Genomic DNA, 72,089 nt, shown 5'->3' on the forward strand with positions numbered 1-72,089 from the left:
TGATTTGCACAATTTTTTGTGGTGAATCAATGCAATACTCAGGCTGTACTTGAATATCTCCTATGGAATTAGGAAGTATAAAAGTTAACTTCCTCTAAAAGTGATTGTTGTTGTTCTACTGAAACTTTACAATCCCAAACCATTATAGTTTGTAGTCATCATTTATATTCCTTTCACAAGAGAATCTGAGTTAAACAAAACAAGTAAAATATATAGTTGCAATCTGTGATTGGCAGTTGCACAGTAACATAGATTCAAAATGGTCATTTCCCATCACTCGATTATAGAGAGTTGGGACTATCTCTGATAGCCCTTTTGATGTGATGATAAAAGGGTAAATTTCAGAAATATACAATAAAATAGTTTCATTTGCACCAAATATAGCCAAATTTTCATTTACATAAAAAATAGCTCAAAATTAGTGATAGATGTACGAACAACAAAACTTATTTTGAACAAAATGGCCATACAAAATAAAATCATCATTTAAAATTTATATTAATTATAATACCAAGTTATCAAGATTGAAATTTCAAACATAGCGATACTTCAAAAAGACATTTATCTATGAAACTGATAAACAGCCTTCTCAAAGGATTTATTTATGCTATAGCTCGTGGACTTCTTTTCAAATTTAGTTAAATGTTCCTATTGTTCAAAAATATCTTTCACTAAAACGATTAATTTTTTTTCGGATAACGTGTGAATCGCAATATTAATTTTTCTAATTATTTTTTGTATGATAGTTTTAATAAAATAATATAGATTGAACCGACTTAACGTACACCTCAAATTAATTTTCTTGCTAGTAATAGATTTATATTAAAAGTGATATCCATAATTAGGGGTGTACATGGATCGGGTTGGTTCGGATTTTTTACAAACCAAACCAAACCATTTGTGTCGGGTTATAAAATCTATAAACCAAACCAATAAAAGTCGGGTTTTTCGATATCAATTTTTCTCGGGTTTTTTCGAGTTTCTTTTATTTTTCATAATATCTAATAAAAAACATAGAGCAGTGCTTCTTAAAAAGAGTTCTAGTACAAAATATCAACATAAAAAATGGAGGCAGAACATTGTTTGAAGTTTTAACTTTATAATATAACTTTATAAGATGGGCTTTTCTTGTATATTATTTAGATGAGCTTCTCAAGTCCAAATCTAAATGTAAGAAAGAAAACAAAAATTATGAAATTTTTTTAAAAAATATTTATAAATTACATTTTAATAAATATTTTTATGTATAACATAATTTAAAAGTAGTATATCTATAATCGGATCGGTTTGGGTTCGGTTTGACTTTTTTTAGTTAAAACCAAACCAACCCTATAATGGTTGGGTTTTTTTTCCAAACACCAAACCAAGTCAAACCAAATCACTAGTCGGGTTTTTTTCTGGTTTGGTTCGATTTGTCGATTTGGTGCGGTTTATCGGTTTGCCCTGTACAGCTCTATCCATAATATTCAAATCTTTGAATTTGCCTCTAAAATAAGGATTGGGTTGTGAAGAAAAATGAAAGAAAAGAGAGATAAAAAGGAGATGAATAATAGGTCACTTGGTTCACCGAAAGAGCTACAATCAACACGCTACTAGGATATAATGAATATACAACTAAAAATATAAGGGCGGAAACATCATTACTTGTCATAAAAATATAATAAATGTCAATTTTTAAAAGTAATAAATAGGAAAAATAACAATTTAATTCCGGACATTTTGAGGGACACCAAGTGTTATTTTATAATATTTTAGGGTTTACTTTTAAACTTATCCCCAAACATAAGGAATTACTTTCAAACTTAACTCTAAATACGAGGAAGTAAGGACCATTGCTAAGTTGTGCCCTTAACAGGGCAGCGATACGAACGCTTTTTTGAAATCTTTTTATTTAAAGCACCCAGCCACCCTTCTCCAAGGGTTATTTATTTTGTTTTAATTTAATAAAAGTTTAAGAAATTACGATTTTTTAAATATTTTTTATGATTTTTAAATTAAAAATATGTAAAAAATAGTAAAATACTCTTTAATCTTAGAGTATTTAATATATTGGGCGAAAAGCTAGAATTTAAAAATTAATAAAAAAAAATAAAATTTGAAACACACTATAAAAGCTCCATCAAAAAATTTCCGCTGTTTGACTTTTACTTTGCCAATTTCAGAGAAGGAGAAAATGTTCATACAAAAAGTCCACTTCTTTGTCCGATTCTTGTATTCTTTAGTTTTTAAAATTAAGATTCACCCTTACCCATCACCACCTACTCATTATTAAACTTGGTGGACTATATATATGGGGTGGGTGGGTGGGTGTCGAGTGGATGAAATGAACAAAATGGCAGCAGGAAATGGGGGTGAGATATGGAAAGCGCATGCCGCAATGGCTTTGGTACAGCTTGTCTATGGTGGTTACCATGTGATTACCAAAGTGGCTCTCAATGTGGGAATGAATGAAATTTTCTTCTGTTTGTATAGAGACCTTCTTGCTATATCTATTCTTTCTCCAATTGCCTATTTCCGTGAAAAGTTAGTTCTTTTATCTCTTTCCCTATATCCCCTTTTTTGTTGTTTCTCTTAAATTTGCAATCCAACTAGTGTAGTCTTGGTCTCTATGTGTGCAGTAAGAAAAGAGAGATTTAGTTACATTCAGCCCTTTTTAGATAGACAATTGAAATGATCTATATATAAAGCAGGAATTTTTATGAGCTGATGTGCATGGACTATTTTATGGTTTTCTTAAATTTGCCATCCAAGTAGTGTAGTAGTCTCTCTATCTGTGTGGAAAGAACATGATTTAGCCATTTATGTACATGTAAAGCATGCATGTTTATGGGCTGTGGACATGTACTGGCAGATGGAGAGTTATTATTACCATATTCAGATAGTGATAACTTAAAAGCTCCTACCTCTGTAGGACTTCTTTTCCTTTTTCATTTTTGTGGTCAAACAGCACGAATATATTTACAATATTTAACTATGCAGAAATTGGCCCCATACACAGGCTAAGATTTCATTGGCTTCTTTTTGGAAATCAATGTAGAAGTAGTTAACACTGGTTGCGTCCAATAGAGACCAAGCAACATGGAACCCAGTGATTATGAAAAGTAGCAGGTTGGTAGAAGAGATACTTTTCGAACAAGGGGATTTAGGATTGAAGCAGATTCGCATTTTGAGATCATGGGCACAACAAAAAGCACTTATAAGAAGATGATAGTACAACAAATCCTGAGAGTGCAGTATAGGGGAATTCATATGTGCTCTAAATGCCAAACACGCTTGTCTCACTACAGAAAAGTTGATGAGAAGGGGCATTCATACGTAATATGTTCTCTAAATGCCACCTGTGTCAGGCTGAAACAGAGAGCAATAGTCATCTACCCCTGCATTGTGTGGTAGCAGATCAACTCTTTCAGCTGTTTCTTAGCATGACTGGACTTAAATGTAGCGTGCTTAAGACTACAAAGAAGTTGTTGGGTTGCTGGAATAGCTCATGTGATAGTGTTAAGAAAAGAGATGGTGGAGAATCATACCGGTTTGTATCTGGTGGACATTATGGAAACAAAGGAATGCAAGATGTTTTAAAGATAGAAGTAGCTCAGTACAAAGAATTTAAGATGAATTGTGTTTTGCTGTTTCATTTTTGTGTAAAGTATGTGAATGAAGCAGAATCAACAATATAGATGTCACAGGCTCCATGTGAGATTAAAGTTCCTTTTTTTTTCCATTTGCATTCTGTAAATATGGTTTCTAGAACGTCCTTTCTGCTGATGTTAGTAATATATTGTTACCCTTGTCAGAAAAAAATGGGTATAGTAGTGCAAACTGAGGGTCCTGCTGTTTATAGTACGTTTTGTGTTTTCAGTCTATTACTACTACATCACTGTATGACAGTTTGGTTGACAAACATAACAAAATCTACCCCTCATTCGTTCATATATATATGTATATATATTCTATCAGTCAGGCTCTTCCCCGGACCCTGCGCATAGCGGGAGCCTTAGTGCACCGGGCTGCCCTTTTTTTTTTTTCTTCTTTCGAAAGTTAGTTACAATATTTGGAATTATATGAGCATCATTTACAAATGTACATATTACGTTCTATGTATTGGAGGTCGAGGCTTCCTCTCAATTAGCGGCTTGTACTGTCATTCTTCATTCTAGGATTAACTATGTAGGTTTTGATGTACTAACCTTGTATATTGGGATTTGTTTTGTTAATTTTCCATAGTTTTGTTAGACTTAATACAAGGCTATTGCTGAAAAGGCCTTTTTTTCTCTCTTGGTACTGAGACAGTATTTTTGGTTGCCAACTGTTGTTCCTTGTTGGTCTTGGCTGTACAAATCCGGCTTATGCTGCTGCTTTGCAACCTGCAATACCAGTCTTTACGTTCATACTTGCTGTACTCATGGGGTCAGTAAACATTCAATCCCCTTCATCTCTTGATTTTGTATCTTTTTCTTCATCACTCCCATTTGTTGCATGTCATGTCAGGCCCTTCCCCGGACCCCGCGCATAGCGGGAGCTTTAGTGCACCGGGCTGCCCTTTTTTAATTTTGTGAGCTGTGAAAGGTCATAGTTCTATCAAGTATCAAATGCTGTAATTTTTAATACCAAATTGTTTTGGTGCTTTAAATTGAAGTAATCACAAGTATTTTATTTTTTGTGCATAGAATGAGAGTAATTGAAATCAATTTGAGGATATATATCCTCCAAAATGATACAATACAACCTGATAAATCTCAGTCAGTATTTTGGTGAAATGGATCTTCTCAGGAACTAATTTGCAGAAACACTTCCAGAGAGGGGATAAAAAATTAAAGATTAAATCTGAGACAGAGAGAAGAGAGAATTCATTGAATTTCAGAAAAGAATGCCAACTGATACTATTTCAATTTGGCTTCACGTTTTTCGAAAAAATGAAATTACATTCATATCCCAACGACCTTCCAGCTAGATTAAGGACCAACAAACTACAGAATTCCCAATCCAATCTCCACCCCACCTCCCAAACAGCACCTAAGGATGTGAAGATGACAGAGTTGGGTGGTACTGTGGTAGGGCAGGGTGGGGGCTAGGTAATACTTAGGAGTTAGGGGGCCAGAGCAATATCTAAGAAAAAGGTTTCTTTTTAGAAAAAAGAGGTCTGCAGTATGAAGTGATGCAAAAAAGAGAGATCGAGATGACATATATAGTTAATCTAGGAGATAAACTTGAAGAAGATGGCAGCTAACACAGAGAAATCCGAGTACTTAGCTAACAGAGCTTAGAAGGGAGAAGAGAAGAAAGATCTTACTTCATCAAATGTGATCAATGTAAAGTTACAACTAGTATTCATATGCAAATTGAATGAATTCAGTTCCTTAAGCTCTTAATCATGCATCACGAAGTGGGCTAGTCCATGCTTTATCCCAACTACACTTTTGAGTTCCCAAACTTTCGCCATCTAAACCTTCCATCTAGGTCATTTTTCTTTCTCTTTTTGTTTCAGCGTTGTTGAGGATGATGTGTTAGAATATAACCAGATGCTTTGCTATAATTAGTTTTCAGCTTCAGTGGAATCTAGTTCACACACAAAAAAAAATGGTATCTACATGTCTTGATTAATTGAATTTTTTTCATTTTTCAAAAGCTATAATTAATTCCTGTAAGGCTGCAACTGGGCAATGCTTAAATGGATCCCAAAAGGGTAAACATCCAGGAAATTCATTTTATGTGCTGCTGTTTTAAAAACATTTAAAGGGGGATTCTGTTTGGCAAAAATACTAAGGTGCTCTGTTTTCCTTTAATATTTTTAGCAGTGTATGAGTTAAAACTGTATTTTTATGATCAATCATAGAGTACATAGTGTTGTTCAATTGTCAAGGTAACACTGAAATGGATCACAGAGAACATGGTGCTGTTGCATAATGTTTTAGTGGAAATGAGATGGGCATCTATATTGTGAAGAAGTTTTTCTGCCTTAATTAATTGAAATGCAAGGCTACATGGGTAGATCCATTACCCACTGAGTTCTAAAACCTGGCATCACTGGCCCTCAGGAATTTCTTGGTATAAAAAAATATTAATGGAAATGCAAGGGACACGCTTTTGAAAAGAGTATTTGATGTGGCCTGCTCAACATTATTCATATTTGTTATTTATGCAGTACAGAAACAGCGAAGCTTCTTAATGTGGAAGGTCAGGCAAAGGTTGGAAGTACCATTGTTTGTGTTTCTGGGGTAATTTTAATGGCCGTATTCCGTGGCCCAGTGGTGTTTGGAGACGGCACATTAGACTTCACAGCACAAATTGAGATAAGTGCTAAGGTTCAACCAGAGCCTGCTGGATGGCTAATGTCTAGCTTTCTTGAGTTGGGATTGATAATTGGCACCTCGGTGTCTTATCCTTAATAGGAACCTGTATGTGCATGGCAGCATACTTTGCTATTCAGGTAACTAGATAATCATTTCAATTGTTAATTCAGAATGACTTGATTGGAATAAATAGCAGATCGTTCTCAATGATGAAACTGAAAGGCTATGCACATATATAAATTATATATGTATCTAGTCATTGGCTGTAAAAGTTGGATTCCGATCTTTTGTTGTATATAGGCCTATCACGATGGACCTCCTTCTCTAATAACATGTAAAAGGGGTAAACAGAAACAGAACATAAGGATACTGATTTGGGGTCTTTTACATAGCTAGTCAGAACTTTCTTCCAATGTCTCCAGATAGTCTAGTTCTTGAACGGAAATAGGTGTACTAGTTCGTCTGCAACTGTCTGCAGTTCACAAACAAACTTGTGAAGCGAACTGTCTGTATTTCCTTCCAACAAGGTCTGGATCTAGTAGTTTGATCAGTGTTAGAATTTTTTAAGACCGGTTGTTCTAATTGAAGGTTCTCCTGCTAATATCTGATATTTCTTTCAAAAGTATATGTAACACCCTCCAAATTTTATGTGGGTTTAACCTTCGTCATATTGGACTAAAATGAGTTTAATTGGGCAACATGGACTGTAGAGATCTGTAAATCCGACCCCAAGGTTCAGCACTATGCAGATTAAGTGTCTGTTTGACTTAACTTATTTTAAGTAGCTTATACCCCAACTTATTTTTTGGGGGCTTATTTTAAGCACAAAATGGCTTTAAGTTGGCCAACCAAACACTCAAAAAAGCTGAAAACAATTTATCAACAACTTATAAGCCAATCCAAATGGGCTCTAAGCCTGAAACCATACTAGGTTTATTATTGAACTCACTCTCACCACCAAGTTTGTGTTAATACATGAAGTTTCCTGGTTATAGTTAGAGTGTGGAAATTATAATGCCCTTTACCCTTTCCTTGTTAAAAGTGATCACTTTCAGTTTCACGATAATTTCTCTCGTAATTGTTTTCTGCTCTTGTGAACTTTGATCTATCAATTGCCATTCATCTGAAAGAGATTAATTGGCATCCATCTTGCCACTATGCTGGACACCTTTTACTTGATCTTAGGCATGTTAAGTTTTGATTCTATGAAGTAATCCAGATTATACAAATTAGTGATTGATTGAAGCTGATCAAGAAATATGACTTACTGAACAATAGCTAGATACTAATTCCAGTTAACAGTATCAATATATTAGAAGAATGAATATTTTTGTGAAATAATCCAGAGAAACTTCTGGTTTTGGTTGGTAGCGTGGTCTTCAGTCAGAATTGGTAGAAACAGTTTCTTCTGAGATGTCTGTGACGCTTTAGAACTTGGGCTAGCTTGAAGAGTTGTCCGGAAAATTCTTTTATTTGTCAGTATACGTGTTTGTATTATTAAAATGTATGCAGAGTTGAGTGAATTATAAAAAAATTTGCAGGCTCCAATTTTGGAAAAAAACCCAGCAAGCTTATCATTGACAGCATATTCATACCTTTTTGGCGTTCTATTAATGATAGGGACATCATTCTTTGTGACCAATGGATCAACAGACTGATATTTGACACAATCTGAACTTGTTGCTGTGTGCTATGCTGTAAGATTCTCTTAAGTACCGATCTTCATTTTCCCTGATGCATGAAATGAGATTATATCTATCTTGATCCCAAGCCTCAAAATGATTTGTCTCATGTAAAAGAGAAATCTGAGACTATGATATACAGAAATTTCAAGGAAAGTGTTACAAGGTATAATTTGCTTTTAAATTTCAATGCCTTGTGAGGCTTGATTTAGGGCATGTATTATCATCCCCGAAAGGTAATTTCTCCTGTTAGAAAGAACAACCCCCTGAATATTTTGGATATATTGAGCTTTTCTTTTGGCAAGTAAAGATTTAATTTATAGATTGTATAAACAACACTAAGATAATGTGAAAACTCAAATTAACAGATTGTGCAATTTCCGGATCATTTCTAACATGGAATCTACATCATTTACAAAAATCAGATTGCACCAAAAAGCAAGCAAAACTATACATCCAGGCTTAAGGATATGAATGTTCTCCATTTGTCTTCAAACATTCTGTTGTTCCTTTCTGTCCATATTGTCCACCATATGACTCAAGGAATTGTATTCTGAATCTTGAGTAAAATAGCCACGGATTGATTTTCTGGATATATTGATCTTCAAAAGTCTATACTGTAAAGCTCAAGCAAATGCACCTATAATACATATAATTATTTCATTGCACCTAGTCTCATGCCATTTATAGAAATATAGACGAGTTGAAGTATCCTCTTAGAGTCCTTTCTTGCATGTCTGGATTGCAGTACTTTCCTTTTTTAAGATGGGAAAAGGGTCAAATTTTCCCTTCAACTTTGCGAAATGGTTCATATTTGCTCTCTGTTAATATTTGAGGTCGGATGTACCCCAACCATTACAAAAAGTGGGTTAGAGTTGCTCTTATTTATTAACGGCATAAGCTTATCAACACGTGGTCTTTTTTTGCATGGGAAAATGTTCAAATTTGCCCTTGAACTATGTGAAATGATCCATATTTCCCCTGAACTTTGAAGAACAGTGTCAATGATCTTCATACTTCCTAGGTTGCTATTTCAATTTGCAATCATCAATGTGTCATGTATGTAGATGGACAAAGTTTTTAGTTGGGTTGAATGAAAATAGTTTTCGTCATAATGGTCACTGTCTTTATAGTTGTTTTGAAATGAAAATAGTTTTCATCGTAATGATATATGTCTTTCAGGGAATTGTTGCATCAGCCCTGAACTATGGACTTATGACATGGTCCAATAAGGTTCTTTGCCCTGTTTTAGTTGCTTTATACAATCCACTCCAACCTGCTGCGTCAACAATTATATCTAGTGACTCCTAAAACAAAATCCACTTTTATATCTGCGTATGTTCTCATTTCTTTGCTTTATACTGGGCATGAGACTGAAACAAAGCTCTCCTACTGGAAAATTGCCATGTTTCCTTTATTGTCTTGCTTTCTTTTGGATATCGGTTCTTGTGACACTATGAAATATTCTACTTGCTGAGCACATAGGATCTTTCCTTTACATTCCATCTTCTAATTGTTCGTCATTAGCCTTCATTCTAAGATATCTCCGCGCTTGGTGATTGCAGCATTTTAGGAGGACTTCTCATTATAGTTGGGCTTTATTTAGTAACTAGGGAATCTTACAGAGAGAAACAGGAGGAAGCCATGGGAACTATTACTCATGATCATCGGATGACGGGATCTCCTAATCCCATATCAGATAGGACACATTTCCTCTGTTCCTTCTTCCTCAATGCCAAAGATCAGTGATTAGATATTGCTACAGACATCATTTACATGTCCTTTTCCTTATCTCCTTCATTATGTATAGTGCAGTTCATTGCTAAGAATAATGACACTATGTATTGCAGTTTTATCAAATTCTTTTTCTTAAAGGGAGCTCTTCCTGTTCAGAACTCTTCATAATGATATATAGTGCAGTTCATTGCTAAGATCACACAATTTGAAAGTCTTCTTTATTTTCTTAAATGTCATGACGAGTCAAAATCAGACAAACAAATTAATATCTCCAATGGAATTAGGAAGTATGAAAGTTGACTTCAGCTAAAGGTGTTGTTTTTGTTATTCTGGAATTTTACACACCAAAACATTATAGTTTGTAGTCATCATTTATATTCCTTCACAAGAGAATCTAAGGTTCTTTCATTGGTATGATGAGATGTCTTCTTGATTAAACAAAAACATATATAGTCAAGTTTTTCATGCAAGTTGAGTTTTATTCACAGACGGTATAAATAATATTCTTGTTATAATTTATTTATTGATTTTGACTTGACATAGAGTTTAAAAAGAAAATATAATTTTAAATTTTATAGTTTTTAAATTAAAGATATGTAGAATGTATCAAAGTGTGAACTTTAATTTTGTAAAGAATTAAAATTAAAGAGTTGTAAAAATAATTATTTTTTTAAAACGAAAGTAAGACAAACAAATTAAAATAGAAAAAATATTTTTACACAATTGAATTTACCAAACTAATGGATATAAAGAAATAACTTCAGAATAAATTTTTAGTATCTTTTTACTTGTGCTGTTGTGCACTACTTTAAAAAATAATGGGAAACTTACATAAATATACAATATTAAGAAAATATTTACCATCTATAGCAATAAGAAAAAAAAATCAGTGAACACTTATAATACAATTTTAATACATATTGCAGAGAACTATTTATAAAACATATATAATACAAGTTTTATAGATGGATAATACATTTATCACATACTTTAATAGATTTATAATACATTATGTTAGTTTCTTACTACACAAACATAATATATATTTTAAAACACTTATAATACATTTATATTATATGCATAATTTACTTTTAATACAAGTGTAGATTTATCATAGTATTGCTATGTATTGCTATAAATGATAATAAATAAAAAATATCGTTAAAATCAGTAATTAATTTTTAAAAAGCACTCAATCAAGTAATTTTTCCAAAAATAATTCTCCCTTACTTGTGCGGTATTTTAAAAGTAGATTTTTATTTTTACATACCACTCTTAAAGATGCAACAGTCTGACATCTTATATTTTATGAAAGCAAGAATTGTTAACTAATTCAATAGTTAATTAATTTGAAGACAAGGAATAACCAAGTCTTTTCATTTTTGTTTAGACCTTTATTTGCACATGTAGATGAGATAAGATAAGATGTACTACTAAAAATTATGAGACCCAAACATCATTTGTAATACGACATACGCGCGAATAAGCAAATATATATTAGTTACTTAGTTAACATAGCTATAATTTAGTTAATTAATAATTTTTCATTAATATTTAATGTTAATTACGGTTCGAGTTTATATAATTCAATCATATATAACTGAACTTCATACAAAAATGACTGAGGTTTAGTCATATATAACCTGAACTTTAGAAAATGACTAAAGTTTAGTCATTTATTGCCTTAACCTCATGTCAAGTGGCTGAAGTTTAGTCATATATGACCTGAACTTCATGGGAAAATGGATGAAATTGCTTGCTTTCCTATATTGTCTGAAATTAATCTTTGAAAAAGTCAAATGTAGATGTGAATGTCTAAACTTTAGACTCGCGTGCCTGAAGTTGATAAAACGGCTAGAATTACAAAAAATAGAACCTATCTTTGACCAAATTCATCTCAGTCCAATCATAATAATCCGATCCATGATTCTTAGTATTTGCGTTCCAAACGAAACTTCGAGCATATAGATACTACTATTTATGACTTGTAAGGATGGTTTGAGAGGTGATCCGAGGGCTTGGAATGACCATTTCATACACGTTATATAAAAACCATAAACCAACAAAAACTTTGGTTGAACATATTTTAATTAATTATCCTGTATACATTTATCTACAGTTTCATAAGATCATTTTCCTCACGAAAAGCCCGTGGAAACCATAAGTAAGGTTGTTAAGTGGGTCGGGACGGATCAAACCGACCCACTAAACAAAAGGGACACCAGGTTACCGCCGGTCCTGCCCTTAATGGGCCGGTTTGGTACGGATCCAATAGTGAGAAAAGGTGGGACGGCCCAAACCATGACCCATTAAGGGTACAGTAGTTGGGCCTATCGGGCTGGCCTGGGTTTCAACCCCTTTTTAATTATTTTTTTATTATTGATGTTTATTTGTTTCAAAGTTTGAGTCAATCGTCAATATAGTGTATCATTATCTATATAATATCGTTATCTATTTAATTTAAAAGTAATTACAATAATTTATTTACTTAAAATATTTAATAATATACTTACATTATATTATATATACTTACAAAGTATACCAAATATACTCACAATATACAATCTATTATAATATTATACTTACATGATATTATATATGCTTACAAAGTATATCAAATATACTCATATATACTATCTATTATAATAATAATATATTTACATTATATTGAATATTGTATATACTTACAAAGTATACCAAATATACTCACAATATACAATCTATTATAATGATATAGTTGCACTATATACCAAATATACTCACAAATCACAATATACTATCTATTATAGTGATATGGTTACATTATATTATATATACAAACTCACAATACACTCTCTATTATAATAATATACTTACATTATATTGTATATACTTACAATAAATACCAAATATACTCACAATATACTCTCTATTATAATAATATACTTACATTATATTGTATATACTTACAATATATGCCAAATGTACTCAAACTATAATCTCTATTATAATAATATACTTACATTATATTGTATTTACTTACAATATATGCCAAATATACTCACAACTTACTATCTATTATAATAATATACTTACAATATATACCAAATATACTTACAATATACTATCTATTATAATATTTTACTTACATTATATTGTATATATTTACAAAGTATACCAACTATACTCACATATTTATAATAATATACTTACATTATATTATATATACTTACAATATATACCAAATATACTCATAATATACTTACATTATATTTTATATACTTATAGTATATACCAAATATACTCACGACTTACTCTCTATTATACTAATATACTTACATTATATTGTATATACTTACAATATATACCAAATATATTTACTATATACTATATATTATAATAATATACTTACATTATATTATATATACTTACAATATATACCAAATATACTACAATATACTATCTATTATAATAATATACTTACATTATATTGTATATACTTACAATATATATCAAATACACTACAATATACTATCTATTATAATAATATACTTACATTATATTGTATATACATACAATATATATCAAATATACTCACAAGTTACTATCTATTATACTAATATATTTACATTATATTGTATATACTTACAATATATACCAAATATACTCACAACTTACTATCTGTTATACTAATATACTTACATTATATTGTATATACTTACAAAGTATATCAAATATACTCACAATATACTCTCTATTATAATAATATACCTATTATAATAATATAGCTACATTATGTTATATATACTTATAATATATACCAAATATACTCACAATAAACTATCTATTATAATAATATACTTACATTATATTGTATATACTTACAATATATACCAAATATACTCACAACTTACTCTCTATTATACTAATACACTTACATTATATTGAATATACTTACAATATATACCAAATATACTCACAATATACTCTCTATTATAATAATATACTTACATTATATTGAATATTGTATATACTTACAATATACTCTCTATTATAATAATATACTTACATTATATTGAATGTTGTATATACTTACAATATATAACATATATATTTATAATATACTATTTATTACTCCCTCTATTCCATATTAGCTGAAGTTCTAGAGTTTTTTTATTGTTCGAAATAGTTGAATTGTTCAAAGTTAAAGATAAATGATTAATCTTTTTTCCATATTTACTCTTTGCATTAATGAAGTTTTGTAATTTTCTAGGAGTTAAACTACACTACTTACAAAGTTATACTCCAATAAGGGACTATTTGTAGTTATGATTTCACATTTAACCATCTTTATGAGGCTGATTAAACAAAAGGATAATAGAGGAAAATATTGTTCAAATTTTGTCCTTGAATGCTTTTCTGAATATGTGTGCATTACCTTATAAATTCAGTTAATATGGAATAGAGGGAGTATAATAATATGCTTACATTATATTGAATATTGTATATACTTACAAAGTATACCAAATATACTCACAATATACTATCTATTATAGTGATATAATTACATTATATATTAAATATATAGTGATATAATTACATTATATATTAAGTATACTCACAATATACTATCTATTATATTGATATCGTCACATTAAATTATATTATATATCTATTATAGTGATATAGTTTCAACGTTTTCTTTCTTGAAATGAACTGCCTTCAATTCATTGAATTGTCTTCAAGGCTTTTACTTTTTCAACCGTTGGCAGAGGATTAGAGATGATCATTGTTTCCCTATATAAATCCTCTTCTATACTAATGGTGAGTGAGTGGTAACATAGAGAGCACTTCTTCTTCTGATTGTATTCTTTTGCTGGCTTATATTATTGAATCTTGTTAGTTTCTGGCTCTTAGTTTTATACTAGCAGAGCTTATTGAATCTTGGGGATGCATCCATACTGGATAAAATATCCTTAAGGACAGTGAAAAAAGCACGCATCAAGCTGTGTGAATTTCTTACTGATATTCATGATGAAGTATTCGTGTTCGTGATGAAGTATACTAAGCAATATTCATATAAAAAATATCTTCATCGTCCTACAAATAGGATGTCTGACCACTATCTCCCGTCTTCAAATCTATCTTCAGTGTCTTGACACCATACGAGTCAGAATTTTAAGTGTATGGATTTTAAATTTTAAGACGGAACTTCAACTTTAAGTTAATATATAATAATAAAAAAATTAAGATACGAGTACAGATATTTAATATATATTTTAAATGTAGATTAAATGGATATTTAATTTTAAAATATGTCTTCTTTCATGAGGATCCAATTTAAGAAGATTCAAATCCAATACTTTTATCATTGCCATTATATAAACAACCAGACATGGAGAACTTAACTAAGGAGAACTAGAAGTAAAACACGAAGGATTTTATTTGCTTGTCCCAAATACATATTTGTATTGATACTATATATAGGTTATACGTATTCTCGTATATATCTACAACTTCATAAGATCACTTTCCCTCACGAAAATCCCATGAAAACCATAAGGAACTCGACGTGGCAATTTGACATCAGCCACAATGTCAAGACTAGGGGATGTTGCATCCATGGCCAAAAACTTTGATTCCCCTGTCTTCTCATTGTGCACATACGACATTACGTAGCCATCGTCTTCGTCAGCTTCCGGATTTTTAGCCACGAAAAATGGCTCACCACAAAAGCAACCTTCTCCAAATAGCCGACATGCTACAATGCAATCGCGACGATCAATTTCTGCGATGGATATGTCCAATTTTACGATCCCTGATAACTTAGGTGGAGGGTACCCAATAGCTGCATATACATACCTACACGATCGGAATGGCAAAATTTATATTATATAGTATTGTACTTTAATTTAATTATGTACTGAAGATGTTATAGACATACGTACGTACTTGTTCTTTTTCCCAACATAAGTTGTATTGATGACTCCAAAATCCAGATTCCTAGTAGAAATTGGATGTCTGCTCACCACCCCTCTCTTCAAATCTATCTTCACTTTCTCAACACATCCATGTATCATATCCATCCTCTCTAGTGTATGCTCCATCGATATTATATTCGGTGCAAGCAGTACTATCGTATCGCCTCTATCCTCTTCCCACACGTTTATAGCGTGTAAATTATTAAACCCTGGCACATCAAACCACCTCATTTCTGACTCGTCCTTGGCGTGACGTGGAATCACGCCAAGTCGGAAGATTTTCCTCGAGTCGGCACCCACCAGTGAACCACCGGTGATTATAAACTTAATCGGGTTCATTTCCTATTTGTATATCCGATAATATAGTGTATTGTTTTGTGATTGCAAGGTCATGGAACAATGTTGGGCGTTTAATGGAGAATATGGGCACGTCTGGGGTTTTGGTACCATTTTGTTCGATCCGAAAGTAAGTTAAAAATGGTGGAAACGGACCGTAACGGTAAGCAAAAGCCTCGTTAGTTTCCGGATCGATTTTGGGATGTGCAGTCATGCTCCTGACAAGCTTTCCGTCATAATCGTGACGGCTGAGGGCACCATTTGGGGCTATTTTTACTGCATATGGTAAATCAGATTCACCGAGGGCGAATAGTTTGCCTCCGAATAATGCCAAGCTTGTGTTCGCAAGGCCTATACCTTTGGCGGGATTGAACTGTTCACTCGAGCCGCGGTGATAGCACCACGCGTGATCGAGGGGATGAGACCGTTGAAACCGGAAAAGACATTAGGGTTAATTTGAAAACCGGCTTCATGTTCGATGGTGTACTTGTACGTCTTGACAAATCGGCTGCAGATTTGCCTTGGAAAATTCTAATAGAGTGAAGCATTCCATCTCCATCAAAAAGATAGTAAGGTCCACGTGGAAGATATTGAGGGTTAGGTCCATTTCTAATGTATGCGTCATCTAGGCAAGGCGGAAGGGAGCCTTCCACTACTTCGCATTCAGTAGGTGGAAGCCAAGCGAAATTGTAGACAGAACATACTTTGGATCGACACAAGATTTCCTTGGAGGATCAATGGAAGTATTCACAATATCGTCCAATGCATTGAAGATAACGGAGGCAAATGATGGGTTTCTCGAAGGTATTGGTTCTCTTTTTGGAGTTTGTTTTAATTTTGGTGGTGAAGGGATTGCTTCTTCATGTGATTTTGTAGTGGTTGTTTGTGGCCTTTCTTCACTTCTAACGGAGGAGACTTTTAGAGTAGAAGAAGAAGATGTGTTAGGAGAATAATTATTACTATTAGTTTTACTAAACGAAAGAAGATTTAGGGTGTTGTGATAATGTAGAAAGGAAAGTTGAAGAGAGAGCATCCATTGTGTTTCTTCAATAGGAGAAGTCATTTTTATTTTTTATTTTTAAGAAACTTGATTTCCTATAAATTATTTTAAGAAAATTCACCAAGCACAACCTAAGTTGAGAATGATTTATCTTGGTATATTAAAATAATGGTTCGTTATTTTTTATGAATAATTATCGTGAATCAACAAAATACTAATTAGGTTTTTTATTTAAAAGGATAAAAAAATCACCAACATATTATTCACGTTACTTTAATGAATCGTACTTATATTTATATAAAGCCGCTTTTTTATTATTAAATGTAATCTGTATGAGTTAATACTCGCATTAGACCGGGTGATTTGGCCTTGATCCCTACCTTGTTCAATTAAAGAAGATAATTTACAAGACACAGGGACATAAGGCAACCTCTGCCCAAGTATCAACAAAAATAAGAACGTTATATCTAATAGTTTCCTTAGGGAAGACTTGTTGGAAGCGTACTGGACCAAAATAATATTTTTATTATACAATGAGCAAAATATTACACACAAAATAAAATTCTCACAATAAGTGCTTCGGCACTTTATTTTATAAGAGCTTTGATCTCTATTTCTTCCTCTCTAATGCACTTTCTCTTGCACACTTTCTTACAATTTTCATATATCTAAAACTTACATATTCATGCCTATTTATAAGAAAGTTAAGCCACCATTTGAAAGATTCTAGAATCATGATTTGCCTAATATTGTCAAAACTAGAAGTTGTGTTCAACTTGACAAGGATGATGAAGTTGTATTCAATTTGACAAGTATGATGACTTCAAGTTGATAAGAACAATCTAGCATATGTGAATACAAGTTGGATCCAAGTTGGATAGTTTTCAAATTGAAATTGAGTTGTCATCTTTGACCATGAAGATAGTTGTCAAATGGAGTTTGAATTATAACACTCCCCCTCAAACTCAATTTTGCATTCCGAGTTTTTTCTTGAGCATATGAAATGTCTCCGCTTTCAATGTTTTCCTAAATATATCTACTAACTGGTCTTCAGTGCTGCAGTAGACTAATTCCACTTCCTTGTTCTTTACTTGTTAACAGAAAAAATGATATTTTGTATCAATGTGCTTGCTTTGACTGTATGGCACCGAATTCTTTGCGAGTGATATGGTAGATTTGTTGTCGACATAAATTTTGATCGGATAGTCTTGTGCAAAAGACAATTCTTCCAAAATATTCTTCAACCAAATTGCTTGACAGGTACATGCTGTCGCAGCTATATATTCTGCTTCACATGTTGAAAGAGCAATAGTTTGTTGTTTCTTTGATGACCATGAAAATGTTGCTGAGCCAAGATGGAATAAATATTCAGACGTGCTTTTTCGATCATCCAAGTCTCCCCCATAATCACTGTCTGAGTAACCAACCAATTTCGAATTTTTGAAGTGTGTATAAAAGAGACCATGATTCACCGTACCTTTAATGTATCTCAAAATTCTCTTTGTGTCAACCCAATGATCTTGTTTTGGCTTTTTCATAAATATGCTAACCAGTCCAACTGCGTACATAATATCTGGCCACGAGATAGTCAAATAACTTAAACTTCTAATTACGCTTTTAAAGAAAGTTGGATTAACTTGCTCGCTTGTTGAGTCAACACTTAACTTCATGCATGGTTCTGCTGGCGTAGCTACAAGCTTACAATCTTGCATTCTGAACTTTTTTAGAATTTGCTCCGCATATTTCTTTTGAGACATAAATATGCCACATCTCATTTGTTTCACTTTGACTCCAAAAAAGTATGACATTTCACCAATGTCTGTCATTTCAAATTCTTTAGCAATAACTTTCTTAAAGTCATTGAACATACTTGGATTATTTTTGGTGAAAATCATATCATCCATATATAGACACACAATCATGATGTCGCCGACCTTATTTTTCTTCGTGTATAATGCATGCTAGTTTGGAATTTTCACGAATCCATTCTTTTGAAAATATTCATCAATTATGATATTCGATGCTCGCGGAGCTTGCTTTAATGCATACAAAGCTTTCTACAGACGGTAGACTTTATCTTCGTATCCTTGCTTTATATATCAGGCGGTTGCTCGATATAAACTTCTTCTTCCAGGTAGCCACTTAGAAATGCTGACTTCACATTCATTTGATAAATCTTCCATTGATTTTGTGTTGCAATTGCTGTGAGAAGTTTTATGTATCAATCCTTGCAACCGGAGCAAACATTCATCATAATCTATTCCATATTTTTGTTTATAGCCTTTTGCAACGAGTCTTGCTTTGTACTTGTCCACTTTTCCTTTTTTGTTGATTTTCGTCTTGTATACCCATTTGACTCCAATAGGACTATGTTCTTCTGGCAGACTTATTAGCTTCCATGTGTCATTTTTTCTGATAGTAGCAATTTCTTCGCCCATTGCCCTCTTCTATATAACATCTTCAGTTGTCTCTTTATATGTTACTGGATCACATTCAACCATTAAACATAATAAGAAATAGTCGAGCATTGTCTCTATAGGTTCAATATCATCATAGACTACACATTTTTGTAGGAGCTTCACTTGAACTGCTGCTACTTGGTGATGTAGATGTTGAAGAAGTTGTTGCAACAGAGATTTGTGGTGGACTTTGTCTGTCACCTTGTTCATTTTGATCAACAAAATCATCATCTTCATCATGAAAGAATAATCCTTTAACTTTATTTTCTTTTTCACTCCATTTTCAATAATAACCTTTATCAAATTCAATATCTCTTGAGATAATCACCTTCTTTGTGAGAGGATTACACAACCTGTAAGCTTTGCTTATTTTATCATATCCAACGAAGATGCACTTTTTCTCCTCTATCATCGAGTTTATTTCTTAATTGTTCAAGAACATGAGCATATGCAATACATTCAAATATCTTAAGATGCCCAACTCCAAGCTTTTGACCACTACATGCTTCATTTGGTGTCATATATTGTACACTTTTGTTTGGACAACGATTCAACAAGTAAAGTGCACATTGAAAAGCTTCGGCCCAAAAATTTCTTGGTAAATGCTTACCTTTCACCATACTTCTTGCCATGTTGAGAATGGTACTATTTTTTTGTTCCGCGACTTCATTTTTTTGAGGTGTATATCTAACTGTCAATTGATGAATAATTCCATGCTCTTTAACGTAATCTTCAAATAAATTTGCAGTGTATTCATCTCCTCTATCAGACCTAAGTATCTTTAGATAATATCCACTTTTTTCCCACCATTTCTTTAAACTCTTTGAATCTTTGAAGAGTTTTTGATTTTTCTTTCAAAATATCTACCCAACTTTTTCTACTGTAATCATCAATAAAAGTTAGCTAATACCTGTTTCCATCAAGTGATGGTGTGTCAAACGAACTAGTTAAATTCGAGTGCACAATTTCAAGTGATCTTCTATCTTTTCTGGACTTTTCAACTTTAAAACTTTGTCGGTGTTATTTTCCTTTGATGCATTCTTTACATAGTTGATCGGGTGAATTTATTTCTAGCAGACCGTTCACTATCTTTTCTTTTGTTAAGAACTTTAGATTAGAAAATTCAAGATGTCCATATCTCAAGTGCCGAAGTCACAAGTCATATTTTATAGATGTTTTCATGCACTTCACATCGCCAGACTCGATATCAATGGTGAATAGGCGATTTTGCATCAATTAACCTTGAAAACAAATTTTTTATTTTTGTTTCTCAAGGTCATTGAGCAATAATTTATCTTCATTTCGAATCCTATTTCAGAAAGCTGACCAAGGCTGATGATGTTATTTTTCAAAGATGGTACATAGTAGATATCAGGAATAAATTTCTATTCTCCATTTTTTTGAGTAATTCTAATTTTGTCTTTTCTTTGACAGGAACTTGTGATTCATCGTCAAAGGTTACTTTACCATTAACAAATTCATCCAATTCAAAAAAGAACTCATTTTGACCAGACATATGATTCCTGGAGAAACTATCCAAATACCAAATATACTTCTTAGATTTTTCATCCCTTGTAGGTGAGGAATATGCGAGATTCTCTATTTTAATCTTCAACAACTGTTACATGACTTCTTTCTTCATGTTTAGGAGTTGATCTACACTTATAGCTATAGTGACCATATTTATCACAATTATAGCATTGTACATGAGATTTATATCCCTGTTGAGATCTGCCTCTACTTTGGCTTCTTCCTCAAGCTCCTCGTCTACGACTTATGGCATGATAGTCTTCACTTGACTGTCCTCTACCATATGGTCGATTGCCTCATCCACGTTGTCCACGATCACCTCTATTACCACCTCGATATCCTATACGATATTCTCCATGGTTGTTTGAACTTTGTCTTGAGTTGTTGCTCGTTTCACCTTCAGTTACAGATAACTTGCTTTGTAAAGTTTGATCCAAAATTTCAGAATCATCCCTTTGCTTCATCTTTTGCTCATGGGCTTAAAGAGAACCCACAAGTTCATCAAAGGATATCTGTGATAGATCTTTTGATTCTTCAATGGCGATAACCACGTAATTGAATTTACTTGCCAATGACCACAAATCTTTTCATGATTCTAACATCATCAAGAACTTCTCCATTCCTTTTCATCTTGTTTGCCACTGATTTAACTCGGATAACATAATCATCTACGCTTTCTGAATTTTTCATTCTCAACGTCTCAAATTCAGCTCTAAGGATTTGCAAATGTACCCTTTTCGCCTTTTCTTCTCCCTTAAGAGATTTCTGCAAAATCTCCCACGCCTCCTTTAATATTTTTGCTCTAGAGATTTTTTTTTCAAAGGTTGATTCATCATTACTTTGATGAATTGCATTCAACGCTTTGCTATCTCTTTCTCAATTTTTCTCAGCACTCATTTTTCTTCATTTGATAGAATCGTCTCAGCTGTTGCATCTGTTGGTACATCATAATTGATTTCAACCAGATCTTAACAATCAATTGCATCAAGTAGGACTTTCATCTAGATACTTCAGTTGTCATAATTTGATTTTGTTAATTTTGGGGCTTGAAATGTGAACATATTTGACATCGTAGCATGTATAAAACTAAAATTCTGATATAAATTGTTAGAAGCGTAGTGGACCAAAATAATATTTTTATTATAGAAGGAGCAAAATATTACATACACAAAATAAAATTCTAACAAGTTTCTCACAATAAGTACTTCGGCACTTTATTTTTTATTTTTTTATAATAATTTTGCTCTCTATTTCTTCCTCTCTAATGCATTTTTTTCTTGCACACTTTCTTACAATTTTCATATATCTAAAACTTACATATTCATGCATATTTATAAAAAGTTAAGCCACCATTTGAAAAGTCCTAGAATCATGGCTTACCTAATATTGCCAAAACTAGAAGTTGTGTTCAACTTGACAAGGATGATGAAGTTGTATTCAATTTGACAAGGATGATGACTTCAAGTTGATAAGAACAATCTAACAAATGTGAATACAAGTTGGATCCAAGTTGGATAGTTTTTAAATTGAAATTGAGTTGCTATTTTTGACCATGAAGTTAGTTGTCAAATTAAGTTTGAATTCTAACAAGACTCTTCAACCTAAGAAATCGGTTGTCGAAATCTTCCTTTAGCACCTTCATGGTGTCTTATAGAACCATGTCAAGTGTTTTGATATTTTGAACCTAAAAGAGGCAAGGTTCAATTTATCCATCCTCATGGGCCCTCCAGTAGTATTAGGCATGTCTTCTTCTCGGGAGTACTCATGATCTGTGTCTCCTGTAGTGGTATATCTAGCAAGGAAGTCAGTTAGGAGCGGATCTACGTTGATTGGAAGGGGTGCCATGCCACCCCTAGTCTCGATTGAAAATTTATATATATATGTATATTTGTATATATATTTATAAAAAAACTATAAATATTAAATGTGGCACTCTTAGAATAATGAATCTTGTGGTGACAATGGTTAAAGCTTAGATTTACTGCCGTAGGAATGCAAATTGGAGCCCTGCTGTGGGTGTATTTTTTAAAATTTTTTTTTATCATGCAAGACATTGATAGCAAAATTATTGTAAAAGAAATTATAAATAAGTAGATTAGAACCCTAGACCTTGTGAGTAAAATCTTAACTAAATCAACAGAACAAGTCTAAATTTTGTATGTAAATTTACTAATAGATATTAAGTATGATCTTGCTCTAAGATGAAGTTTTTGTCATAGGTTACTGCTTAAAGCAACGTGGCACCAGAGATCCAAATTCCTGAATCCGCCTTTAAAGTCAGTAACTGTATTTGCCTCCATAAAGTAATGAATGACCTCACATTGCTAGTTTCTAACCTTCCTTTGAATGTTGTCTGCAAACTTTTTTAATGTCAGGGGGGTTGTACCAAAGCTTTTATCATGTTGACTGCCTCAGACTATCCATTTTCAAAGTAAAGTGGGCATTAAAATTGTGTTCACACCATTCCGTTCCATGCAATGCTGCATGTAGCTCACAAGTGTTATTAGTAGTGAAGTAGATAGTTTTGACAAACATCATAATCAACTCTCCATTTCCTTTTCTAACAATACCCTTGATTCCAGCCTCCTTCAGTTTTTTTCCAGTAAATCAATGTGCAATTGATTTGATCTTGGACTTATAGTTTTCTGCTATCAGGAAAGTAGTAAACCATTTCCAGTAGCAATTCACCTTGCTAAACTTTTTTGAAATAGCCACCTACATATTAAAAAGTATTTGGTTTAGTATATCTTGACAGAGTAATATTTTGTTGTCATCCCTCTTAGCATTTCTTGCATTCCAAATTTCCCATAGAGTGAATATTAGAATGTATGCTTCCACCAGAACAGTTGGGACAGAGTCCCTTATAGACATAAGATTTTTACATGGAAACTCCTTGTTCAAGGGAGAAAAACCATGACCTGTTCCACAGAATTTCAGCTCAAATCTTCACTAGAACAACTGAGCCAGGATTCATATTACAAGCTATTGTAACCTAGGAATTGTACTCACAATCCCTCTCAACTCCTTGTAACAACTCTGTTATAGACTTGAAACAATAACTCTATTGCTTCCTAAATCACTAAACTCCTAGATGATTTAGAGTTCAGATGGTTTCCATAACTAACTTTAATAACTTCGATAAGATTACCAAAAGAGAAACCAAATGAGAGTTGATCTAACTTCCTTTACAGATTAGGAAGTAGACCTTACACGATTAAGAAAAAGAAATTACAACTCTAAAAACAAGAATAAAAATATTAATAACTCTATTAGATACTTGATCTTTTTCAAGAGAAAATTTTCAATACTTGAGAGCATGAACTTATATGAATATTCCTTTTCAGATTCAAAAAGCTAAGTAGGAAAATGTTGTAAAGAATGTATATATCACCGATATACCATGTGCTAGATGATTTGTATTGGTTAGACAACTGACCTTCTGCACTGAGACTCGGCCGCATACATACAGACCTGCAGACTATGCAGGATCTGTTATGTACTATTTGTCTATTGTCGTTATCAGCAAGAAGTCGTTAAAGGAACCAGGTCCTCTATTTGTTCCCTGAGTTTGTCAAATCACCAAAACCGACTTCAAGAGCATTATCAATTTCTCCCTTTTAATGATGGCAAACTCCTTTACAACATTTCCCCTTTACATCTTGAGAGCAGAATCAGAGCAGAAATTTTTTTCTAACCAACAAGCCACAAGAAATGTATCACCTTTCACGTTCCCCCTGTTCCCCTATTCCCCCTTTTAATGTTCTGCCATTTACCACAAGCTCATATATCATCCGCTTTACAATATTTCCTCTTTTGACTTCATTAAAAAGGAGAACAGTAAACTAAAATCTAAGCATGCAGTATTATAGATAAGTTAGAGCCACTGAGGGAAACACAATTATAAACCAAGAAGCAATGAATCAGGAGATTAAACTGGAGAAGCAAAAATATTCATTCATCACATATAAGAGATAATAGTCAAAACATTACAAACTAACTGAAAAGTGAACCATTGTGATTAGTTCAAGAAAGAAAACATGACACTAGGTAGATGGGGTTTTTTGGGTGAGGGATTTGAGGAGAAGAGACATCTGATCGGCATGATTTTCATGATATAGAAGCAGTTTGTCTTTGAGACTAACGACTTGTGCTGCTAAACTAGCATTTTCTTCTTTGAGTGCTTCCAATTAAGAAGGATTTAGTCCCTCTGATTGTACAGTGGCTAGATGTACCTTAAGCCTCGCAATCGCAATATCTTTAACACTTAAGAGTGCTTCACCTGCTCTTTCTCGAACAACAATTTAGAAAAATTCATACCAGGAGGAGATATTAAAGGGTATGATCAATGTGTTGATGGACCAAGGAGAGGGAAAAAGATTTGAAGGAAGGGAGAAGAAATTTTGTTGATCCTAAGAGTCAGATTCCTTTGACACAATCACAGTAATTGAGAGTTAACCTTTATGACAATGTTTTCATGGACAAATGGTTTATCAGTTCAATCACAATGATTTACATTATCACATAATAGAGCAATGTAAAGAACACTAACTTTGAGACAGGACTAGGTCCCTCTCTATAGTTTTATAGACAAATTTCTTTTCTTCCAGTTTTCCCTTTATTCAAAAGTAATTCCTGTGAATGTATACCTGTACAGGTACCTAATTGACTTTTCACAAATAGAACAATGCAAAGATTAAAGACACCTGCATCTTGATCATAGTCAAGCGGAGTTGCAAGCCTCAGATAGCTTTAATAATCATAACTTCAGTCTGTTCTTCTCAAACTGATCCCTGTTCAGAGACTTTGTAAATATTTTAGCAATTTGATCCTCAATTTTGAAAAATTTCATGGAGATATGCCTTTTCTCAATATTATCTCTTAGAAAATTATGCCTGACATCTATGTTTTTTGTTCTTTTATGTTGTACTGAATTTTTTGCCATATTTAGAGCACTGGTGTTGTTACACAAAAGAGGAATTGTATGAGTCACAATTCTAAAATCTTCCAGTTGTGCACAACATGATGCTGTAGAGACATATTCTGCCTCAGCTGTTGAAAGAGCAACAAAATTCTGCTTTTTAGTTCCCCAAGAGATAAGGCATGAATCCAGGAAATGAGCCATTCCTGATGTGCTTTTTGGTCAACCTAAAATGCTGCATAATCTACATTTGCATATCCCACCAAATCAAAAGAGTCTCCAGATGGGTAAAACAAGATTAGGTCCTTAGTCTTCTTCAAATATCTTAGAATTCTCTTGATAGATTTCAGATGTGACTCATTTGGACAAGCTTGAAACCTTGCACACATACCAATACTAAACACAATATCAGTCCTACTAGCAGTTATATATAGTAGAGACCCAATTATCCCTTTATACGTAGTCGCATTAACTGCAGGATCAGTTGCAGCAACATCTAATTTTAGATTGGTTCCCATGGGAGTGTCAATAGGCTTTGCATTCATTATATGAAACTTCTTTCCTTGATGTACTTTTCTTGAAAAGTAGATGTTCCAGTTGGTTTTTGCTTAATTTTCAATCCTAAGAAGAAGCTTAACTCTCCCATCATACTCATTTCAAACTCACTTCTCATAAGATTTACAAATTCTTCAGAGAGAGATTCTGATGTGGCCCCAAAGATAATGTTATCAACATATACTTGAACAATGAGTAATTCCTTGCCTCTAGACTTTAAAAATAATGTGTTATCAATCCTTCTTCTTTTGAAGCCATTTCCAAGAAGAAAGGTTGATAGTCTCTCATACCATGCTCTAGGAGACTATTTCAATCCATACAAAGCCTTGTCCAGTTTGAGAACATGATTTGGATGATCAACATCTTCCAACCCAGGAGGCTATTTCACAAAGACTTTTTCTTTTAGAAAGCCATTTAATAAGGCACTTTATACATCCATTTGAAAGAGTTTAAACTCTATAAAGGCTGCAAAAATAATAAGAATTTTGATAACTTCCATCCTAGCCACAGGAGCAAATATCTCATCATAATTTATCCATTCTTCTTGATTATATCACTGCACTACCAACCTTGACTTAATTCTTGTAATGACTCCATTTTCATCCAGTTTGTTTTTAAACACCCACCTTGTCCCAATTATTGTTCTATCAGAAGGTTTAGGAACTAGATGCCATACCTTTCTTCTTTCGAACTGATGAAATTCTTCTTACGTAGAATTTACCTAATCAACATCCTTCAAAGATTCTTTGACATTATTTGGCTCAATATTCGAAATAAATATTGAGAATGCCACTAGATTTCTGATCTTGGATCTGGTTTGTATTCCAGAATCCAATGGAGAATTCAGATTATCAAGAGGATGAGATTTCTTATGTTTCCACCCCATTCAGGATGTTGAAGATTGAGTAGGTTGCTCAACTTCTTCATTCTCACTTTCCAAATCCTTATTTTCAGTTGGAACAATGTCATTTACTGGAGAGTTATCAAAGAGATCAGGTCCCTATTTAGGTTCCACATTTTCAATTACTTCTTCACCTAGTCCAGGTTTAGCCACATTGGTGACAGGGTTCATATTACTAGAGGTGACTTCATTGAAGGTGTCTTTCTGAATTTGTAATAGTTCTTCCAATTCATCATCATCTCTACTTGCAAGATATTTGATTTTACTATTTTAATCAAAAATCACATGAACACTTTCTTCAATTCACAGGGTTCTTTTGTTTATAGACCCTATAAGCTTTGCTTGAGGAAGAGTATCCTACAAAAACTCCTTCATCACTTTTAGGATCAAACTTTTTGAGATCATCTTTTACATTGTTCAATACAAAACATTTGCAACTAAATGCTCTTAAATAGCTCAAGTTGGGCTTCTTATTATTGAGAAGCTCATAGGGAGTTTTGTTCAAAATTGACTGTATTAAACATCTGTTAGTCACATAGCAGGTTGCGTTAATAGTTTCAGCCTAGAAGTTTTCAGGAAGATTTGAGTCAATGAGCATGGTTCTAGAAATGTCAATTAAGGTTCTGTTCTTTCTTTCAACTACACCATTTTGCTGTGGAGTCTTGGAGCTGGGAAATTGTGATATATCCCATTTTCAGCACAGAGGTTATCAACTCTTGCATTTTCAAACTCTGTCCTATGATCAGACCTTATTCCAACAATCTTGCGGTTTAGATTTGTCTGAATCATCTTGACAAATACCAACAATACATCATAAGTTTCCTCCTTAGGCCTAAGAAACATTGTCCAGGTGTATCGAGAATAATCATCCACTGTCATCAGAATATATTTCTTTCCACCTCTACTTTGAATTTTCACAGGACCACACAGGTCCATATGAATTAATTCCAGTGGTATTGTGGTACTCACTTATTTCTTGAATTTAAAGGAGGATTTGATTTTCTTTTCTTTGACACATGCATCACACACTTCATTCTCTGAAAACTTAACTCTGGGCGGCCCATAGATCAGGTTTTTGGATACCAGTAGAGACGAGCTTACATGACCCAATCTTTTGTGCCACAAATTAGCACTCTCACTTTGAGCACTTAAGCATGTAAGATCACTCCCTTGAGCAGTATTCAGATCAACAACATACATGTTTTTGTATCTACGAGCAGTAAGAATCACTTCTCCTGATTTTAGATTTGAAACAATACACAACTCTGATCAAAATCTAATTTCATTTCCTTTGTCACATATTTGTGAAACACTTAGAAGACTATATTTCAGGCTGTTCACATAGTAAACATTCTCAATAGAGTATTTTAGAGATTTATCAATTCTTCCCACTCTTTGAATGTAACCTTTCTTGCCATTTCCAAAAGAGACACCTCCACCTTGGAGTGCCTTAAGTGAGAGGAAGTTTTTGATCTTGGCAGTCATGTATTTTGAGCAACCACTGTCCATGAACCAGCATTGCTTGTTACTTCCCCCACTTTCCTGCAATACAGATTATTCGTTAGATTTAGGAATCTATTTCAATTTGAGTTTCCAATAATTAGACAAAGGTGCAACAAGAGTTTTTTTTGCCCAATGAGGCAAGGTTTCTTTTCTCATCTTATGATAAGGTTCAGAATTAGAACCAGTTTCCTTTCTGTGCATTACTTCCTATTCATCATGATAAGAAACCCTGTCTAGAGACCTTTTCAAAGCTAGACAATCCTTCTTCAAATGACCATCATGACCACAGTGAAGACACAACCAATTTTCAGATTCTGAATCACACTTTTCATTAGAATTGTGAGAGAAATTAATTCTGGAATTTTCTAGACTTCTTCTACCATTGTTATTCTGATCAATAGCATTTTCAAAAATCTTTGGGTGACCAACCCATTTTAGTGATTTAAAAAGTTCTTCTTTTGTTAAGGCTAGATCTTTTTCAAGTTGTACATTTCTATCAAGAATCATAGCCAACTTTACTTCAGCATCACTAAGTTCTCTTTCTAGCTCAAGGTGTACATTATTGACTATACCTTTGCCACTAACACAATTTTGGTTCAACTTCTTAATATCAAGAGTAAGATTTGTATTTTCTGCCACCAAAACAATTATTTGTTCTTCTAGATCTGATATTTGTAGAACTAGAGACAGATTCTCATCTTGAGAGGTATCTGAACAATTAATGAGTTTTTTTTTAATCATTTGATAGCTCAATAATCAAATCTATCAACACGATATCAAGACTTCTAAATTTGTTTTTACAGAATAAGTGTGCAGGTTCTGTTTCAGATCAAGAAGTGTTACCTCTTCTTTAGCTTCTTCCTTAGCGTCCGATTGAGCCATAAGAGCAACTATTGAACCATAATCACTTATGTCATCATCCATTTCATATATTTCTAGTAGAACATCCCAGATTTGCTTTGCAGAGGTATAGTTAGATACTTGAGAATACTCATTTGGTCCAAGACCATAAATAAGTATGGACTTGGCTTCTGCATTCTTTTCAAACGATCTAAATTCATCTGATTCATACTCGATTTTTTCTGTTTTTACATCATTTCCTTCACTGTCTCTCTTTATTGGATATTCAAGACCATCAGAAATTCTTGTCCAGAGTTCATAGTCTTTAGCTTGAATGAAAGCTTCCATTCTTACCTTCCACAGTAGGAAACAATGTTCCTTGAACACTGGAGGTCTATTGATATTCTGTCCTTCAGGGTATCTGTACGAAGTATTCATCTTCTCAGGACCTTCTCTTGATGTTAACCAGATAGAGAAAACCAGTTCTGATACCAATTGTTATAATGTATGCTTCCACCAGAAGAGTTGGGACAGAGTCCCTTATCAGAAATCAGTACAGAAACTTAAAAGAATAGAAAGATAAAATAGACACAAGATTTTTACATGGAAACTCCTTGCTCAAGGGAGAAAAACCATGACCTGTCCCACATGATTTCAACTCAAATCTTCACTAGAATAACTGAGCCAGGATTCATATTACAAGCTATTGTAATCTAGGAATTGTACTCATAATCGCTCTCAACTCCTTGTAACAACTCTGTTACAGACTTGAAACAATAACTCTATTGCTTCCTAAATCACTAAACTCCTAGATGATTTAGAGTTCAGATGGTCTCCATGACTAGCTCTAGTAACTTCGACAAGATTAACAAAAGATATTACAAATGAGAGTTGATCTAACGTCCTTAACAATTTAGGAAGTAGACCTTACAAGATTAAGAAAAAGAAATTACAACTCTAAAAACAAGAACAAAAACACTGATAACTCTATCAAATACTTGATTTTCTTCAAGAGCAAATTTTCAATACTTGAGAGCATGAACTTATATGAATATTCCTTTTTAGATTTAAAAAGCCAAGTGGAAAAATGTTGTAAAGAGTGTATATATCACCAATATACCATGTACTGGACGATTTATATTGGTTAGACAACTGACCTTCTGCACTGGGACTCAGTCGCGTACATACAGACCTGCAGACTTGGCAGGATCTGTTATGTACTATTTGTCTGCTATCGTTATTAGCAAGAAGTCCTCAAAGGGACCAGGTCCTCTAGCTATTTTCTGAGTTTGTCAAATCATCAAAACCGATTTGAAGAGCATTATCTGTGAAACAAGGTGTGATATGTAGCGACATTTTATGCACTTCATTCTTAGCTGCAGCTTGCCACCAATTATCTATCGTCTCGTGGACACTGATAACGTTATGCCTTATACCAAGTGGGCTGGCCACTTGATTCCAAACTTATTTTGGCCAAGTCACTTGAGGTGAACACATGGTTAGGTGTATCAAGTAGAGAATTCCTGCAGCAAGTACATCTAGTATCAACCTGAATATCAAGATTTAAAACAATACTATCAAGGAAGCTTCTTTTTTAAAATCCTTTACATAAATAAAGAAATTTTGAAAGGAATCCCTTTTACCCAAATCTGATTGAAAATGGTTTGGTTATGTTGGTTTTATCTTATGAAACACCAGGCAGAAGAACAAGAGAATTTTCCATCTGAGGTGAGCGACCTTATGCAGAGATCCTTCTCTTCCATGTTACCAGTGTCAATTTGAGTAATTGATCTCTTGGACCAAGTTATCAGGGAAAATTTGGCTTAGAGAATCCTGATTCCAATGGTTATCAATAAGAAACTGTCTCACAGTATTATTCCCATGTTCTTTTTTTCAGTGAATGAACTCTATTAGCTAAATGACCATTGGAAGGCCAGTTATCCCACTAGATATACATATGACCCTCATTAATCTCCCAAGATATTTTGCCCCGCAATAGGACAATACTTTGCTTTCATAAGTTGTCCATAGTCTTTAGTCTCCACCATCTGTTAGTTGTGAATGATTTGCAAATATCAAACAAATATCTTTTAAAGCCCAGTCCACCTTCATCAACAGGAACATACATTTTCTTTAAGGAACTCCAATGGTACTTATTTTTACCTTCCTTTTACCCCTAGAAGAAATTAGAGAAATATTCCTCTATTTGATAAAGGAAAAATTTCCTAACATTTGAAAAAATTACAAAAATTTCTATTCTCTCCTATTCTCGAATACATCACTTTACGCGATGTATCGATCGGATACATCACTTTAAGCGATATATCGATTGGATACATCACTTTACGTGATGTATCGAGATATTGAGTAATGTATCTGGAACTGAGACACGATGTATGGGACGTTGAGGGATGTATCTGAAATCGAGACGCGATGTATCGAGACGTTTTGGAATGTATCCAGATTCCGCCAAATTTTAAAAAAAATTGTAATTTGAAAAAGAATAGAAATGAGATGTAACTAACTCTTAACATTATGAGATTTGTATAATTCCTGCTTTGATAAAAGCAGTCTTACAGGATTCCGAAGCAGCAAACATTACAATAAGTGTGAAATTAAGCATTTTAATCAAGAGACAATTTCAAATATACAATAAACTAATTAGTTTATAACAAATATAGTCATGTTTTATTTACATTACTTATACATGAGCTATATACTGAATATACATTATAATACACTCAAAAACTGAATATAGTTTGACTATACGTGAAATATATACTGACTATACATGCCTATACAGCGAATGCCCATTTTTTTTATAATTATTTTTGACAAATGACTATGTAGCGTAATTATCCTTTAATGAATTATATATCTACAGGTTCATACGATCACTTTCCTTCACGAAAAGCCCATGGAAACCATAAGGAACTCGATGAGGCAATTTGACAGCAGCCACAATATCAAGATTAGGGGATATTGCATCCATGACCAAAAAACTTGATTCCCCTGTCTTCTCATTGTGTACATATGACACTACGTAGCCATCGTCTTCATCACCTGCCGGATTTTTTGCCACGAAAAATGGCTCACCGCCGAAGCAGCCTTCTCCAAATAATCGACATGCCACTATGCAATCACGACGATCAATTTCTGCGACGGATACGTCTAATTTTACTATTCCTGTTACTTTAGGCATAGGGTCACCAATGGCTGCATAAACGTACCTGCAAGAGTAGTGAAAACGGAAAACGTTTATATATACTTAATCTTTTTTCATAGACATTACTCACCAATCTTATCTTTCAATTTGTTTGGTTGATTTTGACTTAATATAAAGTTTAAGAAAAAATAAAAAAAATACTTGAATCTTGTGGTCTTAAACAAAAGATATATAGAATGTATTAAAATATCTTTTAATCTTATAGTCTTTAACATGTAGTGTAAAAAGTTGAAATTAAACAAGTTGCCAAAAACGGAAAAAAGGCATTCTTCTTGAAACGGTCTAAAAACAAAATTAAAATAAATAAATTGAAATAGAGGAAGTTATTTACTAGGAAGATGTGAACTTGACATATTTGATTCTCTTTCCGTTTTAATTTGCTAGTCTGATTTTGACCTAACACAAAGTTTAATACTCTCTACGTTTCAAAACAATGACCTACTCTTCTTTTTAGTATGTTTAAAAAAGAATGACCCCTTTTCTTTTAGGATAACTTGAAGACAAAGGTAGGGGTGATATACGAGCGGGACAAGTTGGATATGAGTTGATCGAAAATGAGTCAGGCGAAAATAGGTAAAATAATATTCGACTTGACTCATATTTAATATGGATAAAAATGGATAAATTTAATGGATAATATGGGTTTACCTAAAGTATCGATTGCTTCTTATTACGTAGAGAAATACATACTTCCATTACAACATTTTTTCTTATTTGTTTTTGTTTGGTATGAAGAAAAATATTTTCATGTTTTTGTTAAACATATCTTTTGAAAAATGAGTAGTCCTGAATTGAGGCTGAGAGGTCAAAATTTGGGTCTCAGATCAAGGTCGAGAGTCGGGGGTTTGAATTTGGATCCCAAGTCTGGGCTCGTTTCAGATGGTGAGATTTAAGAAATGTTTTGAAATTATATTATCCTAATTTAAGGAAAGTTTTGATTTTTTTCCCTTCAATTTTTCTTAAATTAAAGGAAAATAAATTCCTTTAAAAAATATTTTACAAACATTTAAACCAATCAAACATGAAAAAATTTAAAAAAAATATATATATTTTTCTTCGTACCAAATACATCCTTCCTTAGTAAGTATACTTTTTAGAGATACATACAACCTTACATATATTAAGAGAGTGCCAATAGTGAATACCCTTGTGTTAATTATCCATATTATATGATGACTCACTTTTAAACAATTGAATAACCAACTCATTTTAAAATAAATTAATCGAATAGATACTAATAAATTTGACTCATTCTGCCACCCCTTGACAAATGGTATCAAAGACATTGCAGTGAGGAAAACTGCCTTTGCTTGTGAGATATAATTTGCTAACTTCAGATAGTTTGGTTTGTGTGGTCTCTGCTGAATCAGTCATTAAACAACTATTGGCCAGACATAAAGGACCTACCTACATGGCCTAATGCTACACTATAGATGGTCCAACACAAATCAATAAATTTCTGATAGTGTTATATAACTATCATATATTACTCATCGATTATACATGACCCTGGATAGGAGGGTGTGGAGGACACACATTAGGGTAGAGGGCTAGGACATATTGGTTTTATTCTCCCTTATTCGTAGGCGTATTAACGCACTATGATTTCTGGTACTCTGCTGTATGTTATTTATGGTATTTATGTTATTATCCAATAATAATATGTACTGTTTTTTGTGCTTTGATTATACTATTGTTTGGACGGTTTTCGTTATCTACTTATTTACTCTAATATTCTTGTCTGACCTTGTTCTATGTTTTTATTGAGCCGAGGGTCTTTCGGAAACAGCCGTCCTACATTGGTAGGAGTCAGGTCTGCGTACACTCTACCCTCCCCAGACCCCACGATGTGGGATTTCACTGGGTTGTTGTTGTTGTATATTACTCATCGATCTATTTTTACTTGTCTAATTATTAATCAAGTCATCTCACTAGTTAAAAAAAATAAATTAGAAATAATTAGTACTAAGTAATAAAGGTAAATAGGTATAAATTATTTGTTGATTTTATTAAATTAAACAAGTAAAAATGAACATTTATTTTACTTATAGTAGACAAATAATAAACTAAACGGAGGGGATATGTGGTTTGTTCTATATATCCAATATGTAAAAGTACTGAGCTATTTCTTGTGTCCCAAAATAATTGTCATCTTTTACTTTTCAAAAATTATTTTTTCTAATTTTCACACCTAAATTAGATTAAATCAACTCAATATTTCACCATCAAAATTTAAATATATAAAAGTACAGCTACAAATTTCAATTTTTTCACGTTTATCTTATGAAAACATATATTTTCACTTGTTTGTCAATATTAGGTGATTTGACTCTCGAGAAACAGCATATGGTAATTAATTTGGAACGTAAAGAAGTACATCACATAAACTATCTCAATCCTAAAATGAATCTCCTATTCTTATCTAATACTATAAGCTTTAAATCTTTACGTCAATAATTACCCAAACTAATGTTTTTAGGTTTGCACTGTTGGTATATGGATATTAATCTCTAATTTAATTATGTTTATTAATTAATGAATATCAAGTAAGTTACTAAAGATTGGATATTATAAACGTACTTGTTCTTTTTCCCAACATAAGCAGGATTGATGACTCCAAAATCAAGATTCCTAGTAGAAATTGGATGTCTGCTCACCATCCCTGTCTTCAAATTTATCTTCACTTTTTCAACACATGCATGTATCATGTCCATCCTCTCCATTGTATGCTCCACCGATAATATATTCGGTGCCACCAACACTATCGTATCACCTCCGTCCTCATCCCACGCATTTATCGCGTGTACAATATTAAACCCTGGTACATCGAACCACCTCATTTCCGATTCATCCTTGGCGTAACGTGGAATCACGCCAATTCGGGGGATTTTCCCCGAGTCTGCACCCACCGGTGAACCACCTGTGATTAACTCAATTGGGTTCATTCCAATTTGTATGTCTGAAAATATTGCGTATTTTTTTGTAATTGCAAAGTCATGAAGAAATGACGGGCGGGTCATGGAGAATATGGGCACGTCTGGGGTTTTCGTACCGTTTGGTTCGATCCGAAAGTAAGTTAAAAACGGAGGCATCGGACCGTAACGGAAAGCAAAAGCCTCGTTAGTATCCGGATCGATTTTGGGATGTGCCGTCATGCTCATGAAAAGTTTTCCGTCAAAATCGTGACGGCCGAGGGTAATAATATCACCATCTGGGGCTATTTTTACTGCATATGGTAAATCAGATTCACCGAGGGCGAATAGTTTATCCCCGAATAAAGCCAAGCTTGTGTTAGCAAGGCCTATACCGTTTGTGAGATTGAACTGTCCCGCAATAGCCCGGGCCGCAGTGATAGCACCACGCGCGGCCGAGGCAGTGAGACCGTTGAAACCGGAGAACACATTAGGGAAAACGGGGGAACCGGCTTCACGTTCTGTTGTGTACTTGTAAGTCTCCACGAATCGGCTGCAGAGCGTAGCTTTGCCTTGGTAAATTCTAATAGAGTGAAGCATTCCATCGCCGTCAAAAAGATGGTAAGGTCCACGTGGTAGATATTGAGGGTTAGGACCATTTCGGATGTACGCTCCGTCTAAACAAGGTGGAAGGGAGCCTTTCACTACTTGGCATTCAGTAGGAGGAAGCTCATTCACTGGAGCGAAATTGTTAGAGAGAACATACCTTGGATCAACAGAAGATTTCAAAGGAGGATCAATAAAAGTATTTATGAAATCATCAAATACATTAAAGATAACGGAGGAAAATGATGGTTCAAGAGGTTTTCTTGAGGGCATAGGTTCTCTTTTTGGAGTTGGATTTGGTGTTGAAAAGGTTGGGTTTTCTTGTGGTTTTGTGCTAGTAGTAGTGGTGGTGATTGTTTGTGGCCTTTCATCAATTCTAACGGAGAAAACTTTAAGAGTAGGAGAAGATGAATAATTATTAAGAGATTTAGGGTGTTGTGATAATGTAGAAAGGAAAGTTGAAGAGAGAGCATCCATTGTGTTTCTTATTGAAGGGGAAAAAAAGATATAATGATACTAAAGAGTAAAGGAAAGAAGAATAAGTACTCGAATGAAGTCCTATGGCCAATTTATGGGAGTAGGGAAGTGATGAGTAAAGCAAAAGAAAGGGACTATTTATTTAGGGAACATCACATTTTCCTAAAGTGGGGTAGTGAAAAGAGACTTGACTGCTTATCCACTACTACACATTACACAAATTGAACAAAAAAATCAAGCTTATTAATTTGTTATGAATTCAATAAATCTTAAGTAAATATTTGAACACCACTAAAAGTAGATGAAAATGATATTTTTAAAAATTGAGTGATTTTTATTTGGTTATAGATTATTATTTAGTGACTTTATTAGTATAAAATTTGTTTATTGTATATATTTAAAATTGTCTTTTTTATTATTTTAAGATGTATAAACAATAAAATAAAATGATTATTTGCTTACCTGTAAATCTACACCTACAATAAAAAAAATTATATTGTATCCTAGAAATTTAAATTTATTTTATTTGATTTCTTTATAAGGAGCAAATATTCTCTTCGTTAGACGAACTTTTAGGCATACTAAAAATATTTGTTTCGATTAAGAATATAGTTGTGCATCTTTTTTTTAAACAGTTAAAAGAAACTCAAGGATGCGGTGACGTACCTTATTCAATAAGTAAATTTCCTTAATTGCTATAATATTTTAACTTTCATTAATTTAATCAAGACACATAGAGAATATTAGGTGACGCACTCGAGAGAAGAAAATAATTATGCTTTTAAGATATTGTATGTCGAAACCGAGAATGCAGTTATGCATCTAGTTTGAGACAATAAAATTCAACAATAAAAAATGCAAGCAAACCGTAACATGTAATAATATATCCAAAAACTAATAATTTAAGATAAGTATAAGTCAATAAAAGCGACAATGTTAAAAATACAGGACTCGAGGGATACCTATGTAACTACCTATTCTCTTCGTTAGGGATAGGCCAATGGGAAAGAATTTTGAGGTAAAAACCTTTGGGTAGTAACTTCGAAAAATTTGAATCTAGGCCAGACTTAGACGAATTCTAAGTTAGGTGAAGTCTAGGTTGATCACGTGAATGATGGGAGGTCAAATTTATAATTTGATTAGACAAGATGATAGTCAAGACGACACGGAGCATTTACGATTTCACAGAATCGCATTTGAATTAGTAAAATTCCCAAAATCTAAGTTGGCATGAAGGGTATATTTTAATACATCTTTGAAAAGGGGTGTTTTATGAAATGAGGGCTTGGAAAACAAACTCCGAGCTCACTATTTCTACATATCCAGCCAAAGAGGGATTATTCCCGCAAGAGCAGGGCCGCTAGAGCGGGATCTGTCCCTCAAGAGCGGGACAGTTGCGACTTAAATCGTGAAAAAAAACAGAAACACTCTTTTCTTCAACATTCAGTTTCTAAAAACTCCAGAGGCGACCTAGGGCGATTTCAATTGATTTTCCACGGATTTTCATGCTTATCGTAAGGTTTTTACTCCCTAGATTCATACTTTTAGTCCTAGAAACTAGAAGTATGGGTGATAATCATTAAGGTGGGTGGGTTTGAACTAAAATACTATGGTGGGAAATAGCCCTAGGGTAAGGTTAGGATCATGAATTTGGTCTAGAGAGTGAAACTATGTTATATTTGTTGATAGTTAGGCCATTGCATAGATCCTTGATATGTATTTAATATTTTCTAGACCAAGAATAAGAAGAACGAACCCGAAAAGGGAAAGTTCCTGCATTGAAAGGTTGTGAAAGCTTGAATTAGAGGTAGGTTATGGTCTAGTTTCTCATATGTCTTTCATATACTTGTTAAATTGCTTCATTATATGTATGTATGTCTATAAATAGGGAAATATGCTAGATTATGTGTGAGATGAATACTTGATGTCTTGTTATTGTGATAAACCTATTTTGGGTGGTATAAATATTGTAAACATTGAATGTTCTTGTGATTGTGATATCTTGGGATCGAGTGTCACGTTTCGATAGGTAACTTGGATTGGATGTCACGTTTCGACACGTATTTGGATCGAGTGTCACATTCCGACACATACTTAAATCGGATGTCATGTTTCGACACAAAGTTGATTGTTTGTAAGTCCCCTGAGAGGACCCTTATGTGAAATTATAGCATGAGGAAGACATTGAACTATGATATTGAGATGTGGTCGACTTATTCTGTATATATATATGCCTATTATGTTGAATTTACTTGTCTATGATCCGCTTACTAGCTAATTGCGTGATCCTACTAGTACACCATTGTTTTTGTATATTGATACTACTCTTGCTCTGCCTTTTTGTTGAGTACATGACATATTCATTCGGCTGCGAATAGACCTCAGTTAGAAGAGTAGAGGCTTATTAAGAGATTAAGGGTGAGCTACTTGTTTCAAGTTGCTATGGACTCTTCTCTATTCTAGTCGCTTTTCCAGGACTATGATTCAAGACACTGTTTTAGTATTTTGACTTCTGTTTGGGGAGTGTTCCCTTTTTCTTACAATGACACTAATTACAATTTTGGTACATATGACTTTCAGTTCCTAGGGTGTATTTACTTTCGTGTTTCATTGTTATTAATATTGTTGGCTGATTTTATGGAAACTCAATATTATTTTCTGGTTATATTCCTGCTTCTACAAGGTTTGAATATTTATTTCTTAAGTTGATAAGTTGGACTATAGAAATGGTTCTTCTGTCGAAATAAGTATTGTCGGTGCTATTCACAGAGGGTCGGGGTCGTAACAAAGTTAGTATCAAAGCCTAGGTTCATTGATCTCGTCATACCAAAATGAGTCTAGTAGAATCTTGCGGAACAGTACGGAAATGTCTGTACTTTTCTTCGAGAGGCTACAAGATTTTAGAAAAAAATTCATTGTCTTCCTTCCTTCGTGCTACACCTTGATTCTAATTGGTAACTGATAATCCAAATTGGTATCTAATCACTTTTACTTTCTTGTATGCAGATGATTAACATGCGTGTAATGAACTAGAGGGTCATTTTTAAATATTTATATGAAATTATAATTTTACCCCTATCGTTAGTGCCCCCGAGTATTAATTGATCGATTTGTATTTTGAAAGTGTCAAAATCTTAATGGTTTGAAAATTGTGCAAATTCTCAAGTTTTTTATAGAATTAAAAGGTGAAAAAGTGATTTTCGGAACCAACGGCAGCTACGGGTCTCAGAATGGAATTCTGTCAATTTCAGCAGCTTTAAAATGTGGAAATTGGTCTAAGAGAATTTACGGAATTAGTTTTGAAGTTGTAATGAAGATTGAGCTCTTGAGTTGCGAATTTGAGAAATTTTAGGCCAAAGTTTGACTTGGGTCAACTTTTGGAGTTACGATACTCAGAATGAAATTTTGACGACTCTGGTGTATTTAGGGGATGATTTAAGTCTAGAAGAAGTACTGGCGTAATTTTATAGGTTCCGAACCCATTTTAGTATTTTGAAAGCCTAAGTTGATTTAGTTGCGACTTTTCAAGTTTCGGGTCAACGAGACCTCGAATTTGAATTTTAATAGTTCCATCAGCTCTGGAATGGCCAAATTAGGCTAGTAGCTTTATCAGGATGACTATTGAGGCAATCGATATGAGTTTGGGGCCATTTGTGACGCTTTTGACTTTGAAAGTTAGTCAATGATTGACTTTGGTCAACATTCTTAAAAAATATGCTTGGATTAAAAAATTTGACAATGCGGTTAATTTTAAAATGTCAAGTTTGGTCTAGAACGATCCTTCATTTGCTTTCCAAAATTTTTGGTCTAATTCCAAGGCCCATTGTGGAATTTGGCTTAAAATGATACTTGGATATGGGATCCACTTTTCATAAAAATGACCTCGTATGATTATTTTGAATACGCCATTGAGTTAGAAATGTTAAATTTAGTAGGATAGCATATCTGGTTTATTTTTTTTGGATTCTGAACGAATCTGGAGCACCCCATTGGAGATTTTAGATTTTTCCAAAATCAAAAGTTGCAGCAAAAATCTGGTGCAAAGGCAAGTTCATTTTTGGTTTTTTTTCTCTCAACTTTAAAACTTCATAAATTGAGTTCTAGAGCTCTATTTTTGGGTGATTTAAAGTCTAGCATGTTCGGAAAGTTCGTAGCTACGCATTGAAGTGCTTGGGGATTGCTAGGTGCTCTCCGTTTGAGGTAAGATTTGCATTATAGCAGTTGCCTTTTCTATTTTCGGATTAGATTTTTGATGACTTTTGAGATTTGATAAATTGTTGTTCAAAGTTGTTGTCTCTTGACCATTTTCAAATTCAGATTTTTGTAAACGTTGGAAGATGATTTCTTGGCCATCTTAGATTCGAATTTAGTGATTCAAAGCTCTAAATTATGTAGTTTTTTCATAGAAATCCAGTGGTGAGCACAAAAACTTGATTCAAAGCCCTAGCCGCTACATGTATCATTTTTGAGTTGGAATTTTAAATAATTTTGGAGGATTGTATCTTGATCATCTTAGCTCCATTTTTAATGATTTTTGGGTGTAAATTGTGAGTTTTTCTACAAGGAATATCGTGGTGAGATTATCCTTTACCAATTTCTGAAATTATTATCTTCCAAAACATCTTTAAATCAAGATTTCAAAGATGGGTTATGGATTATTTTTTTCAAGTTAGAAAATTGTATTTTCATGATTTGGAAGTCGATTCTTGCTCGATTTAGTGGATTTTCCAGCCACAAACTCTACTTGATGTGTAGAACATAATTTTTAAATAAAATTCCAAATTGACCATTTTTGAAATAATTAATTTTTGGATCATTTTACTTCCGATTCTGAAACCTACCAATATGGGTGTCATTAGACTTCTTATGATGTGTATGTTCCATTGTTGATAGTGGGTTGTCATTTTAAGTGTTGAATTTGAGATTTTCTTGTCCGGTGGAGGTGTTCGAGTGTGATTTCGAGAATTGAGATGTTTGACTATCCTTCTTTGAGACAGAGATGGGGTAATTAGTCATTCATATGTTATTGATTTTGTGATGGGGTTGTAGTATGAGTTGAAAATATTATATATATTGCGATAACTGTGTAGGGGCATATTTATTAATGTTTTATTGGGGGGACTTATTTGTATTACATAGCCTGTGTGGAGGCCTAATTTGCTATCTTATTTACTTTGAGAACATGTGATTCATGATTTGCTTGTGAGAGAGTCTTGAGGATTTTATTTGACTTGTGATGCCCGTCTGAGGGATTGATTTGGGGGTTTTGAGAATGCTTGAGTATTAAAATATTGTTGATAAAGGGATGAACACTTTGAAATATTTTCTTTCCATTGTTATTTATTGAGGGTGAGTATCATATGTAGGTTAAGTTTTGAGAACTTTGAACCTTGTACTACATGTTGAGTTGAATATTGCTTCCATGCCATATGTGTTTTGATGTATTCATCTTTATTCATCATATCATGAAATATGGAAAATTGAAAAATATGGAATTCTTTTTTAGAAATAAAAAGAAACACCTTTAAACATTTGTATCTTGAGTCCCTGACCGAGGCAGTTTTACGATAAGGTAAAGGATATATTGTGATCCCTTGATCATGAGGACGAGGTAAGGATAATGATATATTGTGAGTGAGGTATATGGTCTGCGAGACCCCTATGGGTCCTTCTTGGTAGCACAGCTCAATAGGTGTATACGACAAGTTTTGCGATAGTCTTGATTCCATTGTACCACCACATCATTGCATCTATATCTTTACTATTTGACTTATCTATTTGATTTTAATAATGAGTTGATATTATTGGTTTACTTACTCGCACCATTATATATATAAATTGGCGGCACCGATGCAAAAGTGGGACTTTTTTATATGTAGGTGGAAGCGTTTCTTAGTTTATTTATAAGCTTGATTAATTTCTTATACTCAGTCGGCTAAAACCTACTAATTACATGTGGATTGTACTCACCCCTACTTTGGTGTCCATTTTAATGCAGATACCAGTCAAGGCACCCTACATGACAGCTAATATTCTAGCGTATTGTGTATTCTCAAATTAGTGGTGAGGTCCTGGGATTTGGATCGTTACTAGTTTATCTTTATTTTTCAGTCGTTTGTATCATTCAGAGACTTCTATTGTATCTTCATACTCAAACCTTATATTGGATGTTCCTCATACTTATGACAACAGATTTTGGGATAATTTCATTGTTGTCCGTTTATTGTGTATAATTGTGGCCTGACTTTCTTTTGGAGGTCTTGTATGGGTTTTTTTGGGGCTTACACATTGGAATGAGATTTGGAATGTATTCCACCATGACTTCAATTTTTAGGTTGTGATAACACGTTATAACGGTGTTAGGCCAGTAGCTATATTTAAGCTCAAAAAAAAGCCAACCATTCAAGGGCGTGGTAGACGAAGAGGCAAGATAGGTAGGTGAGGCAGGGGCAGAAGGAGGGTCGCACCTGCCAGAGTAGAGGTCCCTGTTGAGGAGGTCCTGGTAGGTGGGGCCCTACCAACTCTCCAGAATGAGTTTAAAGGGGAGATAGAAGCTGGAGAGGAACAGGAGCAGGCAAAACAAAAAGACAATAGGAGGGTACCTAAACTGAGGCTGCTGGTATTCTCCCTCTGGATCCAATCTTGGCCCAGAAGATCATGACATTCCTGAGTGTGCGCATAGTACTAGCTCATGTTGACCACCCATTTGCTACTACAGTTCAGCCAACAGATAAAGTGGTAGGCACAAATGAATTATTCAGGCCACTATTGGGTCGTGTGATGACTGGTATTGAGCATGACATACTCACCAAATTCCTCAAGATCAAACCTCTCATTTTCCATGGTACTGAAGATGAGGAGAGGATTAGGTTGTTCGTGAAGGGGTTGAACCCCGAGTTGCAGATATTTTCTGTTCATATGACTTCGTCTAGCAGGAGTTTCAGTGAAGTCATATACTTTGTTAAGAAAGTTAAAGGTATGAGGAAGGATGGGCAAGCTAAGGCTTTGGCTAAAAGGCACAAGAGTACAAGTAACTTCTAGTGATCCTATTTCAGAGGGTCAGGCAGATCGGTGATTGTTGTCCGGCAAATTCAGTCAGCACTGCCCGCTTTTACTGGCAAATTTTCAGGTACTCCACAGCAACATCGGACCCATGAGGGACAGGGAGCATCATTTCTAAGTAGCCGCCCATATTTTAATCATGGTTGTTTTAACTGTGGAAAACTGGGCATATATAGAGGGAGTGACCTAACCCCCGCTGGACAATTTCAGCACCTCAGTAGACCCAAATAATGGCCTCCACAGTCGGAGGGAACAGTGATAGAGGACGTCCATAGAGTGGGCGAAGAGAAAATCTAAAAGGCCCTAGGGCCGGGGCAGTAATAATGCAGGTCAGAGAATAGTCCAGCCAGGCAGGGATGTGGCCCGTCAGGATGACCGAGCTCAGTTTTATGTATTTCCAGGCAAGACAAGGCAGACGTGTCTGACGTAGTTATCACAGGTACTATTTTTTTTTGTGATCGGATAGCTATTGTTTTATTTGATCCAGGTTCTACTTATTCCTATGTGTCTATAAGATATGACTTGGGTTTTAATGCATTGTATGATATGTTGGATGCCTTTGTTAATGTTTCTACCCTTATTGGAGAGTCAGTCATAGTCACCATGTGTATCATTCTTGTTTTGTTGTGTTTATGGAATACCAAACTTGGGTTGACTTAGTGATTCTAGATATGACAGATTTGGATGTGATCTTAGGCATGACTTGGTTGGCCCTCTACTATGTTGTACTTAATTGCAATGCAAAGATTGTGGCTCTAGATATCCTGGGGAGGGAAAGGTTATAGTGGGAAGGGGTGTATAAGCCTAAGCTAGTTAAGGTCATATCATTTCTCCAGGCTAGAAAAATGGTGGGGCAGGGTTGTTTGTCCTATTTGGCTCATATTTGGAATGTGATGGTAGAATCTCTTTCTATTGAGTCTATTCCAGTAGTGTGTGAATTTGCGAAAGTTTTTCCTTCAGACTTGCCTAGTATACCTCTTGATCGAGACATAGACTTTTGTATTGATTTAGAGCTAGGTACTCATCCAATTTTCATTCCTCTACCATATGGCTCTAGCGAAGTTGAGAGAGCTTAAGGCTCAGATTCAAGAGCTTCTTAACAAGGGGTTCATTCGTCTCAATACTTCCCCTTGGGGTGTTTCAGTGTTATTTGTCAAGCAAAAGAATGATAGTATGAAAATGTGCATTGACTACCGACAGTTGAATAAGGTCACTATTAGAAATAAATACTATTTTCCTCATATTAATGACCTGTTTGACCAATTAATAGTGCTTAAGTCTTCTCAAAAATTGATCTTAGGTCTGGGTATCATCAGTTGAAAATTAAACCTGAGGATGTGCATAAAATAGCTTTTAGGACCAGGTATGAGCACTATGAATTTTTAGTAATGTCCTTTGGTTTGATCAATGCACTTGCATCCTTCTTGAGTTTGATGAATAGGGTGTTCAAACCATTTCTATATTCATTCGTGATAGTTTTTCTAGATGATATATTGGTGTATTCAAAGAGTGAATAGGAACATACAGTTCATCTTCGAATTGTGTTAGGTGTTTTAGGAAGACAAAAATTTTATGATAAATTGTCTAAGTGTGAATTTTGGCTGCCTTCAATTACCTTTTTGGGCCATGTTATTTCAAAAGAAGGGGTAATAGTGGACCCATAAAAGATTGAGGTAGTTAAGAATTGGGCTAGGCCTAGCTCTGTGACAGAGGTTAGAAATTTTGTAGGGCTGACCTGTTAGTATCGCTGGTTTATGAAAAACTTTGCTTCTATTGCTACTCACTTGACTAGGTTGACTAAAAAGGAAGTACCTTCGAGTGAATTGACAAGTGTGAAGAGAGATTCTAAAATCTCAAAAATCTCCTGACCACAGCACCAATCTTGACCCTCGGTGGAACGTAAATATTTCATTATTTATTGTGATGCTTCACATTTCGGTTTGGGTGTTATATTGATGCAGGATAAGAATATTGTGGTGCATGCTTTATGACAATTGAAGGTGCATGAGAAGAACTACCCAACTCATGACTTGGAGTTGTCAGCGGTAGTGTTTGCACTAAAAACCTGAAGACATTACTTGTACGGTGTCAAGTGTGAGGTTTTTACTAATCACCACAGCTTACAACACGTATTCACCTAGAAGGACTTGAATTTGAGACAATAAACGTGAATGGAGCTGCTTAAGGACTATGATGTCACTATCCAGTACCATCCAAGCAAGGTTAATGTGGTAGCAGAGACATTGAACTGGAAGCCGGTGAGCATGGACTGTTTAGCTTGTTTGGGGCCCTTAAGCAGGCCCTGTCTAGAGAAATTCAGGCCTTGGAGGCTAAGTTCATGAGGCTAGGCATTTCAAAGAAAGGTGGGAAAATGGCCGGAGTTGATCTAAGGCCCACTTTCATAAAAAAGATCAAGACCAAGCAGTTTGAGGATGTATACTTAAATGAAATTATAAGAAAGGTGTTGATGGGCAAGGCTCCAAACTCAACACTAGATGCAAGTGGGGCGCTTTATTTTAGGGGAAGGATTTGTGTTCCTCGGGTATAGGGACTAATTCAAAAGATTCTGTTGGAATCTCATGGTTTATGATACTCTATTCACCCTAGAGTAACTAAGATATATCAAGACTTGAAACAGCTATATTAGTGGTCGAGTATGAAGAAAGATATAGCTAAATATCTAGCCAACTATCAGAACTGTCAATAGGTAAAGTATGAGCACCAAAGACCTGTAGGTTTGTTGCAAAAAATGTTCATTCCTAAATGGAAGGGGGAGAGAATTGCCATGCATTTCGCGGTGGGACTTCCTAAGACCTTAGGAAAGTATAACTCTCTTTGGGTAGTGGTTGACAGGTTAACAAAGTCAGCACATTTCATTCCGGTTAGAGTGAATTACAATGCACAACAGTTGGCCAGAATTTATGTGAAGGAGATAGTAAGGTTGCATGAGGTGTCCCTTTCTATCATTTCAGACTGTGGTACATAGTTCACTTCTAAATTTTGGGGTAATTTGCATGAAGAGTTGGTATTCAACTCACTTTCAGCATAGCTTTCCATCCACAGACAGACGGGCAGTCAAAAAAGACTATCCAAGTGCTCGAAGACCTGTTGAGGGCATATGTGATAAACTTTGGTGGACATTGGAATAAGTTCTTACCCTTGTGTGAGTTCTCCTACAATAATAGCTACCACGCTAGTATTGATATGGCACTATTCTAAGCCTTGTATGGAAGGGGATGTAGGTCTCTCATAGGGTGGTTTAAAGCTGGAGAAGTGGATCATTAGGGGTTGACTTAGTGAGGGATGATCAAGATAAAGTAAGAAGCATCTAAGCTAAGCTTCTAACAGCTCAAAGTCGTCAGAAAGAGTATCCTGATCACAAGGTGAGGGATATGACATTCGAGGCTGGTGAGCAAGCACTTATAAAAGTATCACCCATTAAAGGGGTGATGAGATTTGGCAAAAAAGTCAAACTCAGTCTTCGTTACATTGGCCATTTTAAAATTCTTGATTGTGTAGGGCCAGTGGCGTACAAGTTGGCGTTACCACCTAGATTGTTTGGGGTACACCCGGTGTTTTGTGTGTCTATGTTGAAAAAGTACCAAGGGGATGGGGACTACATCATTAAATAGGACTCAGTATTATTAGACAAGAAACTTTGGTATGAGGAAGAGTCGGTTGCAATTCTTGATCGTGATGTCCAGATATTGAGGACTAAGGAGATCAATATGATTAAAGTGCAATGGAAACATCATTCGATGGAGAACGCTACTTGGAAAATTGATAAAGACATACGAGACAAGTATCCTTTATTGTTCGACGAAACAGGTATTACTCCATCTTTACTTTAGCTCTGTTTTCCCCAATTAGTCACGGGGTGAGTGATGGATAAATTGGTATCTATTGTAATGACTTATTCCCGTCATTAGGGATAGGCCAATGGGAAAAGATTTTGGGCCAAAAAACTTCGGCTAGTAACTTCGAAAAAGTTGAGCCTAGGCCAGACTTGAAAGAATTCTGAATCAGGTGAAGTCTAGGGTGATCACATGAATAATAGGAGGTCAAATTTGTAATTTGATTGGACAGGCTGATATCAAAGACAATATAAAGCAGTTACAGCAATGCGAAATTGCATTCGGGCAAGTAAAACTCTCGGAATCGAAATTGGCGTGAAGGATATATTTTAATGTCTTTCAAAAAGGGTGTGTTGAGAAATGGGGGCTTGGAGCACAAACTCCGATCTCACTATTTCCGTATATCCCGTCGGAGTAGGACAGTCGCGACTTAAATCATGAAAAAACCCAGAAATGGTCTTTTCTGCAATATTCAGTTTCTAAAAATCTAAGAGGCAACCTAAGGCAATTTCAATTGATTTTCCAAGGATTTCCACGCTTAAGGTAAGGTTTTTACTCCCTAAATTTATACTTTAATTCCTAGAAACTGGAAGTATGGGTGTTAATCATTTTGGGAGGATTTGAACTGAAAATCTATTGTAGAAAATAGCTCTAGGGTAAGAATCATGGATTTGGCCTAGAGAGTGAAATTGTGTTATATTTTTTGATAATTAGTCCACTGTATTGATCCTTGATATGTATTTAATATTTTCTAGACCAAGAATGAGAAGAAAAAACCCGAAAAGGGAAAGCTCTTGGATTGTAAGGTTGTGAAAGCTTGAATTAGAGATAGGTGATGGTCTAGTTTCCCGTATGTGTTTCATATACTTGTTAAATTACTTCATTATATCATGTATGTATATGAATAGGGAAACATGCTAGATTATAAGTGAAATGAACACTTGATAGCCTGTTATTGTGATGAACCTGTTCTTGGTGGTATAAATATTATAAACATTGAATGTTCTTGTGATTGTGATATCTTGGGATTGGGTTCTCACACCCCGAGAGGGTACCCTAGACGTGACTGGCACTTGGGAACCATTTCTGTCTCTCAAGCGAACCACATAGCCTGATCACATATTCGTTCATTTATTCAATCAGTGGAAGACTTATAATAAAGAGAATATTTGGTGGGCAAATCCCAAATCAATAATCTAACTCAACAAAGAAAAGCCATGGGCCAACAATTCAAACTTCAATCTTTATCATTAAAATAGTTTGACAAGAATAATTCAAGGAAAGAAAATACTCAATTGACTCATCACTATCTAGTCTATGAAGCCTCTATCACTATTATCTAATTGGTGCCAATGATATGTTCATGGCTACCTCAAATCAAAATGAAAAGGGCTAACTCGATGCAAGAATGATATAAGCGGTGTCCTTCGGATGTAGGGAAGGACTCACTAATACGCTGAGTGTGTATAGATCCTCAATGGTACTTCTATTGACAATCTCTTAAACCTGTCTCTGCATTATGAAATGATGTAGGTCCAAATGGACGTCAATACATGGAATGTACGAGTATGTAATATGGCAGAATGAAACGTACCTCAAAGAAGAATAACGTCGGTTCAAATATCTCAAATTAGAAAGATAAGAGAGACTTAATCAAAGTATCATAAGTCTAAAGTAAGAATACATTTTAGACAAAGACCAATCATAAACCATCCAATCCAGTCTGATCATGTACGATACAATTCAATTAAATCATTCAATCCAATCCAATCATATATCATTCTATTCAACCCAATCATATATCACCTAATCCAATCCATCACACATCATATAACCCGATCCAATTGTACACAATCCAATCACATATCATCTAATCCAATCCGATCATATACAATCAACTCAACAATCAACTCAAAGAACTCAACTCAATAAATATACAAATTAAATTATGCAATATTTTATAATTCAACTCAATCATCTACAATCACAATCAAACCAATCATATCAAGCACAATCCATTCAATTGGGAGTTTCTCTAACCGACAAATATCACTAGATGAGCAAGTGATAGTACAACAATCCGACGTTGTTGCCACGTCCATCCATACTTTGCCAGGGTATGAACAATCAACCAATCATGGATCCAATCCAACCAAGTCCTATCATGTCAGGACAGTAAAATGGGAAATATCCGACTTTAACGATTCAATCCCCTCCTACATTTGGCGACGTAGTTTATTAGTTCGAGTATGGACTATACTCTTACCCAATTCGGTGCTCGATACTCCTCTCAAGACTCAATATGCTCATATCTATCAAGTGAATAAAATACTCAAAATACTCATTTAACCTCATTGGACTCTTTCAAATCAACTCATTTAGTCTCATTGGACTCTTTTCAAAACTCAATCAAATCTGGCCTCCTTGGACCTTCTTTCAAATCGACTCATCTCAAATCATAAAACACTTCTCTTTAAAATTTATACAATCTCAAAAATCGGCATTTTTAAAGTAGAAATGCTCAACTCATTTATACTCAAAATACTCATGTTCAAAAATAATTAAAAGACTTCTCAAACTCAACTCATGCTTAAACTATTTTTAAATCATGGATGAAAATAATCATTCTTTAAAACTCAAAATAGTGTATAAATAGTTTATGCAAAAATGCTCACAATCATTTATTTAAAACTCCTTCTCAAGAGATCATTTATTTTCAAAATGTTCATAAGACTCCAATCAACTCAAATTATGCAAATCACATGTCACATAATCACATTAGACTCCAACCTACTTCATCACACAATATCCTCATCAACATAGCCTCTTCATTCACATCATTGTCAAATATCATCATTCACATCATCATCAAACATCATCATCACATCATCCTCAAACATCTACTCCAAAATACTTATTTAATTCTACATTCCATTTATAGAAACAAAAGTGACATTCTAGCTCTACCAATGTTTTCATTCTTTTTATGTCATTCACATTCATAACTATTCCAATTTATTCTTCTCATTCCAATCGCCACATATACCCAAACCATCCATCTCAAACACAAGACAAATTATGACCAAAAAGAAATCTCATCTTGGGTTCATGTGAATGAATACATGAATCCATACTCTCAACAAAACTCAACTCAAGAACACCATCAATACATATGAATTTATATACAAAACTTTATCTGTGGTCAATGATATAAAATATAACTATTCAAGAATTTAAGTCATGAAAATCGCCAATCAATTTCTAGTACATAAAAATACTCTAAAATTTAGGAAAATTTCAAAGAAAATCTTCATAAAAGGTTTGAATCTTTCACAACTTCTACCTAACACATCTATGGGCATATAGAAGAACTCAATCCATATTTTTGGTTAGCCTTACATACCTTAGAGTAGATTTCGAAGAAACCTTGTTGTTGGGTCTTTAATAGGAAGGCTTGAATTCTTGAAGCTCTTGAAGACACTTTTTGTTGGAGAAGGATTTGGAGAAGAAGAGAGGGAAATTCTAGGGCTTTTTAGAGAGAGAAGGACTGGAAAAAAAATGGTCCCAAAATATCCAAGGATAGTGTATATATAATTTGGGGAAATACCTAAATTGCCCTTTCTCCAAAAATCTGGAAAATAGGCTAAAAGTGCTCCTGGCGCGATAGTGGCGCGTTGCGCCACTGCAGCGCCAAGTCGAATAGGCTTAAAAACCCTGCAACCCAATAGTGGCGCTTCGCGCTAGGGACCAAATTACTGAGGCTGTTTTGTGGCGCGATAGTGGCGTGTCGCGCCCTTACAACGCCAAGCCTATATTTTCTGGGTTCTGGAAAATAGGCTTGAAAACCCTACACATCTCAAAGTGGCACACCGCGCCAGGGACCAAACTACTGAGGCTTGTTCCTAGCGCGATAGTGGCGAGTCGCGCCACTGCGGCGCCAAGCCTAGGTTTGCAGCAGTTGTCACCCAGGCTTGAAATTCCTGCAGTACTAGTCTGTCTTAGGATAGTCATAACTTTTGACTTCGAACTCCAAAAATTACAATCTTGGCGGCATTAGAAAGAAGAATTGAAGACCTTTAATTTAATAGGTGTGGGCCATCCAATTCATCCTATTTTAGGAGACATGGTCATTTGAAGTTGACCCTTATACTAATTCATCCGAAAACTCAATCGATTGGGATTCTTTGGACTCGACTTGGTGTTAGAGATCCTTTATGACCCCTAGACACATCTAACACACTTCAATTACTTAGGAATTAATCCTAACTCATGTGTAAGATTACAAGTCCTCCGGTCCGAGTCTACACACACATGAAGAAATGTTCGAGTTTTTGCGAAAAATTTTCCGAGGTGTTACACGGGTGTCACATTCCAACACGTAATTTGTATTGAGTGTCACACTCTGTCACATATTTGGATCTAGTGTCACGTTCCGACACATACTTAAATCGGATGTCATGTTCTGATACAAAGTTGATTATTTGTAAGTCCCTTGAGAGGACCCTTATGTGAAATTATAGCATAGGGAAGACATTGAACTGTGATATTGAGATGTGGTCGACTTATTTCATATATGTATATGCCTATTGTGTTGAATTTACTTGTCTATGATCCACTTAATGGCTAACTGCGTGATCCTACTAGTACATCATTGTTTTTGTGTATTGATACTACTCTTGCTCTGCCTTTTTATTGAGTACAGGGCATATTCAGTCGGATGTGGAGAGACCTCGGTTAGAAGAGTAGAGGATTATTCAGAGTTCAAGGGTGAGCTATTTGTTTCAAACTACCATGGACTTTTCTCTATTCTAGTCCATTTTTTCACGACTAAGATTCTAGATACTGTTTTAGTATTTTGACTTCTGTTTGGAAAGTGTTCCAATTTTCTTACAATGACATTACTTAGAATTTTGGTACGGACGACTTTCAGTTCCTAGAGTGTGTTTACTTCTGTATTTCGTTGTTATTATCATTTTTGGCTGAGTTTATGGGAACTCAGTATTATTTACTGATTATATTCCTGCTTCTCCAAGGTTTTTAATATTTATTTTTTAAGTTGATAAGTTGGGCTGTAGAAATGGTTTTCCCATCGGAATAAGTATTGTGGGTGTCAGTCATGGAGTGTCGGGGTTGTGACAGCCTAATACCTTCCCCTCGGTCAACCGAATTCCTTACCCGATGTTATGTTTTTGCAAACCAAAATAGAGAGTCATTTCCTTTTGATTAGAGATTCAAATAAGGTGACTTGGAACACCATAACTCAATTCCAAGTGGTGACTATGAACAATAATATAAAATAATCCATTTTCAATACCATCACTTAAATTGAAAAAAAACATCGAAAAAAAGGTTTCGATGGGTTTTTCCAATTGAAGTGGCTACTCTGAAAAAAAATAAACTAATCCTTTTTTAATATCGTCACTTAAATTAAAAAAAAACTGTCGAAAAAAGGGGTGTGACAACTCTAAACTTCAATAATGCAACAGTGTGTTTGCCACATGTTCCTCCTCATCTTCCTCATCACTAGACTCATCTATCAAATTTCTTTGTTGGCCATATATTAGATGTTGAATAGATTGAGACTAAGAAGGTCGAGGAGGCAAGCGACATAATCGGGACAAGGAGGAATCCCTCCTGATGCTAGTAATGCATCAAATTGAGCCTTAAGACCCGCATACTCTCTATGTTCCTCCTCTTTTCCCTAGCTTGTGAGGCTTCTACTTGGATAGATAAGTCAGCTATCTTCTGCTCCAACGTCAGATTAGTCTTCCTCAATCCATCATCATGGGAACTACCTATGCCTTCTATCTTAGAATGATATTCACGAAAGGTCTGTTGTGACATATCATAAGTATATTCATATCTACTTAGATAACCAATCGAGTCTACTCACACTCTCTCTGCCTGCTCTTCGCTAAGTAGCATTCCTTGATTATCTTCTGGTTGAGTCTGGCGGAAATCCTCTAAGGCTTGAAGATATTGATTCTGAATTGAAAGGTATAATAATAAGAATATAAATTTAGAAAATAAAATAACTATTATTTTAAATTAGAGACTTACATAGGTTAGTTGAGCTCGTAACTCAACCCAAACATCTGGATCTTCAGAATTTTTCTTCTTCCTTGTGTGTGTAGCCTTGAATGCCTCGACCTGAGTAACCGGCCTCCCCAATTTCTTTTTCTACAAATGAAACTAATTAAGTTATAATCAAGAGTAATTAAATATTAATACCTACAATATATATATATATATATATATATATATATATATATATATATATATATATATAATTTTTTTAAAATGACACATATCAATTTCCTCCTCTCATTTCCTTGACTCTGAGCCCCACTTATGAGTAGAGAACCACCCTTAGTAGATGATTTGGCCTTCTTACCGATCTCGCTCATCTGCTTGAACCTTGTATTCCTCTCCCAATGTCCAAGTAACTTTTCCCAATTCTCGGATAGAATCCACCGAGGCTTCTTATTATTTTTACGAGCTTTCAAGAATAAACTAGCGAGTAGATGAAAGTTTGCACAAATTTGGGTCTCATGTTCTGGACGCGAACCACGCTTTTTCTGCAATGACAAACGAGTATATCCATGTGGGGTAGCATATCCTGATGTAGGAATCATCACTGGCACCTGGTGGGCGGCTGATTATATTCCAATGGTGGATACATATTTGTCAACGGAGGATGCATCTGTGGAGGCACCTAGCTATAAGACTTGATTTGTCTAGAGTAACGATGTATCAGAGTGTCTCCCCCGTCAGTCGTCTACGAATCGTATTCGTCTACGAATCGTATTATCTCTTTTTTTCAGAGGGATTATCAATAGCTTTATTCTTCTCACCACCTGCCATCTAAGTAACAAAAGCATTCAACTCAAAACAAGGTTAGATATTAATGATCCATTACGTTATACTCTCAATGAATCGGATTTGGAACAAACAAATTAATAATCCGACTTATGTCCAGCAACAACTCATACATAGTAAGCCAATACATAGCAATGACCACAACTCACATATAGCCAACTCTACCTTCCAATTTAATTTGATTTCACTAATTGCATCATCAGCACCACAAAAACAGGAAAGAAAAAAATACCATTTTCTCTTCTAACAATAACAGCATAACAACAACAAAAAACACTCGACGCATAAAAAGGGGAAAGAAATAAAAAAAAACTTAAGTAGCACAATAAGCATTTCTCCCCACAAAAAACTTAGTAGCTCAATTAGTTGGTTATCTAAATTTTCAAACTATGAGTGAGAATTCGATTCTCCACCTTATAATCCTCTTTCCCATCGCCAAATGCATTTTTCCCAAATATAAATTAAATGAAACAAATGCATAGCAGCACACAGCTATAATAATTCCACCTTTGGTCATCCAAACTCAATTAACTCTTTAGTTTAAGCAAACACAACAGCATGACAACAACATAAAGCACCAACAACACATGCATACAAATAAAAAACCCAAGTACCATAACAAACCAATTCTCCCAAATTTAAACAAACACTTCCCCTTTCTTCAAGAAAAAAAGAGAGTACATTTTCAGGATCACCACCCTTACCAGGGTGATTCTTCATAGCAGCTTAAAATATAAAATAAAAATAGATATTATGATTTCTAATCAATTACTGAGCCGGGGGTCTTTCAAAAACAGTTTTCCTACCTTGGTAGGAGTCAGGTCTGCGTACACTTTACCTTCTCCAGACCCCACGTTGAGGGATTTCACTGGGTCGTTGTTGTTGTTGATTTCTAATCAATATAATTAAAGTAGAAGAGGGTAGATGAGAAAATAATTTTGTATTTATATCATAGACCAATGACAAATTGAGGAATATAATGATCAAATTACTAATTCTTTAAACTCTTATCTCATTTGTTTGACAGATACATATTGTCATTTTTTAGTTAATCTAATAGTAAAAAAAATTAACATACCAAAAGCAAAGAGGAGGGAGGGGGCAATTGAAGAGGTTATAGTACAAGGAGTGATGCCTTCTTCGTCGCCTATAAATAGAGATGATCTTTCTATGTTTTTATGTACAAAAAATATACGGTACACAAAAGTTAATCAAAAAAGAGAGTTTTTATTAGTTGAAGAGAGGTGTTCTTTTTGTAGAGCTTTGGACTCAACTCTTGTCAAAAGTTTGTTGAATTATACTTTGTGATTAGGTTGTTGTATCTTGGAGAGGACAAGCCAAAGGACTACTGCTGGATCGATGAAAACATTTGCTGCAGTGGGCTTAAATCTCCTTAAAAAGATTAAGATATCCGCACCTCAGCCTGAAGAGATTTTATTTTCTTCATTTTATTTTTTCAATTGTAATTTATAATATTATAATTTCACCAACAGTTGTCCACCTTACTAAATCAAAAAAACATTAATTAATACTTTTTATATATTACTCTTGTAATTAATTTTTTTAAAGTGTTCAGATTTGTTTGTAAAATTTTCAAGTAATTTTTAAAAGGTGAATTGATAAAATTATTTTCTTATTTATGATTTCTTAACATGATTGTAAAAAATAAAAATGACCAATTAATATAGAACACAGAAGAAGTACAATTTAAATAGCACAAGCACTTGTGTGACCAGGAGGTCACAGGTTCAAGCCTTGGAAACAGTCTCTGGCAGAAATGCAAGGTAAGGCTGCGTACAATAGACCCTTGTGGTCGGGCCCTTCCCCGGACCCTGCGCATAGCGGGAGCTTAAGTGCACCGGGCTGCCCTTAAGCACTTGTGTGATACTTACTGACCTTTATATTGTACTGATGATGATGGCGTAAAGTAAAAAACAATTCGGTATAATTTAACTTGTTATAACATATTATTTACCATTTACTTATGTTACTGATCGATGATAATATTAAATAAGTTACCTACAATTATATTGTAATAACTTGAAATTTTTGAATAATTTTTATAATTTCCACATAAAATGATAAATTTTAATCTCTCTTAATAATAGTATATTTTACGTAGTTAGTGTATAAAGCTTAACTCTAATACTAATCTTAACAAATCAAAAATCCAATGGGACATTGAGACTGATAAGTTTCTTTTTCCAGCCAAGAAAAAAAAATATTTTTAAAAATTTTAGAATAGACCTTGGTTTATTCCAATCACTTATATATATATTTTTAAAATAATAACAATAAAACGACGTGTATGATTCATTTTAGTCTCTGAAGAAAAATATCCCAATTTGAAACTCTCTCATGGAATCCAGGACCATCATGACCAGATGGCAAATTTGCAAAGCTAGATTCTAAACTTCAACTCTAATTATTCAATGAAATCCAAATTTATTTTTCTTATAAATTAAATTAATTAGGATCGCTTGAGTAGAGTATATAAAAATAGTATTGAATATAGGGTATTAATAATTTTAAGATTAGTAACGCTACGATTATGATGGAATTATCTTTATTGACTATTTAATTTGACGTATTCAAGGACAATTCTGTATATTCATGTATTAATAACCGTAGTATTGTTAATACCGTAGGTTCTCATAATACTGAATTGGATATATATATATATATATATATATATATATATATATATATATATATATATATATATATATATATATATAAATAGGTGTGGATAATATCTTTATGTAGAAAATATACATGCACAAGTTCACGCAACATATCTAGGGTGTTGTGAAAGTATCTAATATAAAGAAAGAGACTACTCATTTGCGGAGCATCACACATTCTTCATTTTGGGTATTAAAAAAAATATAGCGAAAATAAGATTTGAAGTTTTTGAGTTTGATATTTTAATTTTATTTAATAAGTACTAAGGTTAAATCTAATAATTTATACATACTTAATAATTTTTTAAAAAAAAAAAATTTAAACAAAAATCATTGAATTTGATTGAACTTGTAAATTTTGCCCTAGCTCCGCCAATAAAGGAAAGGGACTGTTCCTCTGGGGAACACCTATGTTTCTTTTCGTCTAGTCAATTCAAGTATTCCAATTAGAAAGAATTATTTAAAAAAGTCTCTCATCAAATTTTACTTTTACAAAGGAAAAATAAAGTCTGAATAAATACCATGCAAATATAAATATTTTAGATATATTTGTTTCGATCAAGATATATATATTATTATTATTGTTATTGTTATTTTGATTTTAATATCTAATGATTCAAGTCGGAATAAATACCATGCAAATATAAATATTTTAGATATCTTTGTTTCAATCAAGATATATATTATTATTATTGTTATTATTTTGGTTTTAACAATATTTGATGATTCAAGTCGGATAATTCCATTAACTCAAATCCACATCATAAGATTCATTAAAAATGAATACTTTTTTCTACTAGAATTTCCTAATTGATGGTGAAGTTAGAAATTTATTTTTAGAAAGAAAAATATTCCTATCATATTTACTAATTAAATTCATTATACTTTAAAATAATTACATAATCTCTCGCTCTTTATCCTTCCCTTTCTCTCGCTCGCTCTCTCCCTCTTTCTCTCGTGCTCTCCCTAATCAAAGGTGAAGTTACAAATTTGTGTTTAGAATGAAAATAATCCTATTATGTTTACTAACTAATCTCATTATACTTTTAAATAATTACATAATCCCTCGCTCTTTATCCTTCCTTTTCTTTGGCTCGCTCTCTCCCTCTTTCTCTCGCGCTCTCCCTCTTTATCGCTCCCCTCATTCTACTCCCCCCTCCCCCCCCCCCTTTATCTCTCTCTCTCTTACGTAATTGATACCGGATAGTCATTGAAGGGCCAATAGCTAAGGCATAACATTAGCCACATGTATCTATGTCCAAATATATATATTCGGAGAACTATATCTTCTTCTTCGTCTTTTTATAAGTATGTATCTATGCACAGATATACTGGATACATCACAAATTTGATATCAGATACATGTATTTGTCAACATATACACTAGATACATTGGATACATCAATGTCCTCTCATAACCAATTTCTAACTATCACATACACTATAGATACTATGCACAGATACACTGGATACATCAATGCATTTATGTTGGATATATAAAACGGATATCGGTTACACTGGATGAAATTGATATATACGAATATACTTAATACATCAGTACATATTTAATATTGGATACATAAATACATGAAATTATAAAAAACAAATACAAAGAAGTAGATGGATGAGGAGGGAGAGAGGCTAGCAAAAGAGGAGAGAGGAGAGACACATTTCTAAGTACAATGTATTTATTAGAGGCAAATGTATGTTGTATCTAAAGGCAATTACAATGTGTCTAGAGAAACTAAGATAAGATACATAATGATTAAAATTATCGGTACATAGAGAAACAGTCTCGCTATCTTCATAAGGTAGTGGTAAGGTCTGCGTACATTCTATACTCTTCAGACTCCACTTATTGGATTTCACTAGTGGATTTCACTGGATATGTTGTTGTTGAGTAATTAACAGTTATATTAATGTGCTTTATGGAAGTTGCTACAAGAAAAAGGTCTAATTAATAAAGACCATTATAGTAGCACCAATTTGACACTATTTTCTCTTTTTTTTCATATTATTTCCTTTCTTTCTTCCTGTCAATAATTGTTGATTGGAAAATTGCATACACCGTCCAATTAAATTGTTTGTCTTGTATTCTATTTATTAGTGATTGATCTATAACATTGTTTACCTTCTTTTATGAAAAGTTTCTTTAAGAAAAGTAACCCATCAAACGTTTAACAAACCAAAAAAAAAGTATTCAAAAATAAAACTCTTATCTCCTATTTTATATTTTGCAATAGCACATCTAAATTCTTTTGTTTGTAAATTGTAATGAACAAAAAAAACGGAAATACGATCGAATTTAAATCTTTTCGTACGTTAGAGGAGTAAATTTGACTTTTTAAAAAAATAATTAATGAGTAGAATTCGTATATATAGTATAGATAGTATGTTCGGTATGGTATGGAGGAAATATTTTTCAATTTATTCGTATTCGATTGATCAAACAATTTACGAAACATTTTTCAAAAATAAGTTTTTTAAAAATAAGAAAAATATTTTTTTAGTAGACATAGGAAAAATAAATTCCACAACTAACATTCTATATTTTGATTTTTATTCTCACCTCAAACACAACTCATCTTCCCCCACCTACCATAGCCCTATCTCCACCATCTCCACCCCCTACCCCCACCGCCATCTTCATACTATTTATCTAGTTTATATACAAATATTTTAACGATGATATATTGGCTTACATATTGAACATTAAAAAAGAAGTAAGAAATCCAGTTATTCACTATTAAAAGATCACTATTTTCCACTGGAAAAAGTTCGGTGACTATTCCCACAGATACTTTGATTGAATAGGTAGAAAAAAATGATAGTATTTTCACACGAAAAAATTAGGAAGTTTTCCAATATTTCAATGAGAATCTATTTTTCATCATGCATTTTCTCAGTGAACTGATTCGATGAAAATGAGTACAAAAATCATAGCAAAATTTCTTGTCGGGTAAGTTTCGATCCGTATGAAAGGCTAAATAATCTAGACTCTATTTCAGAGTTTTATAACACAAATTTTTCATTGATTCACTATTAAAAAAATCTCTATTTTTTATAATATTTTTTCTAAGAAAACATTTTCAGTAAAAAATATTTTCCTCCGAACATATCGAGAAAAAACTGAATCAGTTTCAACAGTATCTCCTTCTGATTTTATATTTTTATACTCTCAAATCTTTTTGTGGCTATGGAAAATGCTTTCCCAAAAATATCTACATTTAATCTGAGGACATTTTTACTAGTACTGGCAAGTAATTAAGTTGCATACGGACAATCTCATTTATAGCCTCTCACGATTCTTTCACTACAATAATTGACATGCATGTCGGATTATTATACGCTTGATTCTTCGTATATTCATTCAATTAATAAATATTATTTTTAAAAATAATTTTTTAAAATATTAACTATTACTAAAATGACAATTTAATAAATCAACTTGATTATTATCCACAGCGGAGGCAGACAGTGTATATAACACATGAGTTCTTTTAAATCAGTTGGATTAGCTCGAATAATTCCAAGTTCTAAGAAATTTCTTAATAATGCGATTGAGAATCTTGAGAACCTAAACAAAAATGGACGGTCCACATAGCCTCGTCTTTTTCACCAAGAGAGGACAAGACCACTAAAATATCAACAGGTGGAAATGTAGGGTCAAATACTTTTCTTGTGGTGTAGGAAATTAAAGATACAGAACGTACCTAAAATTTTATTGGCCAGCTGAAATTTTAAGTACTACTTTCTTCCTTTCAATTTATTTATGTGGTATGATTATAATTTTGAAAATTAATTAGATTTTTAATTATAACAACATAACAATATACTAAATATCCGAGATATATATTATACCGTCTTTCCCCCTTTTTTTATGGGTTAGTGTGCTGATTTTTTGAGACTAATAATTATTGTATTATATTTTAAATTTTCAATCACAATTATAGTGTTTACATTTTCAATCACGATTATAGTGTTTACATTTTCAATCACAATTATAGTGTTGAAAGGTGCTCATCCTGTTTTGATTTATATGGCATCTTCTGATTTGACAAAAAGTTTAAAAAAAAATAATAGATTTTTAAATTTGTAGTCTAAAATAGTCGACCATTTGTGTGATACAAAAATCATTTTCATTTAGGATAAAATGTGAATGGTAAAGTTAAATTGTTTCCAATTAGGAAAATGTGACATTTTTTTTTAAACGGACTAAAAAAGATATGTCATATAAATTAGGACATAAACAATAATATTTATCACATATAATAAATTTTTTAACACAGACATAAAATGTCAGTTAAAGTTACTGAATTCAATTGAACTCGTATCTTTAATTATACCTCCGATCCTGATCACGCAAGCCCACTTAAGGAAATTTCTTCCAAATGGTGGGGTTGGACGCTCTACCAATTATTGTGTGACTATCTTGAGGTAAACTCCCTATCAACATAGTACTAATAAATTTCTAGATCAAACATTAACAGATCATTTGATAGTCAGTTTGGAGGTGAGTTATGCAGGAAGCACAGGTAATACTGCGTTTCGTAGTTGATTTAGGAGGTAAGTTATTCATGTACAACTTTTCAAAAATCAACAACAAGCGAATAAAAAAGGAAGGCCAAACAGAGAGCAACTCTTGTTTGATTTCTCTGCCATGTAAACATTACCATATGGTCAACTGCCAAAACCAGAAACACAGCAAAATAGAGCAAAGAACAATATAGGCTGATAGGCATCCCATGAACAATATAGTTATCCCATCGACTTATAGTGCAAATAATCTCTATAAAGTTTGGTATTAGAGATGGGAAAAACAAATGGGACGGGGTCATTTGGTATTAGAGATAGGAAAAACGAAGCTATCCCATGGAATTAGTTATCCCATCACATATATGGAAAAACTTATTCCATCACTACTGAGTGGGACTAACTAACATATCCGTTATCCCTTATATCAAACAACTACATGGCTTAATATCTTATCAAAGACTGCAAAATATTTTGACATGTAAATTATACATAAATGTGAATAAATTACTCTCATGGATATGTATAAACAATGTATCATTTTGCAACCACAAATTGTAATTATTATCAACACTGGCCTTAATTCCTTCTCACAATTCAGCATTCCCTGGCTTGCAATGAACTAAATTAGATTAGAGCACATGAAAAACTAGAATAATGCTCATATACATATATCTACAGATTTGTGCATTCAGAAAATTCACAAATAACCATTACAAATCTGTTGCTCCAACTGTTAAGGCAGCTATCACAGTTCAAGAGAACCTACGAGTTGCAGATAATATAGAGTAGTTGAAAAATTTTGGACCAGTTCTTCGATAACCCATTAAACAAAAGATGTTTCTGACTGTAAGAACAAGTATTATCTATTTAGTCTTGGATTTACCTCAAATAGATCTTCCTCACTATTAGGGTGCTTCTACAATATCAAGTCCAGTAGTACCATCTGCTGGAGTTCTCCCAGGGAAATGTCTCATGCATATGCACTTATGCCAAAGTACATAAGACTCGATATGCATGCACCACACCAAATCATCAGCAATAACTTTTGTGCCCCCCACTGATCGTCATAGTAAATCATAACAGTTGCATATTTAGTAGAGTCAAAGATCATAGAACTAATTTTAAACTTTCTATAACCGATCTTGGCTATTTGTAATATGCTTGCATTTCTGTGCCACATAGACTGAGTATTAACAAAACGTTCCAGCATATGTTAGCTCGGCCACGTCAAATGTGGTACAGTATAGTGCTATAATTTATTTCACAACTCCACAGAGCATATTATATACATACCCTTGTTAATCCTTGATATGCAACTAACTCATCAAGTTGATGACATCAAGGAAACTAGAGATATCGGCCAGTATGTTGATCCTTGATCTTGCAAATCATCTACATATATTCAAGGAAAACTAAGAGATATTCTATACGCAAGATTGCTTAACATCTCTTCAGACCATTATTATATACATAACCTTGTTGATCCTTCAAATGCGACAAACTCATCAAGGAAGCTAGAGAGATTAGCCAATACATTGGTGTTGACTGCATTATATTCCATGAAAAAGCCCTTGATCAAGCAAATCATTTTCATATCTTCATGGAAACTAAAAGACATTCATTTTCTCGATATTGCTACTCCCACAAACCAATAATACTTCATTAATCAAAGATTCATGTGGCTGCAAACCAGCTTCTTTCATCTCATAGAGAAGCTTCATGGCTTCAACACCAAAACCATATTGTATACATCCCATCAACATAGCATTCCAACAGGCAATATTGCTCTTATCCTCTATCGTATTGAGAACGCTCCGAGCATCCCTTAGCAACCCATATTTTCCATAAATGTTGATCAAGCTACACTGCACATAACTATCCGTATCAAGTCCTACCTTGACGGAAGTAGCATGAACCTGTTGACCACAACATCCAGCATCGCTCAACTTCCCACAAGCTTTAAGAACACTTGAAAATGTAAAACTATTTTTCTTCACTCCTTCTCTTACCATCTCCCTGAAAATCCTTATCGCCCCTTCAAACTGCTCCTCTTTACACAAATTACCAATTCTAGCTGTCCAAACAACTGTATTACAGTGTGGAACATGATCAAACACATTGTCCGCGCTTTCTAGATAACCAAATTCCCCATAGAATTTGATCAAAAAACTACTCAAAGCCATGCTTTCACAATTACCCAGCTTCAATAACCATCCATGAATCTGTTTCCCAACTTCCAAATTCATCAATTCCACACAAGCCTTAAGAACACAAACCAATATCCCATCATCAATTATATCACCACATTTACACAAGTTCCCTGCCTCACTCTGCATTTCCATAAACAAACGCAAAGCCCCTTCATACTCTCCATTTTCAACACACCCCGCGATAATCGCAGCCCAAGACTTAGAATTTCTCACACGCATTTTATCAAACAGTTGGCGGGCATGTTCGAAACAACCACAAACTACAAGCATCAGCAACAAACGGTTTAGTAACGGCAAGGTAGGAATTACATCACTTCTACAGATATGCTCATAAATTTCAATCGCTTTTAAAGGGTCACGAGATTCAGTGCATTCTTTGATAAGGGAAACGTATATGTCAACTGGTATGTTAAGGCCAAGACTGTCCATTAGCCTTAAAACATCAGAGATTGTGCAAGTTGGGTTTGTAGTTTTCTTGATTTCTGGTTTAATGGGTTGTTTTAATTTGTATTGGGGTCTATGTAGAGGCAATTGGAATTGAAGGGGGGTGTTGTTAATGGAGTGGGTAGTGATGGGTATCCATTTCTTGGAGTTTCTTGAAGAGATGTTCGTATGCAACAATGGTGGTTTTGGGTAGGATGATGTGATCTCCATTGATTTTACAAGGATTGTTTACTGGAATTCATAGTTGAAAGCAAATGTCTTCTTCCAATGGTCACCAAGTTCAGTTGGAATCAACTATAACTACTTTTTTCCCGCAAATTATTTGAACACAAAATTGTTACTATGATTTTTGAAGCACTCAGAAATTCAAAAATAACTCCAATATGTATTCATACACTGCATAAAAAGTTATTTTGGTTAGAGGGTTTAAAATAATTGCAACATAAAATAATGGATAAAATAATATTTCTCTTTGTCGGTAGTTTTGAATTCGGTAATCTAAAACAAGTTATAGATATTTATGTGACTATAAATTATGTGATTTAAATGAAAATTTTAAAAATTAAATTATTTCGTAATTAAAAAATATATATATAACATTCTTTTAAAAGAAAAAGTATACCACAAAAATTAAAATGACATCGGAGTACTATATTTGGTTAGGAGAACTAGAAAAGATAATCCTTGCACAAACCTTCAACTAGTTTTGAAAAACCTGCAAGGGTTTATACGTTGTTTTGATTTATTTATTAACTCTATTTCTAAGGGATTTATGAGTTAATTACATGTGCTTTGACAATTAGTGAGCAATACGTATATGATGATTTTGAGCTATACATATATGACATTTTTTCAGCAACTTATACATTATGATTGAGCAATACATATCTTTTTTATTGTTTTTGATTTCCATTTCGATGACCATTACCTTGCTTTGGGACCCAACTAATTCAGATTTGCACTGAAAAATCCCACTTAGGAATGTAAAGCACTACTTATAAAAGACGATTCCATACCCAAAACTTGAACCTGAGACCTATGAATGACCATCGCATATATGAGTGGGGGTGTAAACTGTAAAATGACGAATTATGCCACATTTCAGATTGTCAGTATCAACACTGGTATTCGCACTTGACAAGAATCCACACAATTCTTAACAAGTATTTCAGCTTTGGCTTTATCCAATTTAATTAATGTTAACACAATCCAGAGGGCACTTTCATCCCAGATAATCAGTAAAGATGCATACAATAGATAGTCAAATATTGGATTGTGATTTTTGCACTTCTATTGTAAGCTAAAAATAGTATACTCTGCTCCAAGCTATGGCAACAGCCATGAGCTCTGGCTTTGCGTCTTTTGAGGAGATTTGGGGACATCCTAATGCCGCTTTTCCATGATAAGTGATGATTCGCATCGCTTGAAAGAAGAAAACCTACAAAGTGCATGCATTTTCACAACTACAGCTTCTTCAAACAAATCAGATTAGACCTTTCCTTGTCGATGACATGCAAATTAAACTTATCAGCAGAGTAGGATGACAAGGAAACAAGTGAAGTGTCCGCATATCAATACTGGTAAATCTCTAAAGAATAGGACAACTGAATCCCCATCACCGGTAGTGTCATTTGGATATCAAATGGCACATTGAGAGCTCACATTGCTGATTAATTCAGAGATGACTTGTCGACAGTAGGGCAATCATGACGTGAAAGTTTAATTTCATCTTTCCCATCTCAGGTCAAAAACACTCTGCAACTTCTCCAGGATATAATAGGGAAACAAGCGATGCTTGCAGGATTGGATCTCAGTGAAGTCAATTTCCTTTGCTTCTCCTCACCATTGGGCTCCTAACCACGAGTCATACTTATTTTTTCTGCAGTGTCATCAGGATCATGTAACAAATTATCATTTGCAGAAGCAGTGATGTCGCCCATGCTGGATTCCTCTTCAGAGTTGCATATAGATGAATTACATTGCGACTCCATGCCTAATTTTCCAGACGACGCGGGATTACACAGCATGGAATGAGGCAATGATTGCAAGAAGTTGAAGTAAGCATATTTGATATCAAATCTCATGTCATACCCTGTCAGACAAACAGCAGTTTAGTTCCAGTATCCTTGGAAATGAAAGAAAGAGAATGAGATTAGGCTTTCTTTTTTTGTCTTCTTTTCTTCCTTTCAGTTTTTGTTTAAATAGGAGAAGACTATTACAGTAGTTCACAGCGATGGTGAGTCCTCTGCTGTCAGGGCTCTGCTTAACATGGTGAAACCACATGCTTGGCCTGGATAATTTGTGTAAAAGAGAGAGGATTAATTTAACACCACTAAGTAAAGCTACAACTCAAGCATCATGAAATGCAAAAACAAAAAGTTCTAAAAATGCCCAAAAATCTTTATGACTCACAATTAGCACACAGAGCAGGTTAGGCAGGTTTTTTGGTTTGTTCAGTAATTTTACCAAATCACTGAATTTTTGAAAAGCTTATAGAGAACCGGGCTGAATTGCTAAATTACAAGAATCTAAAGCTGAAATTTGAGGTTTGTATTGGTAATTCGGCTTTTACCGAATTATGAACAGCCCTAGCATCCAAATTACTGTAAAATGAATTCCTCTAAACAAATACACTCAAATAACTATTCAAGTCAATTTCCAATTTCGATTTTCAGCTGTATAATTGGTCTCATTCCACCAAGGGTAAATATAGGTTCGCTTAAAAAAAATCATGTTTGATGCCATGAAAATTGAGAAGAGTTATACTGCACCATATGAAATTATACAAGCATAATCCATGAAAGCCATTGTAACTGTCCAAATAAAGAGGAGATGAGTAGAGTAAAACTATAACAAGACTGTACAAAGGTTCTTGGGAACAATGGCAGTACTCCCCACAATTCAATGAACTTTTTTTTTCTATTCCTGGGGTGGGGATAGTCTCGTTATTCTTCCCTATTCGTAGGCGCATTAGCACATTACAATTCCTTGTGCTCTCATTTCTGCTATTTCTGTTACTATTTATTACTTTCAGTACTTGTGATTACTCTATTTTATATGTGATGCCTTCGTTATTTATTTTCCTATAGCGCTTTGAATTTCTTAATCTTATCTGACCCCCTTTTTATGTCTTTTTTGAGCCGAGGGTCTCTCGGAAACAGTCGTCCTACCTTGGTAGGAGTAAGGTCTGCGTACACTCTACCCTCCCCAGACCCCACGTTGTGGGATTTCACTGGGTTGTTGTTGTTGTTGTTGTATTCCTGGGGTGGGGATGAAGAGTGAGGCAAATGTCCAAGTTGCTTTGAGAAACATCAATGTCATGAACAATGTAATGCAATCAACCAATGATTGGATCTAGTATTAAGAAGGGGGGGGGGGAGGGGGGGACGAAATGAACAAAGAGATAAGTAAAGATAATCGTTAAAGCTTACAAGTAAAGAATCTCGCCTGCCTTGACTGTAACTTCAAATGGTCTTGGTCCATTGAAATATAAGGGAAACTTGGTCATTTCTTTCTCTTTCAACTCAGGTGAAGGGTATGGATTAACACTGCACCATGGGACATTCCTCACTGGTTCCTCCAGTTCCAAAGAGAACTCCCCAGTATCCTATAAACCCAGAAAGTGGCAGAACACATGTCAACACAATAGAACAGTACATTGTACTGAAATTCAAGTTTTCTGAAACGAATCATAACCCAAATTCCTAATTCCATGGGGGGTGGGAAAGCAAAACATATAAATCACAAAGCACTACAAATGTGTTCCAACTTCAAGAATACATGAAAGGAAACCATGGAATCTGGGCAGTGGTACACTACTATAACAACTATAACTATAACAATTTGTCAATTTGCGGAGCAACAGGTTAATTTTCCCCTATTTCCAAGAATGAACAAGGGTTGCAACTTGGATTGCCTTTAGTTTTAATATTTCTTCCGAGCTACTTGTTATAACTCAAAACACGCTTTACATATACTTTTTTCTTATGGTCCAATCACGAGTGTTATCAAAGGCGAAAAGTGCAAAAAAGCTCTAAGGTCCATTGGGGCTTTAAGCGCAGAGTGCAAATAAAGTGTGGGCTTTAATGAAAAAAGGTGCAAAACATACAAATATGTATGCCTAATCCAAGACCAATAATTATAAACATGAATGACAAATATATGACCAAAGAAATTGAAAAACAGGTATGATAAAGTGAAATATCAATGGTTTAGTGTCACTTCTTCAAAAGAGGCTCATTGGCAAGGAAAAGTTTGCCTTAGAACCTTGATGACCACACTGAAGCGCATATAAAGCGAGGCGAAGCACTAAATACGTTTTGAGCCTCGCTTAAAGGCTTAAGCGCTCCTAAAGCGCCTTTGACAACACTGCCGATCACTGAAAAGAAGAATGACAACTTTCTATATTTGAAAAAACTTCACTTTTAACATTTTCATTTCAATCCATCAACACAAATACATCCATAAAGCCTACAAAGGCATTCAATCCTAGAGCAAGAATATAAAAAATCGACAAACTTCAACTGCATAACATATGAATACATGAAAAAACAAGATAGTATACTGAAGCTGAAATTCAAGTTCTCCAAAAGGATTACAACCAAATTGCTATTTCTATCTCAACACATATACACCATAAAGTGCTACAATCGCATTCTAGAATTGCTATATAAGAACCTAATAAACTACAAGGACACAACGCATCAACACAAGAAAGATAAGAATGGGAACAAAATTGCAACTTTGATAGGAACACATCAACATATATAAACCATAAAGAGCTACAAATGCATTCATTTCCTAGAATTTCACATATAAGACTGAACCAAAGTTCAAGGGCATAACGAGTAAAGGAAAAATATGGAACCTGTGAATAGTGGTACTCGGCAGCAGGATACTCACGAATATACATCCTGTGAACATCAGTAGGAGGAAGAAGCAAAAAATGCTTCTCCCCGGAAACAACAGCATAGATATTCTCATAATGATCCTTATGAAATGAAGTCTCAGACAACTCATTCCCAATCCAAAGATTCACAGCTTCAGGTAAACACCCAAAAGCCTCAGTAGCCCAAGCAAAATCAGAATCACAATCTTGACTCAACGCCCCATACTCACTCCGAAAACAATCATTCTGCTGCTGCAGATAACCCACACAACCCATTTCCGATTTCAAGACCCGGGTTAACGCATCAGGAAAAGGAAGATGCTTCACTTCAGCAGAAGCGAAGCATAGTGAAGAAGGGGAAATGGGGTTTGGGGAAAGTGCATCAGCACGGCCTGTAGGAGTAAGATGAAGGGAAACAGTGGAAGAAGAGAGGGTATTGAGTAGATAAAGATTTGATTGCCATAGAGTGGTGGCTGGCCAGTGGTTTACGGCGTTGGAAATGAGGCAAGGCTTGTTGAGGGAAACGTATTCACGGAGGAATTGGAGAGGGGTGGGTGGGGAAGAGAGGTGGTTGATTTGGATTGAGGTGCCTAGGGTTAGATCACGAACTTCGTGCCAGAGGTTTTGGATGGGTTCGGGTTCTTCTTCTTCCATGGCTGTGTGCTTAAACCCTCCTGGCTCCTGCTAGTTTACAATTTACAGAGACTGTATATTTAAATTTTATTATATCGTGTTTTAAATTTATTATTATGTAGTGAATTAAAAATGTTATTTATATAGTAATTAATTTAATGTAATCACATAATACTTATTTTCTCGCGCCTCAAAGGTATGGTTGATTACATTTTATTTTCTTCCGATCTTATTTGTGGGTCTTCAAATCTCAATTGTTGGTTGTTGGATATAGGGTTGTTCACAGTTTTGGTTAAAATCAAAACCAAACCGAAAATTTAACCAAATCAAATAAAAAACCGACATTCAGTTTGGTTTGGTTTGGTTTTAAATTTGAATAACCGATAATATTTGATTTGGTTATGGTTATAGAAAAAAATAACCGAATAAATAACCGAACCAAACCGATAATTATATACTTAAAATTTATAATTATTTATATGTATAATATTAGTTTTTCACAAATAATTAAAGATATTTTATACGTTTTAATTATTAATTTAATATTAATATACTTATTTTTAAGGCCCAACAATCCAAACTCAACTCTCAAGCCCAATTATAAATTCTAATAAACACTAAACAACGGTCCAAGTCCAACAATTCAAGCCCATTAGCCCAACTCTCAAGCCCAATTCTAAATTCTAAATTCTAAATCCTAAATTTCTAATAAGCACTAAGCATTTGAGCAGCAGGCAGCAACATAAAGTAAAAGTTAAAACTTTAAAACCCTAGTATCTGTTTTTCTTTTACATTTTTGTTCCTCTCACGTTGGTTTCTCACAAAGTCACAGACTCACAGTCATAGACTAACAGTGAAGGCTCAAGAGCAACCTCAACTCCTCAACCCCAAGTATAAGATTGTCAAATTTTGAGAAGGTTTGTAAGGAGTTTTTCAAATTTTAAATTGATTTTAAGTTGTTTTCTTTTTTTTTCCGAATGTTTAAGTTGTTTCATTTTCTGTTTTGAACCTCTGTGGGTCGTGAGGAAAAAAGAGCTTCATAAGAATTTGAAGAATATAGAGAGAGAATATTTGAATTATCTCGGGTAGTCATAAACCGAATAACCGAATCAAACCGAACCAAACCGACAATAACCAAACCCGTGGTTATTATTTTACTTGGTTTGGTTATGGTTTTAGACATTTAATAACCGATTAAATTGGTTTGGTTATGGTTTTAATCAATAACCGACCCAAACCGAATCATGAACACCCCTAGTTGGATATGTTATTATGTTAACTTTATTGTGTATTTTGTTTTTTCTTTGTATTATTATAAGTTTATTCTTCAGATTATTGGCTAATATGATATTATGAACGATGAAAACTGATAATACATATATATTATAAAATGATATGTGACCATCATACGATATATATATTGAAGTCATGCACAATAAGTAGTCAAAACAAAGTTTTGTTATTAAATCAAGTTCCACTTATAAGTTTGCTAAACGATATAAATATTTTAAAAAATCCCAACAAACATGAATAAAAATCAAGTTGCACAACTTTGAAGTACATTGCAAAATTGGTAATCCCAAAATGTGGGTATATGATCTATAAATATTTAATTATGAATTCAATGAGTATTGTACTATTAAGTTGAAGTTGATAGAGCAATTCATAAACTTAAAATTATGAATCCAGTTCGATATGCCTCGGCACTTTTTAATCCAAAGATAGGAGAAAGGAACATAAAGAAAGTGAACAAATGGATTAATACAGAAGGCTTAAACACAACGATGTAGACAAGCATTGTAGCATTGAAGATTAGTATCGGCACACTTGGTTATGCAAGCAATATTTGCACATCTTTGCACATCAGAAAACCCTTTTGCACCTAATACCATCATCAATAATATAATAACAAAACCTAATCCCAACTTAATAATAAACTTCATAATACAAGCTGATGATGCCCACCG

At 34.0% G+C, this 72,089-nt stretch overlaps 4 protein-coding genes and 3 pseudogenes across 4 annotated transcripts; 1 reads left to right on the top strand and 6 right to left on the bottom strand.

Annotated features, from left to right (window-relative positions):
* The first annotated feature begins 2,159 nt into the window (after positions 1-2,159).
* Positions 2,160-9,531, top strand: LOC129889565 (WAT1-related protein At4g19185-like; annotated as a pseudogene).
* Positions 9,532-15,198: 5,667 nt separating this feature from the next.
* Positions 15,199-17,068, bottom strand: LOC129890729 (probable carotenoid cleavage dioxygenase 4, chloroplastic; annotated as a pseudogene).
* Positions 17,069-18,099: 1,031 nt separating this feature from the next.
* LOC129890730 (uncharacterized mitochondrial protein AtMg00810-like) lies at positions 18,100-18,909 on the bottom strand. The gene has a single exon (XM_055966222.1). It carries the CDS (start codon positions 18,907-18,909, stop codon positions 18,100-18,102), a length of 810 nt encoding a protein of 269 aa, XP_055822197.1.
* A 13,450-nt stretch (positions 18,910-32,359) lies between these two features.
* LOC129889566 (probable carotenoid cleavage dioxygenase 4, chloroplastic) lies at positions 32,360-37,025 on the bottom strand. The gene is made up of 2 exons (XM_055964926.1): positions 35,518-37,025; positions 32,360-32,941 (listed from the first exon to the last, which is right to left on the bottom strand). The coding sequence occupies exons 1-2, from the start codon at positions 36,930-36,932 to the stop codon at positions 32,590-32,592; spliced, it is 1,767 nt and encodes a 588-aa protein (XP_055820901.1). The 5' UTR covers positions 36,933-37,025; the 3' UTR covers positions 32,360-32,589.
* A 16,205-nt stretch (positions 37,026-53,230) lies between these two features.
* On the bottom strand, positions 53,231-55,822 carry LOC129888450 (uncharacterized; annotated as a pseudogene).
* A 6,324-nt stretch (positions 55,823-62,146) lies between these two features.
* On the bottom strand, positions 62,147-64,994 carry LOC129889568 (pentatricopeptide repeat-containing protein At1g31790). The gene has a single exon (XM_055964927.1). The coding sequence runs from the start codon at positions 64,809-64,811 to the stop codon at positions 63,555-63,557; it is 1,257 nt and encodes a 418-aa protein (XP_055820902.1). The 5' UTR covers positions 64,812-64,994; the 3' UTR covers positions 62,147-63,554.
* A 758-nt stretch (positions 64,995-65,752) lies between these two features.
* On the bottom strand, positions 65,753-70,194 carry LOC129889569 (lysine-specific demethylase JMJ32). The gene is made up of 4 exons (XM_055964928.1): positions 69,469-70,194; positions 68,033-68,208; positions 66,821-66,891; positions 65,753-66,693 (listed from the first exon to the last, which is right to left on the bottom strand). The coding sequence occupies exons 1-4, from the start codon at positions 70,141-70,143 to the stop codon at positions 66,455-66,457; spliced, it is 1,161 nt and encodes a 386-aa protein (XP_055820903.1). The 5' UTR covers positions 70,144-70,194; the 3' UTR covers positions 65,753-66,454.
* Positions 70,195-72,089: the final 1,895 nt, after the last annotated feature.

This window comes from Solanum dulcamara, chromosome 5 (assembly GCF_947179165.1).
Source record: "Solanum dulcamara chromosome 5, daSolDulc1.2, whole genome shotgun sequence".
Lineage (NCBI taxonomy): Eukaryota > Viridiplantae > Streptophyta > Magnoliopsida > Solanales > Solanaceae > Solanum > Solanum dulcamara.

What these genes read in the sequence shown, in the direction of transcription:
- LOC129889569 (XM_055964928.1), bottom strand. Translation starts at nt 70,143, where the DNA reads ATGGAAGAAGAAGAACCCGAACCCATCCAAAACCTCTGGCACGAAGTT. An exon ending in GCAGGCGAGATTCTTTACTT is followed by an intron (nt 66,892 to 68,032) that starts GTAAGCTTTAAC and finishes CAAATTATCCAG; the next exon opens with GCCAAGCATGTGGTTTCACC. An exon ending in CACCATCGCTGTGAACTACT is followed by an intron (nt 66,694 to 66,820) that starts GTAATAGTCTTC and finishes TTTGTCTGACAG; the next exon opens with GGTATGACATGAGATTTGAT.
- LOC129889566 (XM_055964926.1), bottom strand. Translation starts at nt 36,932, where the DNA reads ATGGATGCTCTCTCTTCAACTTTCCTTTCTACATTATCACAACACCCT. An exon ending in TATGTTGGGAAAAAGAACAA is followed by an intron (nt 32,942 to 35,517) that starts GTACGTTTATAA and finishes CTACTCTTGCAG; the next exon opens with GTACGTTTATGCAGCCATTG.
- LOC129889568 (XM_055964927.1), bottom strand. Translation starts at nt 64,811, where the DNA reads ATGGAGATCACATCATCCTACCCAAAACCACCATTGTTGCATACGAAC.
- LOC129890730 (XM_055966222.1), bottom strand. Translation starts at nt 18,909, where the DNA reads ATGGATGATATGATTTTCACCAAAAATAATCCAAGTATGTTCAATGAC.